General features: G+C 43.4%; 1 pseudogene; it reads left to right on the top strand.

Annotated features, from left to right (window-relative positions):
- Positions 1 to 43,200: 43,200 nt before the first annotated feature.
- Positions 43,201 to 50,396, top strand: LOC133904528 (uncharacterized; annotated as a pseudogene).
- Positions 50,397 to 72,089: the final 21,693 nt, after the last annotated feature.

Here is a 72,089-nt window from a genome sequence, read left to right as displayed (position 1 = left end):
TATCAAATCCCTCGATGTAAGTTCAACACAATATTATTCGTAACTAATTTTAGTAATTAGTTTAATTCTATGATAACATGAAATTGCTTATGCATCAAATTATGCAGGAATTTAACGCTTTATTTTTCAACGATGGTGCACTCCTAGAGATTTGACAATGGATCGCCGAGTTCTTGGTGTCTAAAGTCATCAATCCACGTAGCGAGTTCCACTATAGAACCCCTAGGTTGTTAGATCTTTTGTAATATGAGTTGATCGGAACTCTGTAACATTTGTGATTCTATAATGAATTGATTGGAACTTTGTAACCTTTCTGATTTGTGATGAAGAGAGTTCTTATATAACTGTGTTTGTTGATATGGATTTGGATACGTTGTTGTTGTTTGCAGGGAGAAGACGGCTACCAAATCTTGACTACACTCCAGGATACAGCCTGGAAGCAGTACATTCATGCCGGGCAATATGCAAATCAGTGACGGGTAACCTAGGTTACCCGTCACTTATGTATTCCTCCTAGCACATAGGTGACAGACATAAGTGACAGGTAAATAGGTTACCCGTTACTTATATTAGGACATAAGTGACAGGTAAAGAGATTACTCGTCACTTATGTCTGCCACCAAAGCACATGGGAGACGCTCAAAGATGATGGGTCGAGATTATGACCCATCATCGATGATATCATTGGTGACGTGTTCGGGGTGATGGGTACAGGACCTGTCACTCATGTATGACCCGTCATTCATAGCTATTTTTCATGTAGTTATAGGGAGCTACAAAACTGCATCAATAGCACCGTCACAGTGCCAAATATGCAAAGCGTGGCAATCGAGGTGCAAGCTCACCAAGGCTACCTTAGCGGTAGAGCCAATGGCGATGCATCGATGCATGCATGACAACGACCGCAATTGCAATTCGCAACAGGGCTCTGCCAAGCATTGCCACTGGGCCGAGGGCACGATCGAGATATATATATATATAGACACATATATATAGATGATGGGGGCATACCCATGGTGCTATAGATGCTGGGCTGAACTTGATGTCAAGGTCGAGCCTGATGCCATCGGCTTAATGAATTAATGGAGTTCAATAAAAATTATGAGTACATTCAGATGGTACAAAATCCTACCACGAATGTAAAAAAAATGAACTTGTCCCCTCCCTATACAATAGCATAAAACCAAGGCTCCTTGTTGATGCAAAAAGTTGTCACGCCAAACACACCGAGCATCTCATGTGCAATATCCGACAAGAAGCACCTAGGATGCCCTGGTCATGGCACTGTGTCATCAGACCTTTGTCGTCACCCATGCTTGGAAGGGACCCATCAGAGTTCGGGTGACCGACAGCTTATCCTTGGTTGTCGAGATCAAGAACAGAAAGCAGTATAGATGGGAAAAAAGAATGGGACTACGAAAGCTAGGGAAAAGAAGAAATATATTGTAAATTGTGTTTTATCAATTGGTTGATGTCCTCAATCAAGCATGACCCCCTCATATGTAAAGGGCAACAGGTCTTAGCCATAAGAGATCAGGACTCCTAATTCAAACCGAACAAGACTTACAAATATGATTCAGCTACGCCTACCTGATCTCCAAACTTTCTATAACAAACATATATTTCCTATTTGAACATGTAAAACTCCCATAAATCTACCCGCATATGCTTTAATGTAGTTCGACCTTCTTATATTCGACCAACACTTCCATCTGTCCGGAGACCAATTGCAGGAACAAATCATGATCACTGGTCGCCTAGTCATTGGTCATGACCACTGATCGTGTTCACTAGTCGAAAATCACTGTTTATTTGATCAGAAGTTACTGTTCACTGGTCGGAATTCACTGTTCATCTAGTCGTGGTAGTGTTCATCTGGTCGTGGTACTGTTCATCTAGTCGCTCATTAAGCCAGTCGTTGCTGCAATGACCCCTATTTTTTGGTGAAGCTTGCTCACTGAAAAACATATCATCTCCCTTCTACCTTCCTTAGCACGATGATCAAGACATCGGCCATGAATACCCCTTAGGATGATGGATGGTAACTAATACATCGGCCATATTTCTCCTAAGCATCTTGCCATACACTAGGATAAAATTTCTTCAAGTATCGTCCATTAATAGCTTTAGGTAGTTTCTCTTGTTGTAAACTTTCTAGCGGATAAAAATTTCCAGGGACGATACTTATAATTCTGTATGGACCTTTCCAACTCGGAGACCATTTGCCAAATTTGTTGTCCTTCGATCCTAGAGGCAAAATAGTCTTCCACGCAAGATCACCTTCTTGTTATAGGCTTTGGCTACCCTCAACTTGTCTTTCTCGATCTCTCGCAAAGCCTTCAACCTTTCATCAGTCACTTCCTCAATCCTATCTATCATTAGATCATAATAATCCACAGCTGACATGTTATTCTGCTTGGCCAATCTCAAAGCATTAAGATTCACTTCAACAGGTTAAACGGATTCTTGTCCATAAACAAGTTCATACTGCGTTACTTTAGTGGCACCATGTCTAGATATACGATGTGCCCACGAAACCTCCAATAGAACTTCATGCCATTTCCTGGGATGTTTCTCTATTTTCTTCTTGATAAGCTTAATCAAAATTTTATTGTTAGACTCGGCCTGACCATTGGCCTGAGCATAATAAGGAGATGAATTAAAAACCTTAATTTTCAATGATTCAGCAAATTCATGTACCTGGTGTTACATGAATGAAGTACCTTGTTCTATAGTTAAAGTCTATGGAATGCTGAATCTATGAACAATATGCTCCAAAATGAACTCAATTACCTCCTTATGTGTCATGTTCTTGAGAGGAACAACTTTAGTCCTCTTAGTAAAATAATCAGTAGCCACCAAAATAAATTGATGACCTTTAGATGACGAAGGATGTATTTGGCCGATGAAATCCAAACCCCAACCTCGGAATGGCTATGGTTTGATAATAGAATGCATCATAGCAGCAGGAACTAATTGGATATCACCAAACTTTTGACACACCTCGCATCCTTTATAATACCTAAAGCAGTCATTAAGCATAGTAGGCTAATAAAAACCAACTCTATTCAATAACCACTTCATCTTGCGCGCTGATTGATGCGTGCCACATATGCCTTCATGCACTTATACCATAGCAATTCTAGCTTCATCAGAATCCAAGCATTTGAGAAGCACACCATCCATAGTTTGGTGATATAAATCATCATTCAACAATGTATACTTGAAAGCTTGCCGTCGAATCTTTCTATTGACACTCTTGCTTGGATCTTTTAAGTAATCAATGAGATGCTTTCTCTGATCTTCACCTTCAGCAACTTCAACATTCTCTCCCAATGAAGAAGATACAACCGAACTCAAAAATTTATGTTTGGCTATACAAGGATCAACACTTTCAAGCATCGGTGTTTCAATCACAAGGAATTTACCTCTACCAACTTGATAACCAGATGCTTGTTGTGCTAAATCATTAGCTCTAAATTATTTCCTCTAGACACATGATTGATAGTCAAATCATCCAAAACAGCAATAATGTCTATACACTTATCAAGATAACTATTTAGTGATCCGTCGAAACATTGATAATTACTGGAAACTTGCTGCACAACTAGCAATGAATCACCAAAAGCCTCTATATTCTTCACACCCATGGAGCTCAAAATTTCTAATCCTAATAAGATAGCTTCATATTCGGCTTGATTATTGGTACAAAAATATTCTAGACAACAAGATGTTTCAAAAACAGCACCTCTAGGTGACATAAAAACAATACCAACACCTTGTCCAACTCCGCAAGCCGAACCATCAAAATAAAGCTTCCATGATTTAATAGATATAAAACCGACATCTAAATCATGCTTATCATCAATCCAATGGTCAACAATAAAATTAGCTACAATTTGGCTTTTCATAGATTTCAATGATTCATAAGCCAAATCATACTCTATAAGTGCATAAGCCCATTTACCAATTCTACCACTCAAAATTAGCTTTTGCAACATATACTTAATCACATCGGCTTGACATGTTACTACACAAGTACTGGATAGCAAATAGTGCCTTAACTTTGTGCAAGCATAATATAGCGATAAGCATAACTTTTCAATAAAGACATACCATATCTCTGGTTCCAAAAGACGTCGGCTCAAATAAGCGATTGCATGCTCTTTACCATCAACTTCTTGTACCAAAACAGCACCAGTCACATTATCTCCCGCAGCAGTATATAGCCAAAAAGGTAATCCGACTTTAGGTGCCTGAAGCACCGGAGGAGTTGACAAATATTTCTTAATCCCATCAAATGCATGTTGCTGCTCTGCTCCCCAAGTAAATTTGGTCTCATGTTTCAACTGAAGTATAGGTGAAAAAGCAATGATTTTCCTGGACAAGTTTGATATAAATTTTCTCAAGTAATTCACCTTGCCCAGAAATTTCTGCATATCCCTTTTATAAGTAGGCGCCTAAACCTTTTGTATAGCTTTTATTTTATTAGGATCTATCTCTATGCCTTTCTCATGTATAATAAAGCCTTAAAACTTCTCAGTCCACACACCAAAAGCACATTTGAGTGGATTCATTTTCAGACCATACCGACGTGTCCTTTCAAAGGCTAAATGTAAATCGACCAAATGAGAATTATTACCATCCAATTTAACAACTATATCATCAATATATCCTTTGAAACTGACACCAAGCAAATCATGAAAAACTAAATTCATAGCCCTTTGATAAGTAGCACCAGCATTTTTCAACCCAAATGTCATTTTAGACATATCCTCCTCGGCCATAAAAATTTGATTATAACCAGCATTACCATCAAGAAAATCAATTATTCTATGTCCTGAAGCATCATTGATTAACATGTCGGCTATAGGCATAGGATATTTATCGTTAGGAGTAGCTTTATTCAAATATCTAAAATCAATGCAAACTCATAACTTACCGCTACTCTTCTTCTCCACCTGGACAATGTTGGAAATCCAATCAGCATACCTGCAAGGCCTAATGAATCTCGGTTTCAACAACCAGTCTATTTCATCTTTGATCCGATCATACATATTAGGATTAAACCTTCTAGGTGGCTATTTATAAGGTCTAAATCTCGCTTTGATAAGCAACCAATGTTCTACTAACTCTCGGTCAGGTCCTGGCATCTCTTGATATTCCCAAGCAAAATAATCAATGTATTCTTTAAGCAACTCAATTACTTTAGCCTTGTAATCGGCTTTCAAATTCTTGTTTACAAACATCGGTCTTGGAATACTACCATCACCTATATCAACTTCTTCTAATGGATCGGCCGATGAAAAACCTTGATCTAACTTATCTAACTCATCTAAATCTTCAATGGCCTCACAAATATCGTTCTTATCTGACCGATATTGCTCCATACGTTTGTGCAACCATTCTTAATTTCTATCTCTACTCATTGATAGATCATGCCATTGTGCCGATTATCACAAGTCGGCTTTACAACCAAGGGTACAAATTCATCCTTAGAGACACTAAGAAAATCATAATCTGACAAATCAAGAACCAACAAGCACTCAGCATTACCGTATCTCCAATCGGCTAAAGCATCAGCCAAAGCAACATAGGATGAAGTATCCGCATCAATTATCTCTACCTCATCATCCACCCATTGAATTAAAAATCGATGCAAGGTGGAAGGCACACAACCATTTGCATGAATCCAATCACGCCCAAGAATAACACTATAGTTACCTTGCACCTCGATGACGAAGAAGGCGGTGGATAATGTTTTGCTTCCAATAGTGAGCTCCATAGAGATAACACCTTTGGCCTCATTAGAATCACCCGTAAATCCATTGAGCGCCAAATTAGCTTTCATTAATTCGTTGTCATCTCTACCAAGCTTCTTTAAAATTGAGTATGGCATCAAGTTTACAACAGCCCCACCATCAACAAGCATCCTAGAAATCGGCTTCCCATTAATATGACCCTTCACATACAAGAGCTTCAAATGCCGATTTGTTTCTCTTGGCTTCTCAAAAATAGCTTCTTTTGAGCCCAAATTCAATTGAGCCACATCACCTTCATCCATAGCACGAATTTCGAAAGGTAACATAAAAACCATATTTATATCCATACCTTCGGTCGGTGAAGCATCACTAGGGTGCACCAGCAAATTATCATAATCAATTAAATCCTCATCTTCCTTGACTTCTTGCATAAGCACGGTGTTGTTGCTGAAAAGGGGGTTGCTGTAGGAGCTGTCATTGCATTTATCTTGGGTCTCCACACTTGCTTCGCAGGTTGCATTTGCTTAACCTCATTGAAAGTGTCATCCTGTAATTTTTTAGCCTGCTACTCCATTAATTCCTACCTGTGTAGCTACTGCAATCTTCTCTTTTTTGTGTGAGATAAGATAGAGGGCCACCACCTCGGCTATAGATACATAGAAGGTGGTTGGCTGCTACTTGCCTCATGATTATCATACTTTGGAACAACATACACAGCAGTAGGTATACTTTCAGATTTGACCAATTTATTACTAATAACAATCAGTCCTTTACCAAGCTTTTCGGTGACCACTTTCATTGACCCTATTTCAATAATATTAGCAGCAGTGGTCCTTGTTTTAGCAGTACTAGAATCTGAAGTTCAATAAGAAACAACACTTTCCTGGACCCGATATACCTTATCCGCATTTCCATCATGTCGAACATCACTAGACCGCCATAATCGATCGTGGATAGGATGTGATATTCTATCAAATACCGGTCTACATGGTGTTGTCCATCCCGGATGAAAATAATTTAATTGCGTAGGAGGAGATGTCCACATACCATTATAACCCCATGTTGGGCAAGGAGGAAAAGATATCGGAGGAGGCATCCATAGCCATGGTGCTGGCCCAAGTGGTGGGTGAGTAGCAGCAACACAATCCTCCTCTGGTTGATGATGACCACGCCCTTCTTGCTTCAAAGGTGATCTTGATTGCTTGAGATTATTTGGCGATTCGTATGAGTTTGGACGGCCTTATCCTTTTCATATTTGGACAGAAGTTGCTTGAACGTGGGTTTGAATTTCACAACCTTACCATATCCTTTGGCTTTATTAATCTTCCACCTGCCAACCTCCGGATTTTTGGGTTTGATCATCCTAGCATTGCCATGCCCCCCGGCGGTCGAAGTGTTCAACACAACTTTGATCAATTCCTTGCCTTCGGGAGTCTTCTCAAGTAGCATTTCTCTTAGCAAATTCTTGTTCTCCCCCAAAGGTTTTGGCCTATCTTCACCGACGATCACATTTTTTCCTTTAGCTAATTCAGCTTGAGTTGGCCGAATTAGAACACTCTTGTCCTGGAGATTAATTACATTAATTGGGAACGGCTACTTGTCAACTTGCATCTCCGAGAATTTCAATCGTCCTTCATTAATGGCCGATTGAATCTGTCACCGAAAAACATTACAATCGTTTGTAGCATGAGATTAAGAATTATGCCATTTACAATAAGCTCGCCTCCTCAATTCTTCTAATGGTGGAATTACATGATCATGAGGAAGCTTAATTTGTTTTTCTTGCAGCAAATCTTCGAAAATACTATCACACTTGGTTACATCCAAAGTAAATTTAATTTCTTCTTGCCAATTTTTGGGAGGAATCGGCTTAAGAGCAGAGCAAACGAACGGTTTAGACTTAGAAGACCAAGCCCATTCGGCTACACACACATCATCATCATCATCGTCCGAATTCTTAGACTCATACTCAAGCATATGAACATTAGGACAGTCAACTTTAAATTTATCATTTGATTTCTAAAAATTTCTAGACTCTTTAGCCCGGCTTTCTAATGCTAGAGCTCTTTGCAAAATGTGGCTAACATCCTGAAAATCATAACCTTCAAGCTTTTCTTTAAGATGAGACAACAGACCCGAATAAGCTAATTCGGCTAAGTCTTTTTCAGAAAGTGTCAAGTTAAAGCGTCGGTTTTTTGTATCTCTGAACCTTCTAATAAAATTAGCAATGGGTTCATTGCATTTTTGTTTAACCGATGTCAAATGTGAAAGCCTCAATTCAGTATCAACACTATAAAAATATTCATGAAATTTCTCTTCTAATTGAGACCACACATGAACGGAATTAGAAGCAAGGGATGCAAACCAAGTAAAAGTTGTTCCAGACAATGACAAAAGAAATAATCTAATTTTCAGCACATCATTGGAACTAGCTTCACCTAATTGTGCAAGGAACTGGCCTACATGCTCCCTAGTTGTTCTATTATGCTCCCCGGTAAACTTCACAAAATCAGGAATCTTGAAACCACGCGAGTATGGGATTGTATCATAGTGTTCGGGATATGGCTTTTGGTATGCACGAGCTTTCCTTCTAACCTCCAAGCCGAATTGCTCTCTAAGCACAGTAGCTACTTGTTCTCGCATGATTTCAGTATATTCAGCAACAAGCCGATTAGGGTTAGCTATTGGCTCGAGCGGTGGTGTGGACAAATTTGGCACATGAGAAGTAACAGGAGGTGGCGTAGCAAAATTTTGTTCAGGAATCGGCTCATAAGGGATTCCCGATCCTTACGGCGGTATAGCTGAAACACTATATGCTACGGTTTGGTAATATGGTGTTTGCACGTTGGGATAATTTCCAGCTCTATAAGCTTGAGCCGAAGTTGAAGCATTGTGCATTGCATATGGTGTTTGGTACGAGTTTTGTGTTACATCAGTTTTAATGGTATGAGAAGTGACATAATTAGGTGCAACACCACCCGTAATATTTCGGCCATCATGAGGATTATGCGTATAAGAAACACTGGGTAATGTATTAACAACAGTAGGTAAAATTGGAGCATTAATATTACTAGTGGTAGGTTTTTTTCAGATTTTGCTCCTCATGAATTTTTAGAACTAAAGGCCGAAGCTTATCGACCAATGTATTCTCAACCAATTTCTGAACACTATTAGCCATAGTTGCACCAACAGATTGATCGATCATAACAACAACCTCTTGATGAGAAGGAGAGGGTTGTGCACTCACTTTGGTTGTTACCTTAGGGCTTTGGTCAACGGGTGGTGGAGAGTCTTCTTTCTTGAATACACCTTGCCGAGTCTTCACATAGCGTGAGAGCAACTATTGCTGGCGTTGCTTTAAGTTGGCTTCGATCACCAAACGCGCCTCTTCTAGCAACTCATCATACGACGTCATAATGATGTTGTCTTTGTCAATTTCTGAAGTAGACATGACTAGGGTTTTAGAATTCGGCTAAGAGAAAGCTGAAAAACTACGTTCCCAGCGGAGTCACCAAAAAGTGTGTTAACGCGAAAAGTTGTCATGCCGAACACACCAAGCACCTCGTGTGCAATATCCGACGAGTAGCACCCAGGATGCCCTGATCATGGTGCTACGTCATTGGACCTTCGTCGCCACCCATGCTCGGGAGGGACCCCGTCGGAGTGCGGGTGACCGATGGCTTGTCCTTGATCGTTGAGATCAAGAACAGGAAGCAATATAGATGGGAAAAAAGAACGGGACTACAAGAGCTAGGCAAAATACGAAAGATATTGTAAATTGTGTTTGATCAATTGGTTGATGTCCTCAATCGGCCATGACCCTCTCATATTAAAGGGCAGCATGTCTTAGCCATAAGAGATCAGGACTCCTAATTAAAACCGAACAAGACTTACAGATATGATTCGGCTACGCCTACCTGATCTCCAAACTTTCTATAACAAACATATATTTCCTATTTAAACACGTAAAACTCTCATACATCTACCTGAATACGCTTTAATGTAGTTCAACCTTCTTATATTCGACCAACTCTTCCATCTATCAGGAGACCAATTGCAGGAATAAACCATGATCACTGGTTGTTTGTCATTGGTCATGACCAATGATCGTGTTCACTGTTTACCGATCGGATGTTACTGTTCACTTGGTCATGGTACTGTTTATCTGGTCACCCATTAGGCCAGTCGTTGCTGCAGTAGCCACTATAAATACTAAATCTTTCATCAACACTACCCCTAATACATAGTATCAAATTGCTGTATCCATTACTACCACGTCACAAGGAGAGTATTAAATTGATGTATTGAAACAACTCTCACAATACATAGTATCAAATTTGAAGGACAGAGCAAGGCGATGAGAGGGTAAATAGGAGTCTCACCAAATTTTTAGATAACATTTTCTAATTTTTATCCAACGCACATCTCTTCAATCTATCTAACAAAGACCAACGGAGCTACTGACTAGGAAAATTAGAAAATCCTCAAAGTTATTCATGCGAAAGCAACACAACAAGGGATGGAGCAAAACATCTGAGCTATTGAAGGAATTCTATAAGCTATGGAGACAAAAATTCAGAGAGCTACTGAGTCAAAAGTTAAGATGTACATAATAGGATTTAGTAATTTTATGGATCTCTCAGTAGTTGCTCAAAAGAAGGTTCAGGCTGTCAATAGTTGCAATCACAGAATGCAGAGGTATTGAAAGCACAATTGCAAACTAATCAGTAAAGAGTTCAGACATATTGAATGAGGTTCAATAACAATAAACATGTTCAGGCAGACTACTGAACAAAGTCTATAACCTGAAAATCATCCCAAAAACTTTTCACAAAACTCTCCAAATCAATTCAAGTGAATTCTAAATCTCGCGAAACTTGGTGGAGAGGTAGATCTGACCATAATGAACCTTTTGCAATATAAATCAAGACAGAAATTCAAGAAAGTTTGGAGCTTTTTAGAAAACTTGGAAGAGTGGACATACAACAAGCAAAACCGTGAAAACTGATTTTGACGAACTCTAGGTCTTTTTGGGATATGTTCTCACATGTTATAGCGCACAAAAAACACCAAGAAACCAACATTAAAAACTCAGTTTAAAGGGCAAACGAATTCTCACAAAAAAAATCCAAAAGGAAAAAATCAGGTAAATCCTTGAAATTTCTTCACCAAGACCCAAACTTGCTTGGATGGATGGGCGGATCTGAGGATAGAGAAGCTTTTACACCATGTGGATCATGATGTTTGAACCACACAAAACTCAAGAAATCAACTCATGATCAAGGTAGAAATGAAGCAAAACATGTGAGGCGCATGAATGCACAAATCTGTACTTTGTATTACCTTGAGAGATGTTTGATTATAGCCACTCCATGGCACACCAAGCCTCATATGGCAAAAAGCTCAAGCACAAAGAATCATATCTTCTCTTTTCCTCTTTCTTCTCCTCTCTAAAACCTTAGCTATATTCCGGACAAATGAAAAGCCTCAAAGGGCAGCCAGCCACACACATGCCCCTCATCTTATCACTTGGACAATTTGACATCCCAAAATGCCCCTACATCAATACACACATATTCCCTTCCATAAGGGCATTATTGTTTAACTCTTTTTTCTTCGCTCGAATGCAGTCAGGACCTTCATAACATAACTTTGCCCTGACACAAGCTGCGCGATGGTGCCACATACACCAACATCCATCACATGTGATTTTGGGGCCAAACCGCCAATCCATCCTGCACTCTTCTCAAAGCTTGACTTCCTCTTGTTTTCCACACAAAGCAATGCTTCCTGATCTTGATGCATGTCACCTAGTCCCGTGATCCTCCTCGTCAGCAGGTCTCTCCCGGGCCCACTCATCAGTCATCTTGTCACTTGCATCGACCCTGATCGCGTTTGAATTGATTAAATCCATCCAATGCTTCTTGACCTCCCCATGTATATGGTGTGGATCATCCATGACTTTACCTAGTCTCCCGATCGTCCGTCCCTAAGTCACCCGTTTTGTCCCGATCCTCCTCACCATTGACCGCTATATTGACTCTCTATATATACCTACACATCATGAGACAAGAAAATGCACTTCCATTATTCACCAGCAATATTTCTATCACATCGCCAACTCTAGTTAGTCACAAATCATAAATGTGTTGCAATAACTAAATATGCTCATACAATCCCTAAAGTTCCACATTTCAACTCAAACTCCAAACCATCAATTTAATTACTGGACACAACACAAGTATTGAGCAGGTGATAGCGACTGATCATATGGCAGGTAATGAACATGTCAATTATTCATTTCATCATGTTTGAACCATGGCGGCTACTGAACAAGTCACGAGATACTAAACAATTGCCACATTTTGCCTCAATATTGTTATTTCCTAGGTCTCCAAATAAAATAATTATTGTATGAGACCCCTTGAATGTCTTTTCAAAGGGTTTTCAAAAATTCAAGATGTGTTGTGAACAAATTCTCCATACGAGCACAATGCAAGCTACATGGTTTCTTGGTCTTGGATTGTGCAGTATCTTATATCAGATATAGCCTTCTCTCTCACCTTTACTTCTTTGCCATGTTACCAAAAGATCCTATGTGGCACCTAATTAATGTGCATGATATAATGCATTAAGACCACTCCAGATAGAGCAGAGAAAATGCAAGAAGTACATACTAAGAAATAACTCTCTCAACGCATAATGTTTGTCACTTATATCTAGAGAATTTTTTTACCAATAGATAAATGCAAGAATATGTATCGAGAAAACAATCACTCCTCCCATGCATATTTGGTTGTTTCTTGTCTCTTGTATTTCGAGCCTACTTCATTAATTTCATAAGACACTACCTTCTTCTCTATCCTTATTTATTTGCTTGCCATACCAGCTTTCATGATACATATACGTGCATTTTATATCTAAGACATAAGCCAATATGGAGCATGTGAGTAGATGAATGTTGTCCACTCATCGTTAAACATGATAATGGTTTGGGCTGAAATGGTTCTAATAGTTTGGATTTTGTTTTGGGCTCACTTTGTTTGGGTGTGAATGGACTGACATTGTGAATTGATTGGTTTGGTTTGGATTCTTGGGGGAACTAGTTTGTGGTGGTTTGGGGTGGACTTGATTTTTGTCGGATTAAAATGGTTTCAGCCCATGGGCTGTGTTACGGTTCATAGGGAATGGTTCCTAGTAAAGGGCCTCCCCAATAGCGATAAGTCACCTCCCTAGGACAAACCTTCAATTCCGCCACCCCACTGTTGTCGTCATGCCTTCGCTATGCCCATTGCTATCACGCCGTCTTCTACCTCCACCCTCTCTCGCTTATCCCAAGCTCCTCCCTTGATCCTCCTCCTCTGCTTAGCACTCTCCAACTCTGTCCCCCCACGGATCCACCGCAAAAAAAGGAGGAGCAGGCCAAGAAGCGGGAGGGAGAAGGTTACCATCACCCACTGTACGAGTGGCTCCTAGTGGCACGTCACCTATCTCAGTGTTGCCACCCCAGTCGACAGGGCCGATCTTGGGGCAGGGCAGGCGGGCGACCGCCCCAAGCCCCTGAAAATCAGGGGGCCCCAACCAAATATGCATATGTATTGGCTTATCCTACTACCTACCAATTCAGTCCAAGTTTGTACGATGCACACCTTGCTAGCAAGTAGCAACCAAGCCCAAGTGAGTATCTAAATCTACACATAGCTTAAGGCCTAATGTTACGTTACCTAGTAAGCTAACCCAGCCAAACCATGGATGGTGGGTCGTTTCCAAACTAACGAAGAATCATGCGCAAGCCTAATGGTGTGGTATTGCAGCCATGCCATCTTTGACACTAGTCAAACCGATTCCAATTCCCAGCAGCAACAGTGATCAAGATCTTTGCCCATTACGCTCCCCTCTTCTCAACCTCTCCGTGTCTCCATCCAAAACAACAGGTCTACATCAGCTTACCTGATCCTCCACCTCTCGAAGCTCAAGATTGATTGTCCAAAGTTGACGAAGGCCTAATCCCCAACCTCGATCGCGATAAGCCATTGTTCGCCTGTTCCCCTCTCCTCTTCTCCTCCTGATCGCCATCAGGCATGGTCCCCATGCTCAATCGAATCAAGGGATAATCCCCAACCGGATGATTTTTGTTATTTAATTCAATTCTTTTTACAGCTTTGCACTAGTTTGTCAATTGTTGATGACTTTTTTATTTCAATTTTTAGGACTGTTTGTACCCAATTATCATAGTGTGATAACATGGCATATATAGAGCATGTATCTAGCAGCGAAAAAAGGAACGAAAAAAAGAAATGAGTTGACGGAGTCACAGAAAGGATACCTTGAATTTTTTTTAATGCCCAGAATATTGTATTTGCAATTGATATATAAATATTCTGATGTTTATGTTCCATGGGGCCCCTATTTTAGTTTCTCCCCGGGCCACTAAAATCTCAGGGCTGGCCCTGCCGGTTGACTAGCTCCAGCGCATCGAGTGCAGATCACCGTGATAGCCCCTCCCATGGTAGCAGAGGTGGCCATGGCCATCACGAGCGAAGCTCCCTCCGGAGATGAGGACCTTGATCTCTTCATGGTGAGGGCTGAATATTTCCCCTCAATCTCTCTCTCTCTCTCTCTCTCTCTCTTCATGGTGACAAACAAACCAAACAAACAATTTTTTTGATCCCATACACGCAAATGAACAGAAATGGTGGGAGGATCATGCCTAACAAGCAGAGTTCCCAAATCATCTCACTGCAACTCAGGGCCATAATAGCACCCTCAGCCTATTATTGATAGAGTTTAACTCTTACAATTATAACCTCCATCTGAAATAGTTGTTCAATATAAAAGGAAGGAATGTTATGTATGAGTACGATCATGTTCCTGAGCCCAGACCAATATATAAGTAATGAAAAAGCAAGGAACATTGCGGAAATTCTCACTTGTTGAGCAAACTAATTGAATTATGTCACTTCTCAATGGAGTAAAATTATCGCCAGAATCCTTAATGTTTTTAATACGTTCTGAAATATGTATAGTATAATCCTACATGTTTCAGTTTAATCCTACTAAATACAAATGGCATCTACACAATGTGCAGTATGCTAGTTTTAGCAGAGTTTTTGAGATGGCAAAAGCTTACTAGTGATAGGAGTGACACACTGTTGTGTCATTAAAATGTTAAAATGGAGATAAATTTTCAGGAGAAGCATAATAGTAAAACAAAAATCATTCTTTGTGTATGACAATTCAGTCAGCAAGCATAACTTACTAGTAATTTGAAACTAAATTAGTGGGAAAATACTAAACTTTTAAATTGCTCTTATATGAAATGTTATTTTCTACAATTACAGTAAATTCTTTATGTTGTCATTTCACATTGAAAATTGTAACACCCAAAATTCAAATTTTTGCAATAATTTAAAACTTTCATAGAAATTAACTCAGGTGTTGCAACTTAGCTCAATAGGAAATTAATTTCTAAAATTAACTTGGCCTAGGATAATTGTTTGAATGCATTCATGCCGTTGTAGATGCAATAAGGTTTTATTGGGTGGAAAAAGTTTGCAAAATTTCGCTAGGTTTCGCCGCTTTAAAACCTCATTGGAAAATTTGATGAAATTCAATTGGAAAATTTTTTGGAAAATTAGAAAGCGCTCTCGGGCCGAAATCCTCCTTCTCCCTCGGCCCAACCCCCCCCCCCCTTCTCCGCTCTCCTTCCTCCCGTGTGGGCCGCCCCGCCGAGTCGGCCTGCTGCGCTAGGCCGAGCCGCCCCCTCCCGCCCTCTGTTCCGCTGCCATGCAGGCCCCACCTGAGCCGAGCCGCACCCATCCACCTGAGCCGAGCCACGCCAACCCGCCAGCTCCGCTTCTTCAACCTCCAGCGCGCTCGATCCCCTCCGCCGGCTCGTCGCTGAATCAGCGCCTCCCCGCGCCCCCTCCCCTTCCAAAATCGGCTGGATTCAATGCCATAAATCCCCACCGAGCGATTCCGCTCGTTTCCCCCTTCTCTACCTCTCTCTATTGCCCAATCAAAGCAAGGAAACCGACACCGTTGAACGCCATGGCCGCCGGCCGCCTCTCTTCAAATTCCGGCCGATGCTCTCCCTATTTCGCGTATTTAAGCCCTCCATCATCTCCCTTGCGACGTCGCGCACATCTTGCACCCGTTTCCTCCTCCTTTTCCACTCGAATTCTTCCCCGACGCCGGCTTCTTCTTCACCGCCGGTGAGTGTGCGCCGCCGCCACCATTTTCACGCCGCCGTGTCGTTTCCGGCCTCTCTAACCGCCTTCTCAGCTTTGCAGGAGAACGAGATGGCTTCTCCGCCGCCCCTCGGCGCCTCTCCGCCGCCATAGCCTTCTCCCATCGAGCTACGACCCCGCCGGTCGCCCTCCTTCATCGCCAGCCACCACCGAGCTGTGTCCAACCACCGTGAAGCCTCGGTGAGGACCCCCTGCTCCTCCTCTCCGTTTTAAGCTTTATCCCGTTGCAAACGGAGCCCGGATGCGCACTTTGCACATCTCCGGCGAGCCCCGCCGCCATGCATCGCCGTCGGCTGGTCGCCGCCAAGCTTGCACTGCCGGCCGAAGCCCTTTTGAATCCTGGCCGTCGGATCCGAGATGAACGATCAGGATTAGGTGCAAAATAACTCTTCGCCCAGCCAATCATATAATTCCACGTGTCGTCTCCATAATCCCAATCAGCCGCAGAGCCATGTCATCGTCCATATCAGCCTGCCATGTCATCCAATCTGCCTATGTGTCAATACCACGCCATCGAAGCCTTTATCCAGTCATTTCCGAATCATAATAATTCTGGAAAATGGCAACCTTGCACTTTAGCCCCTAGACTTCTCTGTAACCACATAAAAGCTCTGTACTTTTATAGAAACCCCTGGATTTGTTTATAAATAAGATTTTCAGTATAAAAACAATTCGGTAATTCTCTGAAATTCAAGTAAAATTTGCAGAATAGCCCCTATAACTTCAAATAATCATAACTTTTTGTTCGTAGCTCCGATTTAGGCGATTTTCGCGCTCAAGCGATCGTAGCGTTGTGTAGAATCTGTTTATAGGGTTTTCATCTAGTTTTAGGAATGTTTGGTGTACTGTTCTTATGTTAGATTGTGTGTTCATGTAGATGGTTCAGCCCAGGAGTTCGGCAACTTTCAAGAGGAAGATTTTGAAGGTCCTGTGCAACACTTCGACGAAGGCAAGTGTCTTGACCATATTGCAGAACCTAGTTTTTATATAAAGCGAGTCTTTGACAAATATGCATGCTGTTTTACAAATGGGTAGTATAGCAAATACTAGTGTTAGAAATAGGTGCTTTATCCATACCAGATCATCATGTTTATGCTTAGCCATGCTTTAGATGAACATATAGCGTGTAGGATGATGAATCTTGAGTTATGAACTAAAAATTTATATAGGAAGAATATCATGGAAACTGATGTTGTTAAGGGAGTTAACAACAAAGATAATTGGGGTTTTAGGCAAGAAAGGGCTACTTTTCCCAGCATGATTGGTTGTTTGGTAGTATACCCTTATGGGGTTATTGGAGGTCTTGCCCAGACCATTTTAAGGACCGGTTCGTGGAGCGAACACCCATGGCAAACAAGGCAACCACGAGACCAATATGGTACGGCTTGGCCTAGTAACTAGATGTTCTCCCAGGGTTGTATGAGCCAAACGGATGTGTAGATAAGGAAGGGTTACTTCCCAATTCTTCCCAGCATAAGAGGGGGCTTCTGGGGTGGAGGGTTACTCCACTTATGTATGGCAGTGAAACCTCAGTGGGCAAGTGCGTAACTGGGAGACTCTCTGGAAAAGCCTCGTAGTGATCTCTTGGTGCACACCTCGGAAGTGTGTAAGGTACCATCAGGTACCGACAACAGAGAAGATCACGACTCGTGGGTAAAGTGCACAAACTCTGCAGAGTGTCAAACTGAATATTCAGCCGTGCTCACGGTTATGAGCAGCCTGGACCCTCGCATGATTAGTCGGGTGGGTATTTTCTTGGTTTGGGAATTGGGTTGAATTCCCGAAGGTTAAAGAAGATCTTTGGGAATTGGGTTGAATTCCCGGAGGTTAAAGAAGATCTTTGGGAATTGGGTTGAATTCCTGGAGGTTAAAGAAGATCTTTGGGAATTGGGTTGCATTCCCGAAGGTTAAAGAAAATCTTTGGTACATCTTTTCTCGGTTAAAATAAAAATTCGTTTTCCATAGTTCAGGGCTAAAAATCGACTTTTATGCAAATGAAACCCTAGATTAGGAAACCTTGTTTCAAGCCACCATATTAAATTCATTTTTCCTCCACTTGTTGAGTATTGGAAATACTCACGCTTGCTGTTTCAGAAGGTGAAACCTTTGAAGAATTTCCTGAGGATGACTTCCCCGAGGATGATGCCGAGTTCTAGGCTTGTGGAACTCTCGGTCGGCTGCCTGTTGGCTTGGAGCTGCGCCATTCCTTTTTCCGCTGTGGTGTTCTTTTCTTTAGACCCGTGTGTGGTCCTTTTGTAATAATTTAGCGATGTAATAAGAAACACTATGTCTGTTACACTAATGAAGTTGCTATATGTATGAATAACTGATCCTGGCATACATACATTTGGTTTTGGTCTTAAAACCGGGTGTGACAAAAATGCATGGTTGTTGTTATTTTTTATGCACAATTGCATTCATTATTTGCATCTTGATGAGGTTTCCTTAGTGCTTCATACCTGAGTAGGTATAACTATCCTGAGTTTTGAGACCAATCTTGGTTGTCAAGTCAATTGTGCTAAACTTTGTTTAAGCTGCCCATGCGTCAACATGTCTGTAAACACATCAAACACATCAGAGAGCTCATGGACTCATGATGAGCCTCTTTCATCTCAAACATAACATGGTAGGAGGTTAAAGGTGTGGGAATATTTCGAATAGAATTTGGTTTTAGTCAATGGTTGTTTGAAGATAGTGTGCAAGTATTCAACATGTGTGCCTAACATCTGACATGTGGACATCGGTATAGAACTTAGGTTACATGGCTGTAATGGCACACTATATCAATGTTGAATTCAACATTAAGAAGATAATAATTTGTTTTAAGGAAGTGAATTGTTCTTACGTAGGGTTTGCCATGGAAGAAGCTATTGTAAGCAACCTGACTGATTAGGGTATAAGAGAAAATTGTTTACTTCAACCTTAGATAACGCAGGTAATAACACTTCAGCATGTGAGGAGTTGATAGATAATCACATACATTAATTGTTGTTTGAGGGTGCACATTTGCATTCTAGATGTTGTGCATAACACTTCAGCATGTGAGGAGTTGATAGATAATCACATACATTAATTGTTGTTTGAGGGTGCACATTTGCATTCTAGATGTTGTGCACGTATCTTCAATACCTTGGTTCAAGACAGAATGAAAAAAATTCCATTTGGAAATATAGAAGATATGTGAGTTATTGAAACAGATTGATTCTTCACCATCACAAATTCAAGCTTTCAATTCAATTGCAACTAATCTAGGTCTTCCTTCGCAACATGTTATTTATCTTGATATACCAAATCAATGGAATTCTACCTTGAAAATGATTTTAGTAGCACTATAATACATATATGTCTTTAATAGTTATGATAATAAATATGCTGAAGGCTTTTGAAGAGGTTACGCATGTTGTGTCAGCTCACCGGAAACCAACTTGACATATATTCTGCTTTATATTTGCCATGCCTTGAATGACTCGGCTTGGTAGACTAGTGAGGTGATAAAGGAATTGGTTGCCATCATGAAGATAAAATTAGATAGGTATGAGTCTTATCCTCACAAAAAGAAAAAGGAGTATGATTTTAACCTTGCAATTGTCATTGTCACAATATTAGATCCAAGAAGAAAAGGCAACTATTTGGATTTCTTTTATCGGAAGGTTTGTAGCAGTGTGGATTAGGTTGATATATTTGTTAAAATTGCTATACACCGGATGAAGAAATACTTCAGAGAATATGAGCAACTTGCAAGGAGAAACAGTAAATACTAGGTGCCATCTTCTATTGAAAGCAATAGTATTGTGGGTTCATCAATTTTTTTGGAAAAGGCAACTGGAAGAAGAGTTTACACATTTCAAATCATGACATAGGGTTGCTCGTACCCCAAAGTCTGAAATTGATACATACTTGAAAGAAGATACTGAGGAGAATAGTGCAAGTTTTGTTGTGTTTGGGGTGGTGGAAGACAGGTGCTGAATTTTTTTCATGCTGTCAACTATGGACCGGGTCTTTCTTGAAATTCCCCTCAGTACCGTGTTGTCAAAATCCTCTTTCAATTGTGGAGGTAGGATACTTGGGGACTTAAGAAGCTCGTTAACTCCCGAGATGCTCGAAGCTCTTGTTTGCGGGAAAGATTGACTATTCAAATTTAAAAGCTACACTAAGGAAGGTAACAATAGTTGATATTGGCATAATTGAAGTTTGAACATAATAACAATAGTTGATATTGGCATAATTGAAGTTTGAACAGAATTTTGTAGATGTGAATAGAATTATGTGAGCAGAATATATGCTTTCATTTCTTAGGAACTAATCATATTATCGCTTGTAGGTAGTTAATATTTGTTACATCTCTCACACTCGGTTCATGTACTCTATATTTTGTGTCCAACAAGTTTTGCATCTATTGAAGTAGCAATGCATACATGGAATTCTCTAGAATAGTTTGGAAATGACACGAGACTAGAGTTATCATAATCCATGGCAAAGTTAAGAAATGTCTAGAACATAGATATTTTTCCATGGTAGGAAATATCTAGATAAGTATGAAGAAATGTTTAGAGTTTGGATATTTGTAAGAAGTGTGTGAAATGTGCAACATGGCAATATTCTAAAGGTCTTGCACAAGTCTTGGGATCACAATTGTAACACAGTAAACTAATATTTAGTGTTATATTAACTGTTCATGCCATCACATCAATAGGGTGGGCGTATTTATAGCCATACCCCCAACCACTCTAATTCACATTACATTAGTACCCCTGTTCCCTAAAATATTCGTAGAATATTCTAGGGGTATTACGGCCACTACATTATTACATGTTATGTCATCCCAGGACATGACACATGTCTTCCAGTACAAGCGTCAGCTAGCCCTTCGGCGGCGTGGATGGCCACCTTTGGCTTTCCTTCGGCCTCGTTCCCTTTGGGCTCTTCGTCTTGCGTCAAGTGATCCTTCGCTCCTTGTCTATGCCTTCGGTGGCCTTTGTCCTTCCGGCCAAGACATGGGGCTTTCAGGACCTTCACTCGTTGCCGAGTGGCTCTTCGGGCCTCATTGATGCCTCCGGCAACTGCTTCCCTTCTGGACCGAAGACTAGGACATTGGGCCTCTCGCTTAGTGTCGTGTCCCTTCAGCTCAGCCTCTGCAGGACAACTTCTTAGAACTATTGTTATGTTAGCACTGCCAATTCCTATCTGGGGTTGGCCGAGGTTAGCAGAAGTCAAATGGGGGGACCAACGTGGTACCATTTAGTGCACACAACCTAGTTCATTATTACAATCTATATGCATTACTCATGTATGCTTGAGTAAGAAAAGAAACAATCAACAACACAATAATTGGGAAATCATCCTACACATAATGTGGATTAAATCGTTACCCATTCTTGGTAAAGATTTATAATACAACAACCTCTAATTTTGGCACACCTTGTGCATATGTTCCCTCCCTTCATCTTTCTGTAGCAAACTCTACTGTTGAAGCCAATATGTTTCTCTGATGAGTACCTGCAAGAAAGATGTGGTTGTTGATTTTTTTTATCATAAGTGATATCATTACGGAATAGTCAAATCAACCAACATAAAGCGTCTACACCAACAAAGATCTGCTTCTTTATTTTTGCCCAACATCCCTTAGTCAATCGCCCATCATGTAGACAATATTTCTAGGTGTGTTTATATTAAGATCTATTTTGATAACATGCCACACTGATTTAGAGAGATGACAATCAAAGAATAGATATTGTGTTCTTTCTGTAGCAAACTCTATTGAATATGTAACTATGGGGTATATACGCATAAGGAGTTTACCATTTATAGACAGGGTATACCATGTGCAAATTCAACAACTCGGGATATTACGGAACCGAATCAGCAGTACCTGATACGCCCGGAATCAAGGAAGTGCATACTAGGAATGTCTCGATTGTTTACCAAACTCAAGATGGCTAGTATCCAAAATAAATCTATCTACTTGGATGTCAAGGAAGAGAACTCCCTATCGACTTTGGCTGAATAGGAGTCGGTACATCACCCCTGTATAAGGCAGGGACCCAGACCCCTCAAGGAGAAAAGAAAAAAAGGGGAAGAAAGGAGAGAGAGAGGGGGGGAGATTCTTTTTCTAGAGCAACTTGAGGTAGGCACTAGAACCCTAGCGCAAGAGGAACTTGGTGACTTTAGTCTTAGGTTAGATAGATCTACTCCTTGTAATAGGATAACCACCTTACTTGTACTTGAAATTGTCAATATACAACAGCTACACCCACATAGGACGTAGGGTATTACTCCAACCGGGGACCCGAACTTGTATACATCGCGTGTCTCATCTCATGATTAATCCTTACTCTCGAAGGTACCCAGTCAATTTACGGACACATTATCTGGAACTAATCTTCGATAGTCGACACGCCAGGTAGGGGCCTTCTTTTGTTTTGCAGGATCAATCATGTCTTGAGTTCACTTTCGTGTCAAATTCTTTGGCACTGGCTTTTACGACCACTTCGAGTCAGTGGTGGACATCTTTGAGTCCCCTTCTGCTAGTTCGGAGATCGTCTTTGGAACTATGGTTTTCCTGTGGGACAATCAAGGTGCACTGATCCACACCGGTACTCTCAAGTCTAGGCCATTGGACACGTACCATGAGGTAGGACATCTCGAGTGGGATCCCAAGGATCCTAACGTTCTCTAGTGCATGGACACCGACAACGATAAAGGTGGCGACGATGACTCAAATATAGCCAAAGCAGCCAAATAGATCAATTCGTGTTCATGGCTAGAGGAGCTGATTCCCCACCTCCTGACCCAATGGTGGTAGATCCCAACGCTATGGTAGGCAATGGCACGGGAGTTCCCCAGGATCCAGCAGTAGCAGTCGCCACCAACGGTACCATCGCCGAGATAGCACCGGAAACATCCGCTGCTGGAGCCTTGCATGCACCCGACACGACTCTCCACCGGCGAGGCCCAGGAGGTCAGATGCCCCTAGGTCTTCGACGATGACTTTCAATGGGCACACCTCCGCAAGCGGCAGCCCACGGCCCAAGGGACGAATTCCCTCCAAACGGTCACCACGAGGCTTCATCGGCTCAATCGCAACCGGGCCTTGGCAGTGACATTTTCAGTACTCCGGATGCCAATGTGCAAGGAGCTCAGCTGATCCTAAGATCCCTTCCGGAGTTGGATCCAGCAAATTCCTTAACCCCTATGTCAACCAACTCAAGAACCTACTCAATGCAGCCTAGATTCAGACTGCTCGAGCAAATAATCCTGGAAACTCGGGTTGCCCTAGCCAGCAAGGCACCTGTTCGAGGAGCCACAAACACAGATATCCTAGAGTCACAACATCGCAAATGGGAAGTTCAGGAGGTCGAGCTCGAGCGCAGACCTGCGGGCCAAATTGCAACTACCCTATTCATAGACGTAGAAACCAGGAGGACCTGAGGAACTGCATCCCACATGATTGGCGCAATCTACATACGGTAATAGATAACCATTGGGAAGAACACCGTGAGGACGATCGACGCTACTGCATCAGGAGATCTCCAGAATGATATGGTCGATGTGACTCCCTTGTTCAAAACAACAGGCATGATAGTCCACCCCTACTTCCTCCTGAAGAGTTCAACGGAGGTTGTGAAGCCTTCGTACATGAACTTCGATCAATATGATAGCCCGAGAAGTTCAAAGCAAGCCCCATCCAAAAGTATGATAGGAAGATATATCCTAACGAGTGGTTGCAAATCTATACCATTGTCATTCGAGCAGCCAGTGGTGACAACCGAGTAATGGCTAATTACCTATTAACTGCCCTTGATGGACCCGCAAGGTCCTGGTTGCTAAACTTGCTGCCCAATTCGATTCGTTCGTGGGCAGAGCTTAAGGCTCAGTTCATAGCCAACTTCCAGGGCACATTCGAGCGCCCAGGAACGGAAAATGACATTCACCAGCTCCACCAAGGCGATGAAGAGTCCCTTCAAGATTTTATTCGCTAATTCAGTGACAGGCGTAACACGATCCCGAATATTTCTCACGAATCAGTCATCATCGTCTTCAAGTGAGGCATCCAAGACACGGATCTACTCGGGAAGCTAGCTACTCAAAGGATCCACTCGGTAAAAGAGCTTTTCGAGTTGGCCGACAAGAGTGCTAAGAGGGTGGAAGTCCATGTGCATCTTAAGAACCTTCAATCTGGCAAGGACAAACCCAAGTTCTTGAAGAGCAGAGGAAAGAAGAACAAACCTAGTGATAAGTGTAAGGGTCCAGATACGACCATAGCCGCAGTCGACATGAGCAAGTTGTGCAACACTGGAGATAACAAAGGCCTTAGACTAGGTGGCAGAAAGTGGTGCCCTATCCATCGGACCAACCAGCATAACTTCGACGAGTGCTACGTCTTCAAGAAGAAACTAGATGAAATGATCAAGGCCAATGCTGAGTGCAAAAACAAGCAGGCTAAGCTAAATGTCGATGGTGACAAGCCCGAATTCCATGAGGCCCACTAAAGCTTGGCACACATTTTCGGAGGATCCGCTGTGTACGAATCAAAGAGGCAGTACAAGGTGGTCGAACGAGAAGTTAACCTATCCCTAACTAGGCCTACTCGATATCTCAAGTGGTCAGAGGAGCCGGTTATTTATAGTCAAATTGACCATCCAGCCGTGGTACCACACCCTGGTTGATACCCGGTTGTGGTCCAGCCAACTATCCTCAACATCAAGGTTTCCCGAACCTTAGTCAACAGGGGTAGTTCACTCAACCTAATATTCGCCAAAACCTTAGATGGGGATCCAAAGGTCAGAGCTTAAGTTGGGAGTCGAGAGTTTTCATGGCATAACTCCCAACTCATCGACCATGCCCCTTGGCCAGATCGAGCTGTTAGTTACGTTTGGCACGCTCGATAACTTCCGCACAGAAAAGCTAACCTTCGATGTCGCGAACTTTGAGACGACGTACAATGTGATCCTCGGCCACCCAATGTAGGGAAATTCATGGCAGTAGTGCATTACACATACTAGACGCTCAAGATCCCAGGTCCTAATGGGGTCATAACGGTCAAGGGAGATCAACATACAGCAGTCAAATGCGACAAGTAGAGCTTGAAAATGGTCGAACACTTCAATCGAGCAGCTACCACATCTAAGGATGTGAACTCCAAGCGTCAAAAGCATCAAGCCATCGTCGAAGTCAAGAATTCCAGGCTTGTAAGTCTCACTGCGTTTCTAAATCCAACGACACTGATAAGGGTGAAACTAACAACGGCGCAAGCAACAAAAAGACTGATGGTTGCATCAAGGCATTGCCCCTCGACCCGTCTGAACCAGACAAGATGGTCAAGGTTAGGGCTAACCTCAACCCTAAATAGGAACTCGAGTTCATCACTTTCCTCCTAGAAAACTGAGACGTGTTCACGTAGCAACCGTCCAATATGTGTGGAGTGCCTAGGGAGGTGATTGAGCATAAACTTGTTGTTAAACCCGATGCCAAACCTATGGTGCAAAAGCAGTGAAGATTTGTGGAGGATAGGAAGCAAGCTATCCAGGAGGAGGTCGACAAACTCCTAAAGACGGGCTTTATTCGAGAAGTTTGTTATCCAACATGGCTCGCAAATCTCGTCCTCATAAAGAAAGCCAATGGTAGATAGAGAATGTGCATCGATTTCACCGACCTCAACAAGGCCTGTCCTAAGGATCCTTTTGCTCTTCCACATATCGACCAGATTGTCGACTCTATGGCAGGCTGTGCGCTGCTGTGTTTTTTAGATGCCTATTTGGGGTATCACCAAATTAGCGTGAGAATAGAGGATGAGGAGAAAACTGCTTTTACTACCTCTTTTGGTGTATTTTGCTATGTAAAGATGTCTTTCGGTTTAAAGAATGCTGGTGCTACTTATCAACGGTGTATTCAAAATTGTCTACAGTCCCAAATCAGGTATAATGTAGAAGCATATGTCAATGATATTGTTGTTAAGTCAAGAACCGGAGAAGCATTGGTGGATGATCTCAACGAGACGTTTGACAACTTTAGGAAGTAGCGCATGATGCTTAACCCGGAGAAGTGCATGTTCGGTGTTTCGTCCGGCAAGCTTCTCGGCTTCCTAGTGTCAAGTTGAGGCATTGAGGCCAATCGACACAAAATCGAGGTCTCTCGACCAAATGAGGTCACCTGGAACACTAAAAGAAGTTCAGAAACTAACGGAATATGCTGCAACTCTTAGTCGATTCATTTCTAGGATGGGCGAGCGGGGGATGCCTTTCTTCAAGTTACTGAGGAAACACGACCAGTTCGAGTGGAAAGAAGAAGCAGAGCAGTACTTCCAGGACTTAAAAAGGTATTTATCATCTCCGTTAATTCTTACACCGTCTAACGAAAAAAGAGGAGCTCTTTTTGTATATTGCAGCCACCCCACTGGTTGTAAGCACGGTACTGGCGATTGAACGAGGATGCCTCGAGAAAAAGGCCAAGGTCCAGAAGCTTGTTTACTACATGAGCGAGGTTCTACACGATGCTAAGCTACAATACTCGCAAGTGTAGAAGTTGCTATATGTCATTTTGATGTCTTCTCGGAAGCTACGACATTATTTTCAAGCACACAGGATTACCGTCGTGACGACATATCCACTGAAGGACGTAATATGCAATCGGGAAGCTACTGGACGAATTGCACATGGTCAAACTCAATGAGTTCGAGCAAACTACGCACCACGCACAAGTGTGAAGTCGGGAATACTAGTGGATTTCATTGCCAAATGGACAAGCATTGAAGAAACCAGGCCAAATATGGTCGAAGACCACTAGATGCTCTTTTTTGATGGATCGCTAATGCTTCAAGGCTCGAGGGCTGGCATTATGCTCATATCTCCAACAGGCAACGAACTTAGGTATGTTATTCAATTAGATTTAAAGCTTCTAACAATGTTGTAGAATACAAAGGACTGGTGAACAGGCTCCGCATAACTATATAGCTAGGAATCAGGTGACTTCTTGTGAAAGGGGACTCACATCTAGTCGTAAACCAAGTACAAAAGGAGTACCAGTGCTCGGACAACTACATGGCGGCTTACCTACTTGAGGTGCGAAAGCTCGAACAAAAGTTTGAAGGGCTAGGAGTAATGCACATTAGAAGGAGTGAAAACACTGATGCGGATGAACTTGCTAGACTCATTTCTTCTCGAGCTCTAGTACCCATAGGAGTCTTCGTTGAGAAACTCCTTAAACCATCTGTCATGATAGTTTGGCGAACAAATGCTACCCAACTCAACCAGTGGCCTGGCTAGGTCAGCGAGGCAGAAACCACAGACACGGACGCTGCACTACTTGAATGCGACCCGACTTGGATGACTCTGTACCAAGCCTATCTTGAAGGTCAAGACATCCCTAATGATGATGCTTTAATAGAGAAAATTGCTCGTAATTCCAAGCTTTATGCTTTGGTAAATGCCAAGCCCTATCGAAAAGGGAGTAATGGAATCTTGATGAAGTGCATCACTCAGGAAGAGGGCAATAAAATATTGCTCAATATCCATGCCTCAGGTGGTAATCATGCATCTTAGCGCACCTTGGTCAGAAAAGTTTTTGCCAAGGATTTTATTGGCCGACTGCCCTCCAGGATGCTTCCAAGATGGTCAAAAAGTACGAGAGCTGTTAATTTTTTGAAAGACAGATCACTCGACCAGCCCAAGCTCCTCAAATAATTTCTCTTTCTTTGCCTTTCTCCGTTTGGGGCTTGGATATCCTGGGACCATTTCCAAGGGCCCAAGGTGGTTATAAGTTCCTATTTGTGGCTATCAACACGTTCACTAAGTGGATAGAGGCCAAACCCATAGAAAAAAATAACCGCAGAAGCAGCCAAGAAATTCATGAGGAGCATAATTACCTGATTAGGCATTCCACATCGGATAATTATGGATAACGGCAGCCAGTTTAGAAGCGGGACCTTTATTGCATTCTATGAAGAATTTGGCATCAAAACATGTTTCGCCTCAATAGCTCACCCGCAAAGTAATAGTCAAGTTTAGTGTGCTGATGGTATAGTCTTGTAGGGCATCAAAACTCGGGTCTTCGACAGGCTAAAAGCTTACTCAAAACGCTGGGTGAAAGAACTTCCCTCGGTACTATGGGTCATTCGTACTTTGACCAACAGGGCCACCGGTGAAACTATGTTCTTCCTAGTCTATGAAGCAGAAGAAGTGCTCCCGACTGAATTGCATTCCGGATCACCTCGAGTGGAAAGTTAATCGAAAGAAGGGCAAGAGCAATTACGAGTAGATGATATAAATTTACTTGAGGAATATCGAGATCGAGCGTCTATTCGAGCGGCCAAGTATCAGCAAGTGTTACGTAGATACAATAGCCAGAAAATCCAGCCTAGAAAACTCACTGTTGGGGATCTTGTCCTATGAAAGGTACAAAACATGCTAGGCGCCATAAGTTATCACCTAACTAGGAAGGACCCTACATAGTAGTCGAAGTCACTCGACCTGGATCAGTACAATTATCTACTCAAAACGGTGAGATACTCGAGCACTCATGGAACATTAACCAACTACAACAACTTCATTCATAGAAAAGGTAAAATACAGGTAGGTCAATTACATTTTATTCGACTACATATTTTTCTTTTCCTTCTAACCTGTGTTGCTAGTGCAAAGTTGATGGAAAGGATCCTTCTAGCTCTTGTAGATTATGCAGGTTTTACTTCCCCTTGAATGAGTCGAGGGATCTTCTATACTCATCCCTTGGACGACAGCTGATTGCGCCAAGGACCGGACGTTGGCTAGCGTAAGGGCTAGGGAGAATGGCCAAGGTGAAGACCCTACTGGAGCTGCTGACCGATGCAAATGATGCCAAGTGGTCCTTCACAGGATGTGAAGGCAATCCGACGGTTATCGACGGAGAAGGCGTCTGCATGGTCTCTACCATCAGAGGTTTGGTGGCTTCATCACCCAAGACCTCATTGGTGACCTTGTTGATGATCTCATCAAGATCACCACCTTCTTCATCTCCCTCTTGCACAACTCACGTTGATGGCTCTTGTGCTGATTGTTCCACGGCGTTGGCATCAAGAAGATGTTGGAGGTGGCGGGTGAAGGGTTGGCAACCTCCGACGGACATTCTGCTCTTTCTCCTTTTAGGCTTCTTGATCGATTCCTCCTCGTCGGAAGAAACAATGATGACTCCCGGAGGAACCATGGCGAGGGGCCTCGGGGGTCAAAGGTCCTATCTCTTTATTTTTTGAACTAGGCTCGGGAGACAACGGTGGAGTGGAGGCCATGGCTTCAAGCTCTACGAGTTCTACTAGGCTGTAAGGGAAAAGTAGGAAGATGGGGTGAAAAACAAATGGCCTCAAGTCCCCTCTAGTTATAGTGGCGGGAATGGGTAGCAATGTGTGAACGGAGCTATCAAGATCCGGTAATGCTGGGTGTGATAACAAGGCCACCTCGATCGAAAAAAGCCAAGGCGATGGCAAGTGGTTATGACCCATCCAATCTCAGCAAAGAGGGATGCACGGTCATTATTATGCGTCAAATCAAGGGTTGCAGTGAGAACGAGCTCAAACAGGAGTGAGTTTTTAATGCTCACCTACCTGCTCGTTCAAGTCCACTTGATGACCGTGGTATATTTTCTGCCATGTACTTGGGGACTAATATTTTCGAGCGTGTGGCCGATAGTAATGTTATTGATGCTTAAGCTCTGTTCTTTGCTTTGATTATTTCATCGACCAGAGAACCTGGGGCTACGTCATACGTTTTGATGCTTATGCTCTATTTTCTGCTCAATTCAGTCATCGAATAGAAAAGTCAGGGGCTACATCATGTGTTTTTTACTCTTACTCTTCACTCTTGGTCTAACTATCATGTTAACCAGAGAGCCAAAAGATATGTTATTAGTGCTATGCTTTATACTCGAATTCAGTCATTAAGTGAAGAGACAGGGGCCACACCAAGTATATTTTGGCACATATGTTGTACTCTTGATTATTATCAAATAGAGAGTCTGGGGCTACATCACATACTTATGATGCTACGGCTTTATTCTTCACTTGCTATCAGTTATCGAATAGTTAGTCGAGAGCTATAACACCATGCATCACCAATGGTACAGGTACGTCCTCTTCTACTCTACGATCGAGTAAATTTTTCCTCAACCAAAGAATCAGAGGCTACATAATAATACCATATTTTTTATAATTACATTTTTTTGCAAAACTTTATCTGGTTCTGTGTTGATCACGTTGAATAGAACCAACGAATGCATATGTCGGGACAATGACAGACAACTACACCTCAGGAGGCATAACGGCACCGAGATTGTCAAACATCTCACGCCTAACGGCCAAAAGGGTTCTAAAGTCCTAATTTATCTCGTGTGTGCTTTTTATCGAGTTCATGTTCATACGCTGATTGAATGCACAAGTCGGTGAAAGTTTACAGAAAAGTCAATATGCTTTTTTCTTTTTCTAGTTTTGTACTAGTATTTTTTCCTACTCTTGCGGTTTTCTTGAGTGTTGCTCGAGGGCCGTGCATTTAATGCTTACCTAGCTAAGATTTCAGGTACTGACGGATGGATAATCATTTAAACTCGAGAGTGATGACAACACGTACTTATCAGATATTGCATCTACTTATGCTAACTCTATTTCATCAGTAAGGGAATAGCAGACAAAAGCATAATAGACTGGCAAAATATAGTACTATTACAGGCATTCCTCAACCATAGAATAAGTTTCAGGTATTTGAGTCAAATGGACCGTCAGATAGAGGGACTCTCCTTACTGTCATCATCAGAAGGCTGAGCCCTAATGATTCGATGAAGGCTGGAATCACAGGCTAGATGCTTCAAACAAGTGCTGCTTCCTCAGATGTACAGTTAAACCCGACTGTCACTAATGAGGTGCTGAGCACAGGGTTGTAGCTTTTGAGGTTACCAAGCAATGTAGAGGGACTTACATAGGCCGATTGAGTTATGTGGTCAAGCATCTGCTCCTTCAACTCTTGAAGTGCAAGAATCACAGCGTCCCGTTGAGCGACAGCAGCATCCCATTCGGTTTCCATGACCTTCCTTTTAGCTTTCGCGATTTTCAATTGGTTCCTGAGTTTTCCCCAATATTTGATGTCATTGTCAATTCTCTTCATCGCATCAGAGAGAAGTTTTTCCATGTTATTATCGGAGGACTCAAGACCTAGAGAAAGCACACAGAAAAGTAATTTTTGTTAGTTGCCCAATGATCAAATCACACACTTGTGATCTGGGATAGACTCACGTTCGATTTTCTCCCGCTTGGCTTTAAGTTTCTCCTGGTGGTCCACTTTAGCAACTTCTGTTTGAGCGCTTGTGGTTTGAAGGAGAATCTCTATTGCTACACATGGATCATTGGTTGATATCGATATTAGGGTCTTGGCTCCCTTAGGCTGCAGGTCTTCTTTAGGCATGCTCGAGGCAAGATCTTTAATTTGAGGAGTTGGAGCTGAAGCTAGACTGATCGGAGAAGTCAAATCCAGATGACTGGTCAATTTGCTTGCAGTCTGGTCTTTCGCCTCCTTTGATGGTCTATAATTGACAAAATAAGGGAGGAAGAAAAAAGAAACTGCTAGTTGAAATTGGGATCTCACTCAGACCACTTCGCAATCGGGAAGTACGAAATTATGCTCGACTTTGACCTTTTGATATTTACTTTCTTCATTCTCGAACCGGCAGGAGGAGTTGGCGGAGAAGTGACCCGTGGGCCAGATGAAGCCGGGTATTTTTGTAGCCTGTAAAGGGCAGACGATACTATTTGTTATCTTAAGCCTATCAAGTAAATCTGTGAAAGAATGACCAAGTAAAGAACAATGATTCGGTAGAAATTACCTCTTTGATCGAGTCATCGGACATGGTGATCTCTCAAGGTGGTGATTGTGAGGATGCGCCAGACGTCCCCTAAAAAAGGCACCCACATAGGTTCGCCGTTAGAAGAATGACTAAGAGAAAAATGATAACTCAATAGGAGTTACCTTTTGGATAGAGTCATTGGGCATGGCGGTTGCTCGAGGGGGTGACAGAGGAGATATGTTCGTTGTTCCCTGAAAAGAAAGCCACCCATTCAAACCGAATGCCAACAAGTTTTTACTCGATAATCTGACAAGTAAAATAATAGGTATACTGAAGAATTTAATTTTAGTACCAAAGAACTTCTCCGCTTGCACTTCAAGGGGTTTGGATCATACAGGGGAGTAAACGACAAGGATGATCTCTTTGATCAAAGAGACCCCTCGGCCTCTTGATTCGCCAATTTCTTCCCCTTACCGCTAGCATCGGAGGAGGGAGTCCCATCAAGATCAAGGACTTTGCCTGAAAGGATATGTTCTTGATGAAAGGTTGGAGGCTATAATTAAAAATATGAGTCAGCGCGAACAAGTGGTAATCAGCATTGCTTTCCCATTAAAGTAATCCCCACCTCTGGTCAAGGATTCGCTAAGGAGTAGGGAAGTATGTCGCATTTTGGTGCTTCAGCTGAAAAGAGCTTTGTTCAGCTGGGTAGTGACATCTTGCAAGTTTAGAGCTAAAAAAAGAAAAAGTCATTTAGAACAGCTCGAATATAATGGCAAAAGCAGCAAAGTGTTAACTAGGTCTTACATCCGGCCACATCCCTGGATCTATCCTCATTCCCTCTGTATTCCCAAACTAAGCGCGTCCGCGCTTTCAAAGGGCTCAATCTCTTACTGATGAAATCTTTGACCACATGCCAGCCTGTTACGCCATATTGCTTCAGCCTGGCAATCCTATTGGCATAATAGGCAGTGTGGTCGGACTCACAGTGTTCTTTCATCCAAGATGGAATTTGGAAAGGAAAGAGACCTCTGTAGACTAAAGGAGAGACAATAGGGTCAGGTTTGGAGACATAAAACCAAAGTTTTTTTTTCCAATCTTTCGACCAGGAGGAGATCAGGGGAACCCGCATATATGAATTCTTCATTCTGTTCCTCAATTGGAAGCCACATCCCCCAACGCATTTATTCTCTGTAATCCATTTCATTTTATAGAACTATTGCAAAAGATTTAAACTTGGCTCAATGCCAAGGAAGGTTTCGCAAAGGTGGACAAAAACGCTAAGCATGGTGACGGAGTTGGGGTTTAAGTGGTGAAGTTCAATTTGATACCAATCAAGCGCGTTGAGTAGAAATCCGGAAGGAGGAACATTGAACCCACAATGGAATGATTCAAAAACCACAAACTCATGCTCGATTTTGCAGGAAGGAAATTTCTCACCAGATGCCGGCCTCCACTCGACTAGACCACGTTGGGAACTATTCCTTCCGCTTCAAGATCCGCCAACCGTGACTCTTACATCGACAAGGTCGTCCACGCCTTGATCATGAACCTCACTTCGTCAAGCTGATTGGGCAAGGTAATAACGCCTTCCATATCAGACTGCTTCTCCGGTGAGGAGGGAATAGAGGTCTTCAGAGGAGATCTGGAATCCATGGATCTGAATTCCTCTGGCAGTGGCTTGAGTTTGGGCGGAGAAAAACGAAGGCTTGCGCAAGAAAATTTGAAGTGATGGCGAGGAATGACTGCTACAGTTCCGGTTAGTACTGGTAAATAGCCCATAAACTTACTATTCCTTCGGCAGCCACCCCTGCCTCTATGGTGCTTCGATCAGTGTGAAAAGAGGTATGATGACGACGTGCGAGTTTCTGCCCGCCCGTCTGCTGCATTAAATGCTCCTATACCCGTCGCTTCAAATTTCGAATGGTTTTTTAACTCTACTCGGAGTTGGTCAGCTGAGTTTTTTAGTCTTTCTCTGAGTCTCGAGTGTGGTTAGTAGCAAGGCGCTCGACCCAACTGTGTTTCCACTCGATAATTGATGAAGGATCCATTTTTGCTCAACTCTTTGAACTATAGGCATGACCTACTGTACCCGACCAAGCTTAAACTTGGTAGTATTCAAGTGGGCACTTATGGAAACCTCTACTCCTGAGCAGAGTTAGGGGCCTACTATTGAATATCTAACTATGGGGTATATACATATAAGGAGTTTACCATATACAGACAAGGTATACCATATGCACATTCAACAACTCCGGATATTACGAAACCGAATCAGCGGTACCTGAAAAGCCTGAAATCAAGGAAGTGCATGCTAGGAAGGTCTCGATTGGTTACCCAACTCGAGACGGCTTGTATCCAGAACAGATCTATCTACTAGGATGTCAAGGAAGAGAACTCCATATCAACTACGGCTGAATAGGAGTAGGTACATCGCCCCTATATAAGGCGGGGACCCAGACCCCCTGAGGAGAAAAGGAAAAAGGGAAAAGAAAGGAGAGAGAGATGGAGAGATTTCTTTTTCTGGAGCAACTCGAGGGAGGAACTAGAACCCTAGCGCAGGAGGAACCCGGCAACTTTAGCCTTATGTTAAATTAGATCCATCTGCTCCTTGTAATAGGATAGCCACCTTTCTTGTACTCAAGATTCTCAACATACAGCAGCTACACCCACATAGGATGTAGTGTATTACTCTAACCGGGGCCCGAACCTGTATACATCACGTGTCTCATCTCGTGATTTAGAGAGATGACAATATGCTACACTGATTTAGAGAGGTGACAATCAAAGAAAAGTTGTTGTGTTCTTACTATAGCAAACTCTACTGTTGAAGACAATATGTTCCTCTAAAAAGTACGTGCAAGAAAGATGTGGTTGCTGATTTTTTTTATCATAAGTGATATCATTACAGCATAGTCAAATCAACCAATAAAAAAGATGCTACACCAACAAAGATCTGCTTCTTTATTTTTTGCCCAACATCCCTTAGTCAATCACCCATCATGTAGACAATATTTCTAGGTGTCTTTATATTAAGAGCTATTTTTACAACATGCTACACTGATTTAGAGAGATGACAATCAAGAAAAGATGTTGTGTTCTTTCTATAGCAAACTCTATTGTTGAAGCCAATATGTTCCTCTAAAAAGTACCTGCAGGAAAGATGTGGTTGTTGATTTTTTTTTATCATAAGTGATATCATTACGGCATATTCAAATCAACCAACATAAAGCTGCTACACCAACAAAGATCTGCTTCTTTATTTTTGCCCAACATCCCTTAGTCAATCACTGTAACACCCTAGACGCCGCGAAAGCCTGAAATGTTACTACAAACTACTCCACTTGACTTACCAAAATTATAAATTTTGGTAGCACCTCCTCTAAAATAAGATAAAGCGGAAACAATAACATAGATATAGGGTGCATAAATAAAACTGCACACCAACACATAAGTATCCTAGCAAAACCAATGCATTAAGGCATTAAATTTTTGACCTCCAACAAAGCAAACTAAAACAAGTTTACCGACGCTAAGCAACACTAAGAGATAAACAACTCCAACACTTGCATTATTATTACAACACCACTATTGCATTAATATGTGTGATTATAACGTGTAGAAGTGCTACTACTCCCATCCTGTCCAAGCAAGCAAGCATCAAGCACCTGGAAATGTTATTAAGAGGTATGAGATATAAAATCTCAGCAAGCAAACTGCTTTAACAAGCTATTTAAACTACAAGTTCATTAGATATCGATTTAAAAGATAGTAACAATAGCATAAAAATAAACCAAGTTAGACCCAACATTCGCTTCTCAACATCCACTTCAATAACAGGAAATAATTCAATTAAATACTGCAAAATGCAAATGCAATGCAAATGCATGTCCACTGCCTTTACACCCAACAAGGTGTAAAGCTGCACTGTACCCCTCCTCGGGTAACGTACGGCGTGTACCGGTATAAGTCGCAGCCAGCAAACGGCGACATATTACTTCATATGAGGTGCAATGCAAATGAATGCATATGAAACTGTAAATACCACATCACCTTATAGCCTTCATCAACCACATATACCACAATAATAACAATATTCATGGATATGAGAGCATAAGGCAACATAACCACATATAAACAAGTAATCATGCCTCACCTCATCAAAAACATCAATTAATCAGTTCATATTAAATGGATCATGGTTCTGAACATATAATTTAGGTGGAGGTAGAATGAATAGCAAGTTAAAGCTAGTAGCAAAGCAACCACTACGTTTACTTGCCTTTTTTGATACAACCGACAACCTTCAAACACGATCAGAAGCACCACCACCTGATTATGAATCACACATCAGCAGAACATTCATACAAGAATGCACATACAAAGCCTCATATGGAGCCATCTCAATGCTAGCATGATAACTGTTATTATAGGCAAACTCCACTAAGGCAAGGTGATCCTCCCAACTGCCCTTCCAAGAAAGGACACAAACGCGCAGCATATCCTCCAAAGTCTGAATAGTCTGCTCCGACTGCCCATCTGTCTGAGGATGGAAAGCAGTACTCAAAGAAAGCTTAGTGCCCATAGCACTCTGAAGACTCTGCCAAAACTTCGATACAAACTTGGCATCTCGATCTGACACAATCGACTTAGGCACACCATGCAATCTCACCACTTCCTTAATATACAAGGGAACCAAATCCTGAGTTGAACTCGTCATCTTCAGAGGAATGAAATGCACGGACTTAGTGAGCCTGTCCACCACAACCCATATGGCATCCCGCCCACGAGGCGATCGAGGTAAACTAACCACAAAGTCCATAGTGATATGCTCCCATTTCCACTCGGGAACCTCCAAAGACTGAAGCAACCCCGCAGGCCTCTTATGCTCGGCCTTTACCTGTTGACATACACCACAAGCTACCACATACTTGGCAATATCCACTCTCATCCTCTTCCACCAAAAACTTTGCTTAAGATCTCTATACATTTTAGTCTCACCAGGATGAACTATATATGGAGTCCGATGAGCCTCTCTCAAGATATCTGTCTTCACCTCTGACTTCTGGGGCACACAGAGACATCCCCTAAAACGGACAACACCCTGCTCATCAATACTGAACTCTCTAGGCCTGCCCTCTGCAATCCTCTTACGAACCTCCTATAGCAAACGATCATGCTGCTGAGCCTCCCGCACACGGTCAAGAATAGAGGACTGAATGAGCATCTGAGTCTCCTCACAAGCAATCCCTGTCAAACAAAAGGATACACCCATACGATCCAAGTCTGTAACCAAAGGCATAGCGGCCTTAGGAACACCTATCCTGCTAAGAGCATTAGCCACCATATTTGCTTTTCCCAGATGATACTGAATCGTTAGATCATAGTCCTTAATTAACTCTAGCCATCTCCACTGCCTCAAATTTAGCTCCTTCTGAGTAAAGATGTACTTGAGACTCTTATGATCAGTAAAGATATCACATGACTCACCATAGAGATAATGTCTCCATATCTTCAATGCAAAAACCACCGCAGCCAACTCTAGGTCATGTGTGGGATAATTCCGTTCATGTTTCTTCAACTGCCTGGAGGCACAAGCAATTACCTTGCCATCCTGCATAAGCACACAACCAAGTCCAACACGGGAAGCATCTGTATACACTGTGAAGTGCTTGCCACTCTCGGGCAAAACAAGAATAGGGGCATTAACTAGCTTATCCTTCAGAGTATGAAAACTGGCCTCACAATCATCGTCCCATATAAAAGGAACACCCTTCTCAGTAAGTTTGGTCATCGGCTTAGCAATGATAGAGAAACCCTGCACAAAACGCCAATAATAACCAGCAAGCCCAAGAAAACTCCGAATCTCAGTCACATTAGTTGGTCTTTGCCATTCCACCACTAAAGCAACATTCTTCGGATTCACAGTAAAACCATGTTGATTAATCACATGGCCAAGAAAACTCACTTCAGAAAGCCAGAAAGCACATTTCTTCAACTTAGCATAAAACTTATTCTTCCGAAGAGCATCCAAAACAAGGGCGAGATGAACCTCATGCTCCTCCTCAGACTTAGAATAGACCAAGATATCATCAACGAACACCACAAAAAAGATATCCAAGTACTCATGTAACATCCTGTTCATGGCTTCCATAAAAATAGCAAGGGCATTTGTTAGTCCAAAAGACATAACAACATACTCATAATGCCCATACCTCATGCTAAAAGCAGTCTTCTCGATATCCTCCTCCTTAATCCTTATCGGGTGATACCCAGAGTTCAAATCAATCTTAGAAAACATCTTAGCACCTCTTAACTGATCAAAGAGAACATCAATACGAGGCAAAGGATATTTATTCTTGATAGTCACCTGATTAAGGTCTCGATAATCCACACAAAGCCTTTTGGTGCCATCCTTCTTCTCCACAAACAAAACAGGAGCAGCCCAAGGTGATGTGCTCGGCCTGATAAATCCCTTAGCAAGGAGGTCATCCAACTGACTCCACCTGCTCCACTGGAGCCATCTTGTACAGAGTCCTATAGATAGGTTGCGTACCAGGAACCAACTTAATCTGAAAAACCGACTCTCTTCCAGGAGGCAAACCTGGAAGCTCATCAGGAAACACATCAGGATAGCGGTAAACCACACGAATATCCTCCACTCACAAAGCAGCATCCTGACCATCCACCATAGCTAAGAGAATACCAGACTTTCGCGTCCAGCGGTTAGGGAACAACTGGCACAACAGCGAGAGAGAGTACTTCATAGCACTCCCTTGAAAAACCACCTCTCGACCAGACGGTGCCTGCAAAGAGACTGTCTTCCAGAAGCAAGAGATAACAGCTCGATACTAAGAAAGCCAATCCATGCCAAGAATAACATCAACAGGCTCCAAAGGAATCACCATGATATTAGCAACAAAATCCTCATCCGCAAGGGAGATAACGCAACAAGGGCAGATAGAAAAACTGGATATAGAACCTCTAACAGAACTGACCACAACCGCCCGACTAATCCTCTGTACAGAAAGACCAGCACGACCAACAAAGACGTCCGAAACGAACGAGAAGCTAGTGCCAGAGTCGAAAAGAGCATGTGAATCAAAAGAATCAACTAAAATGGTACCTGTCACCACATCTCCACGCTCTCTACCATCCGAAGAGGGCATAACATATGCCCCGGGAGCACCAGAAGAAGAAGCTCCGGCAGCATAGCCAAATGGAGTAGAACCCCATGGTATAGGTAGTGCTGAAGAAGCAGCAGTCTGAGGCGGTCGAAATGCCCCAAACTGAGGTGTCGAAGAAGCCATCGGTGTAGCAGGTGGCATCATCAGGTACTACTGAGGGAACATCGCAGGCAAGTACTGCTGCGGTGTAGGTGCGGACAGAGGCACCAAAGAAGAAGTAACGGCCATCATCTGAACAGTGCCACCAGAATTCAACGAAGTCACTGGCTCCCATCAAATCTTGCCATTGGCATTCCTCCTGCAAACCATGTCCTTGTGGTCCTGACCATAGATAGAGCACTTGCCGGACCACCGGCACTCACTCCTACGGTGAGCATCTCCACAACGGAAACAAACCATCCCCATGCCGGGCTTAGGGATGGCACGGTACTGTGTAGTACTCCCCTGTGAAGTGCGAGAACGTCCCGAACTGCCACGGTAAGGCTGGTGACGCTGGAACTTGCCCTTCTTATGAATAGGACCACCAGAACAGCCCTTCCTGTCAATCTGACCCTGTGTCTGATCTCCACCAGACTTGCGCGCTTCCTCAGTGTACGCCTCCTGCATCTCCACACCCAAGGCCTGCTCGACCATGGTGCGGAAGTCCACCACCGGAAAAGCACCCAAAGTGTGGCGGATTGAAGGCTTGAGGCCCTGGCGGAACTACCTCGCCTTCTCTGCCTCATCATGAGCCACATGCGGAACAAAACGAACAATATGGTTGAAGCCCACCTCATACTCAGACACTGTCCTCCTACCCTGCACATAGCTATGCAGGTCTATCGTCATCTTGTCCAGAAAGGTCACTGGGTAGAACCTCCTCTCGAACTGCCTAACAAAATCAGGCCAAGTCAATGGTCCATGTGCAGCCGTGTGAGCTGACTGCACTCCATTCCACTAGATGTGGACCTCACCCTTCAACAACTGAATGCCATAGCGAATACGGTCCTGAGCCAACACATCAAAGACCTCCATCTTGTCCTCCACGTAGGACAACCAATCAGCAGCCTGAACTGGAGTGCCACTGCCATCAAAATGATCCAGCTTCATCCCAATCCACTGGATTACAGAAACACCACTAGCAGGGCCTTCAACAGCAATAGCACCCTGCTCCAGAATAGGAGCATCCTAATTCCTAGCCTCTCTCAAGGTCCTCAGCTCATTCTGCTTCGCCGCTAGCAATTGTGCATTACAATCATTCGCTGTGGCCTGAGCCTGACTCCACCTCTTAGGTGGCATAGCTGCAGCCACACAACATACAAACCATATGCATACATCAACTTCAAGTAGAACATAAACACAAGATAGAACAAGCATAGCAGAGTAAGCATAAAATAAACAACCCTTCTACCCATCTTACATGTGCAAGTGTGTCAAATTAAACCTTATTTCGCCTAGAATCTAAACCGAGGGCTCTGGTACCAACTTTTAAGAGGCCATAACTGGAGTTCTACTCATCCTATGATAACGTTCTCTACGCCATTGGAAAGATTATGAAAAACTCTACAACTTTTCTTCAGATCGAATCCTAAAAATATTCCAATATGAGGGCAAAAAAACTGGTTTGATCTACTACTGTCCAGATTCTTGACAGAGAAAATCAGGCAAGTTGAAATGATGATATATCTCAAACTACAGATGATATGAGGGTAATCTTGGTGCCAAAAGAAAGCTATTGAAGTCTCCTACAACTTTGTCCATGGTGGGAAAATATATTTCAGAAGCTAACATGCCCAAAAACGACATTGAACAGGGACTGCACAAAACTGACTGATAAGGTTTTCAGAACGAGGACGAAACAGATTTCAACGAAACCTCAACCTAAGCCCCCTCTAAACTCGAGATCTAAACCACAAAAATCAATCCAAAAGGAGGGGATTAGGGTGGAGAATCCTCACCTAGGGCAACCATGAGCAACTTGACAATAGCTCAGGATTTTCCTCTTTCTTCTCCTCCTTCTCCTTCCCTTCTTCTTCCCTTCTCCCTTTCTCCTTCTTCCTTGCTGCTGCACAGACCAACAGCTCCACAATCCACAAGATGCAGATGAGAGGGGATGGGGAGGAGCTCAGCACAAGGAAAATAGGAGAGGAATTCCTACCTAAGTGAGAGGGGCACCGACCCCCTTCTTCCTCCTCCTGATCTCCTCCCCCTTCTTTCTTCTTTCCCCCTCTTTCTTCCTTCTACGTGAAGTACAGAAGAAGGCAAGGTGGCTGCTGCTGTGGGGAAGGAGAGAGTAGGGCTCTAGGGTTAAGAAGAAAAGGATGGTCTCTTTTTTTTCTCTTTGAATCTCAAGCGTCCAATTCGCAGCATGTTTCGAAGTCCGAACATAACATGTGAGTGGTCAAATGGAATCGTTTTGACAAGCCCTATGCATCTGTTGTCTTCGATCGTCCATCCGAGTGACGGGTCAAAAGGTCAACCTTTTGCATCTTCTTTAAAATGTTCGATCAACACTTATTTATATGATTTTTGGGGCATTACATTCTCCCCTCCTTCAAAAGAATTCGACCCCGAATTCTACTATTCCATAACAACAAAACTTACACCATAAAGTAGAACTCACCAGCTTCGAAGAGCTCTGGGTACTTCTTGCGCATTTGCTCCTCAAGTTCCCAAGTCGCTCCGCGTTCCGACTGATTAGTCCATAGGACCTTCACATATTTGATCATCCTCCTCCTCATGACTCGTTCTGACGAGTCCAAAATATGCACTGGGCGACACTCTACAATCAGATCCTGCTCCACTGTGATAGGCTCGAGATCAATCTTATGCTCTGGATCCCACAGATACTTCCTCAACATAGATACATGAAAGACATTATGCACACCACTCATAGAATCCGGTAACTGTAGGCGATAAGTCAAACTGCCAACTCGAGCTGTGATAGCAAAAGGCCCAATGTACCTCGGGCTAAGCTTCCCTGTAGTGCCAAACCGAACAACACCCTTTGTGGGTGATACTTTGAGGAGAACCTGGTCACTCACTGCAAACTCCAGCTCACGTCTCCTCACATCTGCATAACTCTTCTGTCGGCTCTGAGCGGCTAACATGTTCTGCCGTATCTCCCGCACTTTCTCGGCGGTTTGCTGAACAACCTCGGGACCAAGCAAAGCCCTCTCACCAGACGAATCCCAACACAGGGGAGAAACACACTTCCTATGTGTGTTTATATTAAGAGCTATTTTGACAACATGCTAAACTGATTTAGAGAGATGACAATCAAAGAAAAGATGTTGTGTATTTTAATCATGATTGCAAAAACAGCATTTGGTATTCCCGATCCAACCATGTTTCGTTAAATTATCTTTAGCTAAAATAACCACTCTTCCCATATACCAAAGAAACTTTTAATCATCAAGGGAATTTACTAAGGAGAGGTTTAAATGTCTCATTGGGCCATGCTAATCCCTGACTGTTTAGACTCTATTTGGCAATGCTCTACCTTCTAACTCTACGTTAGATTTCGAGATTATAGGTTTAAATAAAGTATCAATTTTTAATCACAAATAAAAATAAGATGGTTCATCTAAATATCCTCAATGCACGTACATCTTCAGCTCCATAAATTTCTAGAGCTAAGAATACCCAGCTTAAAAAATTTTGAAGCTAGAAATCTACCAAACAATATTCATCGGGCCAACGATCAGTGCCAGGTGGTTCCGGTGACAAATGGTTTCAAACTTTCCTAAGGAAACGGTATAGAAATGGTTCCAAACAGTGTTTGGGACTTTGAGTTGGGGTAGTTTGGGCTCAATTTCCCGGCGGGTTGGTTTGGTTTGGGTTTTAGAGGTGAAGTGGCAGGGTGTGTTGGTTTAGGCTGAATGTGTAACGGTAGATTGGTTTGGTGCAGGTTTGGTCTGGTTGCAGCCCATTAGCAGGTTTATATAGTAGTCACGGTTGGCAAGCAGAGGCAATCATACAGGAGTTTGGAAGACGAAGAGCGTGTACTCAACCGGCGCGACGCTTCCCCAGACGCGCGGCCTCTCGTCTTCCCGCCGGCCGGCAGCATTAAGAATCAATAAACATCTCGCCATTCGTGCAACATTAATCACAAGAGACACCACGCGTACGTACCCGGCCGTTCATCGACCAGGCCAGAGCCAGAGCTCAAGAGCCGCCTCGATACTTGGATAAATATGTTCGCATAGCTCGATAGCCAGGCAGAGAACGATGGGATCGTCGTCCTCTTCGGCGGCGATGGCGGCGGCGAGGACGCACGTGGAGCGGATCCGGCGGGAGCGGTTCTACATCGGGCGGGAGGAGAGGAACCCGCTGGCGGAGGACATCCACCAGGCGGTGACCTACCTCTCGGAGGAAATCTACTCCAAGGACGTCCACTTCCTCATGGAGCTCATCCAGGTAACTACCTTCACGTACGTCCGCTTCCTCATGGAGCCTAGCTATCTACAGATCCATGCAAGTTCAACGTAGGCGGCATAGATGACTATGACGCGACGAAGCATATCTCCCGCGATAGCTAGTCATAGCTTCTATAGCTTTTCTTGGACCGTGCCGTAGTGCCACAAAAATCGCGATTTGAAAGCTTTGTTTTGCGTTACACCGATCCAACGGGCGCCAAATGTGCGGCCATTTCGCGCTGCACAGTAGCTGTTTGAACTGAAAGGATATAATATATCTATTTGATTCAGTGTTGGGATTAAAATCTGTTGTAGCTTGTTATCTAAAACGTTTAGGATTGCGGGACTTGTTTGTTGAGAATAATCCTTGCGTGCCTCAATTAGTGTTTTACTTTCCTTAGTTGTTTAGCTAAGATTGGGCGCATAGCTGTTGTATGGTTGTGGACAGCTCAGCCTGATTGTTAGGCCTTAATTAGTTTCCTTGTAATAGTCTATATAAGCTGAGGAATAGACCTGGAAATACAGCCAATTCAGCAGCACCAACAAGATCGTGTTCACTGTGGTTTTCGCGTGAGTTTGTGTGTGTGTTGGCCGAGATCTCTCCGGCGACGTGCGCGTCGTTTCTCCGGCGAGATTCCAACATTGTTACCATTTTGCTCGGTTAGTGCTTACTGCTGAGCTATACTAGTCACAGACTCACAGGGAATGTCCCTTTTTATACTGAAAATTATTGGCAACCAAGTGACCAGCTATGTTAAGTCGCGTGACATGACATAATTATAACAAAGATATTAATATTAGCTTGTTGCATTCTTAGCATTCATTCCTTAATTATAGCTTATACATGCAACTACCATCTGCAACACGTTGTAATTTTCATTGTTTTACTCATATCCATATATGCTGCCACTTCATTCGAACAATTCCTTTGCCTAATGTGCTGAAATTCTGTAGAATGCAGAGGACAATGAGTATCCATTGGATGTGGCACCAGCACTAGAGTTTGTCATAACAAAAAGGGACATTACCGCTACCGGAGCTGACTCAACACTTCTCATCTTCAACAATGAAAGGGGCTTTTCTGCTGCAAACATTGAATCCATTTGTAGGATTGGCAAGTCAACTAAGAAAGGAAACAGACATCGAGGCTACATTGGTGAAAAAGGTACTCCTTTGTCATAACAGCTAACTTTTGAGTTGCAGTACAAATGCTGGTTGCCTAGTTGACTTTTGACTTACTCAGGCAAATATGCAAGCATCTTTAAAGGCAGGATAAATCATCATGTCTGCTTCATTTTTTATGTTACTGCTGTTTGAGTTACGATTATTTTGTCTGAATGGTACTGACCTTTTTAGTTACTTCACTATTGCTTCTGTCTGTTTCTTGTTACAAAAATATATATACTAGAATCTACCAGGTGTTGGATACATGCTTGAATTCACTATGTGTACCTTATAGATGGTAAATCTGTCCCCACATTTTTTGTAAAATGATTCTGGCAGCAGAAGTAGCATGTTCATCAATACATTTCCTTTATAACATTTAACTTCTGAAAGATTAAGGTCACTCATACTTGTCTTGTTGGTTTATGTTGCATATGTAATCGTTCTTCAACACTGGTGTTATATATAATCTACTCTTCATTCAGGTATTGGATTCAAAAGTGTATTTCTGGTATCAAGTCAGCCCCACATCTTCAGCAATGGATATCAGATAAAATTCAATGAAAAGCCCTCAGCAGATTGTGATATAGGATACATTGTTCCTGAATGGGTTGATGGGAAGCCAAGTCTTGATGACATACAAGCAGTATATGGCTGTTCTGAGAGCCTTCCTACAACAACTATTATCTTACCTCTGAAGACTGATAAGATACTTGCTGTGACGAAAGAACTATCTAGCACACATCCTGAAACTCTTTTGTTTCTTTCAAAGATCAGGCAGCTCGCTGTCAGGGAAATGAATGATGATCCAAAGGCCAGTAAGATCAACCAGATTTCCATCTCCAGTGAAGTGGACTACAGGACGAGGAAGGACATAGATGCAGAATCTTACACGCTCCATCTAGCTATGCAGGAAAATGGCAAGGGAGACGAAGAGGAGTGCTCCTATTATATGTGGAAGCAGAAATTTGCAATCAAACCTGAATGTAAAGTTCAGAAAAGAATGGAAGTAGAACAATGGGTGGTTACCTTGGCATTTCCTCACGGGCAGAGACTAAGCAGGGGAGCACGGTCACCCGGCGTGTATGCATTCCTTCCTACGGAGATGGTGACTAATTTGCCCTTCATTATCCAAGCAGATTTTCTTCTGGCTTCATCCCGATAGTCTATTTTGTTTGACAGCCAATGGAATCGCGGCATACTTGACTGTGTACCTTATGCTTTTGTCAGTGCTTTAGGAGCTCTCTTGAAATCGTCAAGCAATGCCCCATTATTTGCACTCCCACCAATTTTCAGGTTTCTTCCAATTCAGGCCTCTCCCATCTCTCTTTTTGATACAGTCAGGCTGTCCATAAAAACCAAAGTTGCAGCTGAAGACATAATGCCTTGCGAGTCCTGCAGTACACGGAAAGTCTTCTGCAAGCCCACCGAGGTCTCTCGGCTGGATAGTGCATTCTGGAGAATTCTGAACATGGCCCGGAAGCAAGGAATTAATCTTCAAAACCTGTCATCCCATGGCACTTTTGTCCTGAGCTCCTATCTTGATAGCCCTGAATACAGTGATGTGTTAGGATTTCTAGGTATTGGATACGTCAATGATGAATGGTACAGTAAATGTATTGATAGATTAAATCTTGTGAGAGAGGCTTCGGAAGAGGTTTACCTGGAAATCTTATTTTTTGTTGCTCAAAGTTGGACAAAATTTTTTAACACGAATATGATGCATATACCTCTCATCAAGTATGTGGGTGGTAATGGTAGTCTGTCATATTGTACTGTGCAAAGAGCAAGAATGCATTCAAAGATATGTAGCGCATCTAATTTGAAAGACTTATCTTGGCTTATTTCCTGGAACAAGGAACTGTCCGCAACATGTAACCTGTTCTTTTTGCCCCTCAAAACACAAAAGTCTCTGTATGCCTTTTCAGGTGGAGTGCAGATTACGAACTGGCTTAAAAAAAATATCAACATGGAAATTATGACTCCACATGGGTATGCCATCACTGCTGCGAAGGCACTTAATGAGAGTAGGTCAGCTCTTGTTTACTGCCATTTCCTTTATCATTCACATGCACAAAGGTTCATAACAGAGCGGATCATTTACAACTTGTGCCATGCAATGCCTGTGGTAGATAACTATGGACAGATGGTAAAACAGAGAAATTCCTTGCTTGTTCCTGCTGAAGTTAGCAAGTGGGTTACACTGATTGGTGAAAATCCCTGGAGACTTCAAAATTATGTTGAGCTGTCAGCAGATTACAGCTCTTACGGAACATATGCCGGAAATTATACATCTGAAGGTACGCTCATAACATTCCTGAAGACCTATGCACAAGCAGCTGATGTACCATTTATGCGTCCTCCTAATGCCAGCTTCCCCACTGTCTCCTCTCCTCTGGCCATGGAAAATGCACTTTTGCTGTTGCAATGGATTAGAAATCTAAGAATCAGAAATTTCTTTCTACTGCCAAACTTCTTAAGCTGTATCAGTAATGGGAAGTGGCTAAAGACATCTCTTGGTTATGAGTCACCATCAAGAACTTTTCTGTCTAGTGCAGGATGGGGAAGTAAGGTTCAGATCCAATTTGTCTTTGCTGATGTACCTATAATTGATGAAGAGTACTATGGAAATAGTATAAGTGCATACAAGGAAGAGCTGAGAGTAGTCGGAGTGCAATTTGATTTTGCAAATGCATCTGTACAGATTGGCAACCGGCCTTTGAGCATGGAGAATGCTATTTTACTTCTACAATGGATTAGGGATCTAACATTGAGGGGCATCCAGCTGCCCAAGAACTTGTTAACCTGTATCAGGAATGGAAAATGGCTAAAGACAGCAATTGGTTACAATGCTCCATCTGGATCTTTCTTGTTGAGTGCAGAATGGGGAAATTTGCAACAGATTATATCTGAGTTAGCAGATGTACCCTTGGTTGATCAAGAATTTTATGAAAACAAAATAAGTTCTTACAAGGAAGAGCTGAGATCCATTGGAGTGCAATTTGAATTTTCATATGCATCCGTATGCATGGCCATCCAACCTTTGACAATGGAGAATGCTATTTTACTTCTGCAATTCATTGGAAATCTAAGATCGAGATGCATCCAGCTACCTCAGAATTTCTTGAGCTTTATCAGCAATGGAAAATGGCTAAAGACATCCATGGGTTACAGTTCACCATCAGGTTCTTTTTTGTTGAGTGCAGAATGGGAAAATTTCCCACATACCAAATCTGTCTTGGTTGATGTACCCATGATTGATCAAGAATTTTATGGAAATAAAATAGGAGCTTATAAGGAGGAGTTGAGAGCTATTGGAGTGCAATTTGAGTTTATAGATGCAGCTGTACATATAGGCGACCATCTTATGTCGATATCATCAAAAGAAACTTTCTCTCGAACCAATGTGTTTGCTCTGCTTCAATTAATCAGATTTCTAAATGAGAATAACAAGTCCCCACAACATTTGATTGAGCGAATGAAAAACGGGTGCTGGCTTAAGACTTGTCTTGGCAGAAGATCGCCAGTAAATTCTATCCTATTTAGTTCAGAATGGAAAAATGCCTCTGTCATCAGTATCTTGCCTTTTATTGACACAATCTTCTATGGGGTGGACATAGCTGACTTCAGGCAAGAGCTTGAGCTACTTGGCGTTCTTGTTGACTTCAAACAGAACTATGAGCTGGTAGTTGACAACTTTAGATTCCCTAAAGATACAATTACCCCTGGTGCCACCATATTAATGCTCGAGTGCATTCGATGCGCTGGGGCATCTCAGAATTTTGTACTAAAATCTCAGTATTTTGTAGAAATACTGAAAGATCTCAGATGGTTGAAGACTGATCTTGGCTTCAGAGCTCCTCATGAAACTTTCCTTATTGATGACGATTGGATATGTCTTTTGAAGGTTGCTGACAAGGTACCACAGCTTGATCTGCAATTCTATGGAGATGAAATCATGCTGTACAAGGAAGAGTTAAGGAAGACTGGTCTAATTGCTGACTTGGAAGAGGCAAGTAAGACAATAATGCGTGGAGTCATGAAACTTGTACACACATCGTCGCTTACAAAAGAGTGGGGACTTGCACTGCTAGAATGCTACAAAGACCTAATCTCCAAGCATGGGAGGTTACCAGTTGATTTTGCCAACTTCATGCACCATGAGAGATGGCTACATACATCGTTTGGTTTCAAATCTCCTAAGGAAGCAATTCTTTTCAGTTCAGAATGGGGGTCTATTGCTTTAGTTTCCAGTCTACCTTTCATTGACGATAGCAATACACAGTATGGCCTGGGGCAGGAGATCTACTGCTACAGAAATGAATTGATGGCTTTGGGTGCTAAAGTTGGATTGGAAGAAGGTGCAGCGTTTGTCATCTCGGGACTCAATATTCCTAATGATGCTACAGCTGTGACTCCAGAAGCTGTTATGTCATTGCTCAAGTGCATCAGTTGCTGGAGGAGAAATGGATCTGCTCTGCCTGACAATTTTATGAGCACAATCAACATGAAGTGGGTTAAGACAACTGTAGGGTACATGCATCCAAATGGTTGTATCCTGTTTGATTCAGTGTGCTCTTCTCATGTTCACAGGGATGATGGCCCATTCATAGATGAAGTGTTTTATGACCAGGAGCTAGTTTCATATGAGAGTGAGCTGGAAACAATAGGAGTTATTGTGAACACTAGAGTTGGTTGTGCAGTGATGTCTCAACATCTGAAAGGTCTCTCTAATGCTGATGCAATTTCTAGGATATACTCATATTTAGAAGCATTCTGTTGGAAGCCTCGTTACACTAATGATGACTGGATTTGGATACCCTATGAAGTTGATGAAGGACAATGGGTCGACCCAGCCAGTTGTGTTCTTTATGATAAAATGGTACAGCTGTAAATTACTTCGGTATTTTAGCACGGTATTTGGTGTGAAGCATCATCCAACAGTAAGCGATTATTGCAAGCTCTGGAGCACATGGCAGGGCGCCAACTCTACACTGACACAAAAAGATTGTACTGCCTTCTGGGAATTCTTCGGCAAGAGCTGGAGCACTGATATGTGGAAGGTTCTCTATGAGTGTATCACGAAGGTTCCTGTTTGTTCTGGAGATCAGATCTTGCTGCTTGAGAAACAAGATGTCTTCATTCCTGATGATCTTCTACTGGGAGGATTTGTTCAAGAAGCAAGCGCAGCAGCCTTTGTTCGTTTGGTATCCTTCAGCTGTCTTGTCATGCCTGTCTCCAGCAAAATTAAATGATATCTATAGTAGCATCGGTGTTCAGAAAATATCAAAAGCTATTTCAAGAGATGAATCTGAGGACTTGAAGCTTGAGTCTGTAACCATTGTTCATAAAGGTACCGTGATTAAACCAGGCTTGCTCAGAATTGTCCTAGCTTTCCTTGCCGATCCCATCCTCGACATTTCTGCTGAGAAAAGGCATGAAATGGTCTCATGTCTCACCAATGTAGTTGTCTATGAAACGAGCGTGCCTCTTACTGTGAGTTATCGGGTTGGACTTTCTTCAGGAAGAAGCATGGTTGTTACATCTGCAAGGTTTTTCCGTTGGGAGAGGGAGAACTCGAGGCTATTTGTGACAAAGACTGATGAACAAGGATCCCTGAACATTGCAGAGAATATGGAGTATGCAGCATATTTTGCTGAGGAGATTTCTAAAGGATTGTTGTTTGAGAAAACAGATCAAGTTCCAGCTCTTGCTGACCTTGTGACGACTGGGTTTTTGCTGGACTTTGATGTTCCCGCTGTTCAGATATTGTTGAAGTTGAAGAACCTACGGCTGTTTGAGGAGGATGAGCAGTTCCTTCTACCTTTTGTCATTTCGTCCTGACAGATTATGTAATTCTTGCTATGTATGATCTCTCTCTCTCTCTCTCTCTCTCTCTCTCTCTCCGTGTGTGTGGAGAGCGCTAACATCTATCGTATTCTGCAGGTTAATGGTATACTATGTTTTTGCCTAGTCATGAATTTTCTACTCTCCTGGTTTAGTCGCATCGAAGCGTGTGAGATGTCATACGCCAGGTACTGCTCTGAACTTTATGTGCTAAGACAAATAAGGTATCCATTGTGCTGCTACATTATATAATTCCTGACTGCATATGTTCCTGATAAATTGCAGGAGTCATGGATGCCTTCTCAAATGGATAGCATGCTCTCCCACAAATGTAGCTTTTGATACATAGATAGCAAAACATGTTTCGTGCAAGATGAGTTGCTGTCTGGGATAAACCAATTTCTTGCACATCATGGCTTATGTTCATGAACTGGCTCTGTTTAGTAATATATTGTATTGTAGTGTTATGTGGTTGGACTATGTTATTTGAATGGTTTGTCCTCGCTATGTTAATTATGAACTGAGTGGTTTGAATTTTCGAGTTGAATTGTTCATAGATTGATCGAACATGACGAAGAGGAAGAGAGCCCACGTGTGAATTAGGGGCGGCCCAAGCTTCAGATTGTCTGACCTTAGCCCTACTGAAGCTCAACCGACCTTTGTTCACTTGGAGAATTATTCACGAGCAGCTAGCAATGAAAGGTTCCTTCCAGTAGCTAGCAACCGAAGCCATGTAAAACTAAGTATTCGTATGGTCCAAGAAAGAAACACAAATTTGCAGGCAATATATCTTCAAACCGACGTGCTACAAGCATGTAAAAAAACTAGAAGTTATGGAGAAGCTCACCTGAGAAAGTAAAATTTCTTTGCTGCCAATTCCAACCAGTTGTTTCAGTAGCAACAGCTACATCCCCGTCGTCATAGACCAAATAAGTGCCGGATCATGAGCTATATTTAAGAAAAAACGTGAGGCCAAAATAAATGGAGCCAAGCGTATACTAAAAAAAGTGAAAAAGTGTGTATGACAACTTACTTCACTCGCAAAAGGATAGTCCTACACTGATGATCCTCAAATATGATGGAGTAGAGATTATTGTTGTGAATAATTCATCAACTACCAAGAATTGTGTCTATTAGAAAGGGATGTTTTCCCAATAAACACGTTCTTTCATCACATCATTTTATCATGTATAAATATGTAATCACACCATGAATAACGAACAGCAATCATTCTTTCTACTATGAGTTTTGTCTCTCTACTTTACATTGTAATCTAGTTGTAATACGTTATCACACATTTTGCTCTCCAAATCGCTAATTGGACACAACAGAGAACCAAGGCGATGTACGCGGGATCACCACGACAGCCTCCACGGCGACACCATGGGAGACTCGTCGACACGTGCCTTCGTCTTCACAGCCATGGAGCAAACGATGCACGTTGTTCTCCATCACCGAAACTACATCAATCCAGAGGCCCGAAGGCCTCTGCACAGACAGACGCGTGCAAGGACGACCACTGCTCGGCCAAAAGCAACCAAGAACAGGGTCTTCACACACGAACTCGACGATCACAGAGGATGACGATGGCTGAACACTGAAGGAGGCTAATCGGCCAGTACATCTTCATGCCTACAAGTAGAACAGAAGGACTAAGTACCAACATGTCTCCTTCAATTTGACAGATCGGAACTGGAGAAGTTTGTCGCTATTCTCACCTAGTGCATGGCGGCCAAGCGGACATGCAAATACGGCCCTCTGCCGGAGTATATCGATGTTTGTCCAACGGTTGTCAGCCCTACAACAGCGTTTCTCCCCATTTCAGCACCCTTATAGCACACAACCATAATCGACGATGGGCAGCGGCAGCCAGCATGGCGCTGCAGATCGTCCTCCGACGGTGCCAGTCTGCTGGTGGCCCCTTCCCGGTACAGCGCTCCTTGGGGGCGCAAGGCTGGAACCATCCCGCCCCTCCGCACGTATGGCGCGGATCTCCAACAGCTCCTTCCCCGTGGTTTCCTCGCCAATCATCGTCTCGACGAAACAGCCCCCTTGGCGACACTCCTTTCGCCCTCCGGCAGCACACGCCCAAGACAAATCTGAAAGCAGCTGGCGGTGGTGGCTGGCCATGCCAGCTCCGCCACCACTTCGGCTGGCTGCACCAGGCGACCCAAATGGCCCCTCAGTGGCGCCAGCCCTCCTCCCGGTCAGTGATGCTCGACGCAACCTGGAGGCGGCGGTCGGCCGCTCGCACCGCACAGTGGATCCATCAGATCCATGCAGTAGCAACGGTGCCTGCTCCTCCGCTCAATGACGGCACCTGCCTATTCCACAGCACCCCTTCAGCCCAGATCCGACCGACACCCAAACCATTATCGGTGGCTCACAAGCCCAGGGCGGAGGTGCACATGGCTAGCACACCCGCCGCCTCTTGCGATCCGCCGGTCCATAGCAGCAACGGCGGTGACGGCACAGTGGGGTGTAACCCTAACCCCCGGCTGCCTCCTTGTTTTATACGACTTGGGGAAAGGGGGCGCCCGACCGGCTTTGGGCCAAGAGGCCAATTGGGCTCAGGCCTAGGTTGCCTTGCCCTCTCTCTTGCAGCAACGCCCTCAACGAGCCTAAGGCTATTTTGTATAACCCCCCTGGGTTTCTGGAATATTGCAAGATAGTCTAACTACCAGTACTGTGTATCTAGTACTTTTCATGTTTAGGCCATTAGTGTTTTCAGTAATTGCACATTGTGTTATTAACTGATGAAATGTATTTTAGACCCTGTATTATCTGGAATCATGTAATGTTCAATGCGTTTGCTTCAAACAATCCCTATAACATGCAATTATGTTAAAAATCATGTTATTCTTGCAATTATGCTTAATTCAAGTAGAATTAAAATGCAAAATTTTAAGTGAATACCTCAACTAATATTGGTATAACACAAGGTTGTGGATGTTATGGAATCTACTGCAATATTTGCAGATTATGCTCATAACAACGAATTACTTGCGCTGCAGCTGTGCGGTCTGCACCAATTTTTTGGTGACTACCGTCAAAGTGTTAAACCATTACTATACGATCTATACCATTTTTTGTGACTACCATCAAAGGGTTAAATCACTACATTTGAGGTCTACACTATTTTTGTGATTACCTTCTATGTAATTACCTCCATTTAGTATTTGTGAAATACAAAATAATAGAACAATAGTATCTACTGCATATTTGCATATTATCCACCATTACTGTGAGGTCTACATTTTATCATCTTGACTTAATGATATCTTCAACGTGTTCTCTCAAATATTATACTTAGCTTAACATAAGGTAATAGGACCATAGGTATATACTGATAAATGTCAAATTATGCCTCCTACTACTGTGAGATCTATACCATATTTGATGATTATCTTCAACATGTTAGCTACATAATTTGAGGTCTACACTATGTAATTCAAGTCTCAACTTGACTTTACGTATTTTGCATTATTATTACAATATTACCATGATGATTTTTAATTTTAACTACAGTAAATTAATCAAATATATGGTCAAATCTATTTAGGATACAATGATCGGCCAAGAGTTTGATAAACTCACGCTTGATGGTCACAATTATCCAACATGGGCAATGGACGTCAATGTCAGTTTTGTGTCCCGCGGAATTGTAGCGGAACTCCAACCTCCCCAAAAGGGAGATCCACCGCTACCAGATCAAGTTACATATGGAGCATTATATATAATAAGACACTATATCCATCTGTATCTCAAATCTGAGTATTTGATAGAAGAGAATCTGAGCACTTTATGGCTACCTCTCAAAAATCAGATATGAACAGCAAAAGACAGTCATTCTACCCGATACAAGCCATATATCGACACATCTCCAACTCCAAGACTTTATGTCCATCAGAGATTATAATCATGTTGTTCATAAAATCTGCTCGAAATTGCATTTTTTGTAAGAAAAAAAAGAACCTACAGATGCGGAAAAGATAGATAAAACTTTATCTGCTATGCTTCCCACTAATAGGATCTTACAGCAATAATATCGTGCAAGAGAATACCAAATTTATTCTAACTTAATACATGTATTACTTCAGGCCGAAAAGCATGATGAACTTCTTCTAAGAAATCATCATTAGCGCTCAATGGCACTGCTCCTTTACCTAAAGTATATACTAATGTCCAGAATAACAACAAGTTTGATGGCTCTTTTAGACGTCATCCAAAGAACTTCAATGGTAAACGCAAATGCAATAATAAATAGAAGCCCTATGTACCAGATTAGGATCAAGGTATTTTCAAACTTGACAAATCTAATATTTGTCGCAAGTGTGGACGCTACAAGCAATCTACTAAGAAATATCACAACCCGAGATATTTAGGTGATCTGTATTTACAATCCATGAGACGTAACCGACCTACTCAAGGGTAAAGATTAGAAGCACACTTCAAGCTTTAAACTGACTCCACCAAGGAAAGTAGTTGTTTACAACAAGCTATATAAGAACCAAGTAACAATCAGACTCTTCTGCAACCAGAAGATCCCATGAGCACGGAAAACATGTTTGTCGAATTTGCTTCCCACGACATGTTTGGAGACCTTATCTAGTCTCCCAATTCCTTAGATACCATGTTATCTGTGTCCCATTAAATGTTGTAATATAATATCATATCAGTACTATGATACTACATAAAATTTGTATGTATTATATATATCTGATAAAAATTTTCATATCAAATTCTTCAATTCTATATATAGATTTTTACGGGAGTCAATCTGATGGAGAAAATATGCCTTGTGGATAGTTGCACCACAAACTCTATACTACAGAGAACTAAAATATTTCTAAACTTTTACTAAGAGATAAGGAAATATTTTGACAATCATTGGATGCGATACAATAATTGTTGGCTCTGGTCGTGCCATAATTATTCTCTCTATGGGTACTCAAGTCATAATCGATGATGCACTATTGTATCTCGATTCAATCCGTACCTTACTAAGTTATAGAGATATCCATCAGAATGGTTTCCATATTGAAACCCATGATGATAAGAAAAAAGGAATTTCTTTTCTTAATTAACGGATATGGCAAGCTTCCCTCTATACCATCTGGATTGTACTATACATATATCAACTTCGTATCACACATTGTGTACAAAATAATTTTTCTATATTGATCACATAAAGACTTGGCATGATTGGCTTGATCACTTTACCTTAGAAATGATGAGAAAAATTATTAATAATTTTATTGGTCACAATATACCCAAAATCTTCAGATTTGTGTGCACCACATATGACACATGGAATTTAATTTTAAAACCCTCTTATCTTAAAATTCATAATGCGCCACCCAATTTCTTGAATGCATTCAAGAACATACATGTGGCTCTATTCAACAATTGTATGGACCATCTAAGTACTCAGCAATGCTAATTGATGCATCTACAAAATAGTCTCGTATGTATCCCTTATACATAAGGCACTACACTTACGCCAAACTCAGTGCCCTAATTATCAAAATTAGAGAAAATTATCCTGGACGCAGGATCAAATCTATTTTCATGGAATAGTTTGGATGTTGGCACTACAACATTAAGTATCTTATGCCCATACTCATAATGGTATATCTGAATCTCTCATCAATAGAATCACATCATTTACATGACCAATAATAGAATTGCAATTTACCAACATCTTGTTGGCGATATGCAGTTTTACACACCGCATCATTAAACCAAATTCATCCAACTGCAATCATATGGCTCCCTCCGTTGCAGTTAATGCATGGAAATTTTGCCACTGCCAAGTATTTTTCATCTGCGAATTGGTTACATTTTGTACGTACTGATATCACCACCGTATAGCATACATCAAAGGGCATTAGGGATCCATATGAGGTATAATTATCTATCAATCATATAATACCTCGAGTCCCTCACAAGAGACATATTAATTGCCAGTATGCTCAAAATATTTTGAGGATAATTCCGACATTAGGGGGAGATTAATACCACAAAGAATGCCAGTAATCAGAAGAAAATGTCACACACATTCATATTCAGTCCTCATATCCATGTACCTGAGATTTGAATCCTTATTCGGAACATCTTGTATTTGCAACATATTGCAAATAATCTGCCAGATGCGTTTTACTCGTTAAAGGTGTCATCAAATCCGATCCCCGATATTAATGTGTCAGAAAGAGTGAAGGTACCTAAAAAACCACTCAACTCCCAAATTAAAATAAGAGAGGGAGAAGTATGGTCACAAGGGACAACTTCTTGCAAGCATTCTTGGAAATAGGAGGAGAACATCCTCCAAGACAGTAAATATAAATCAACATCAAGTTGATAGACGCCTTATGGATATTTACTATCCAAACGCCTATGGATGTTCAGCATCCAAATACCCAGCATAAATATATACACAAATTCAGGCGTTGTGTCATTGGAACACCCTAACTCCAATGTTTTGGGAAATACACAGAGTTTAACAGGATAATATTTCCACAAACTATATTATTCCATAGAATCAATTGATATATGAGACTACAACTATCGACACCTTCTCCACTACGATTGCAAACAACCTTCAAAATGATCCAGATCCCAAGACCATGGCAGAGTGTGAAAAACGCTTGGACTGGACCGAATGGAAGGATGCAATCCAAGCAGAGATAGCCTCGCTCCCAAAAAGAGAGGTATTCACAAAAGTAATACATACACCTTCAAATGTCTCCCCTATGGGATACAAAATGGTTTTTATTCCATAAGGTGAAAAAATAGCTAGGCTGGTAGCAGGTTTACGCAGAGACCCAGCATCAATTACGATGCTGCATACCCCATGGTATGTGTGAAAATTACATTCCCATATTCAATATCATTGGTAGATCAAATGAATTGGATACATTCGGACATATAAGTCCCTAATGGACTTCGTATTCTGAATCTAAATACAGCTCACAATATATATTGTGTATAACTTAAGTCACTCCATGATTTTAAACAATTAAGTTGTTTATGGTACAACTGACTATATGAGTTCCTTCCATAGAAGGGTTATTCCAAATACGACAATTGTATATGTGTGTTCATAATGAAATCTTAATTGAATTTTCTATCATCTCCAAACCACACACGACCAAGTATATAATCATCTTAAGACGAAATTTGTGATGAATGATTTTGGTAAAACCAAAATTTGCTTATGTCTATAACTTGAGCATATTCCTTTAGAAATATTTATCCATCAGTCTACCAATATCTAAATGATATTAGACAATCATATCCATCAAACACTTATGGGCATTCAATCCCTAAATATGAATCAAGATCTATTCATACCTTGGGTTGACAATGAAAAGATATTGAACCTAAAGTTCTATATCTTAGTGCCATCAAAGCGCTCATGTATCTCGCAAACCGCAGCAGGCCTGATATTGCATTTCTAGACAACTTGCTAGCTCAAACAACGCAACTCTAATAACACCATTAGGCGAAAGTCAAAGAGGATATCTACAGATGTCTTTATGGCACCAAAGATCTATGTTTTCTTTTAGAAAAAATCAAGATATGACCATAGTGGGATATCCAGATTCTGGCTATATAATTGATCCCCATAACATCAAATCACAGACTAATTTTATAGTGATATAGCCTTCTTATAGGAGTCATCAAAATAGATTCCAATGGCTAATTCCATCTATCATTCTGAAACATCACATACATGTGTATGGCTTCGCAGAATGACCAACCATATAAAAAGTTATGTGTTGCTCAGATGCAAACATGTTACATAAAGAGCAATATAACTTAGCATATTGCTCATAAATTGTTTTATCCTCATGAGTTATAACAAAGTGAGGAGATAAACATCTTGCAAATTAAATCTTGTGATAACCTCGTATATTTATTCATAAAGTCCTTACCAACTTCGGCATTCCAATATGTTCATAGTATTGGTATGCAACGACTTCGAGATTTGCAAGGAACTTGAGGAGTCTCCTCCTAAATTTTAACATGTTCATACATCATATTGTACTCATTTTTCTGTATGAGTTTTACTCATGAGGTTTCTCATAAAAGGTTTTAATGAGGCAATATCTACACAAGAATATATATCATATCTCTTATTTCCCTACCAGAGTTTTTAAAGGGGTATCAAAAACATTTTGATCCACATATCATATCAATTGTTCTCTAAACTCGCTTATGGGTTTTTCATTTCAAGGTTTTCTCATATGAGTTTACAATGAGATAATAATTAATATATGATATATCATTTTCTCCTTATTTTTTATTGGGTTTTAAAGGAGTTTTAACAGCATATCACCATATTATATTTCTCCTCAAGTTTTTCCCACAGGGTTTTTGGAAAAGTTTTCACGTGATGTATACGGATGACCAAATTGATCAAGGGGTAGTGTTGTGAATAACTACCTCTAGTGATCAATTCATCAACTATCAAGAATTGTGTCTATTGGGAAGGTCCCAATAGACACGTCCTTTCATCACATCCTTTCATTATGTATAAATATGTAATCACACTATGAATAAAGAACAAGCGATCATTCTTTATACTTGGAGTTCTATCTCTCTACTTTACATTGCAATCTAGTTGTAATAATTATCACATAGTTTCCTTTTTTTGTAACGAATCCACGCTTCTAAAGCATTCAGTCAAGGAATAAACAATATCAACTCTCAGTTATAGATAAATTGGAGCTAATGGTTAGTACCTTCAATCTGATTCCCAATGGGTTGTGCCGCTTGTGATGCCAAGCCCCCTGAACCCTGCATCTCAACACAACAGTCCCAAAAATCAGAAGGAAGATGCTAAAATCCCCCGCAAAACACCCAAAACCATCAGCAACATAGAGCAGATATAGATCGGATGTAGCACCCCGGAGGCGCATCGAAATTGACCAAAACGAAAGGGATCTTGTGACAGTGCAAAGGGTTTATGGTTTCGAAGCTATACTCGAGGAGAGGTTGAGAGGGGGGCAGTGGTGGTAGGCGACCCCGTCCCTCCTCGATGTCTCTCTCATAGAAAGGGAAGGAGTTAACGTAACAGTATCCTGACATAATCACTGACACATGTCAGCAACCACATGCAGTTACGTCAAACGAACTGTGTCCCATGTGTTAAAACTTGGATGTGAAACAGTAGACCAAGATCAAGTTCTATCCATTTTATTGATTCAATGGTGTACATTTATACAGGATGAATAGGCATATGTTGGGGAGATGTCCCTCCCCAACAGGCGGAAAGCCAAATTGCTGGTGGCGGTTTGGAGGCGACGAGAGCAACCACAAGACTCCCCCTTGATCGAGTCGTCATTTGTATATTGATCAATGAATAACTCCTCCAAAAAACCCTATGGGAAAAATATGAGAATTGTAATTGTAATATGCCATGGAAAAATTCCTGAAAACCCAGTGGGAAAAAATTTAGGAGAATATGATATGGCATATATGCTTGTATTGATATTGCCTCATTAAAAACCTTATATGAGAAAACTAGTGAGTAAAACTCATAAAGGGAAAAAGAGTGTAATATGTGTCACGGACCAGAGTTTCAAAACAAGTAATTAAGCGCTAATGAGTATCATTAGCATCATTTGTTTTTGTTTTGAGCAGTATAGACATGCAATGTGGATTAAACCGAATTTGGTTAAACCAGGTTTAACTGATGCGTTGTAAAACATCTCCCAAAACTTCTATGGAACATAGGGCTGGTGACAATTTTAGAAATTAGTAGATACCAGGAGAAGAATATAAATGAATTTTCCCAAATTTTTGAGAAATATTTAGAAGGCATAAAAATTATCACAAGTTGGAAAAGATAGCATCTTTGAACAATTTTTTTTCAAAATTGGCTCAAGCATTCTGGGTCAAACAAGTTCAAATGGGTTCCTTATGAATTTTAGTTTCAAACAAAATTTGTTTTACCAATTTTGAACCTTGGGAAGGCATTCAAATGGATGGCTAAAGTAGTAGGGATATTTTGCCGGCCGGTTACTGTTCCTCGGGCCCGCTTGTCATCCCCCCCCCCCCCCCGGCTTCTCTGCTCTCTCTGTCGTCCCCTCTCACAGAGCAAGCAGCGCCGCCCTTGTTGACTACGGTGGCTAGGCCACGTCGCCGGAAAACCGGGACACGGCACCGTGCCTTTATCTTCCCCTCCCTACCCTCTGCTTTCCTCTCTCTCTCTGCTCCTCCTCTCGCACAGCCGGCGCAGGCAGAGCGCAGAGCACACACGCACAAGCACCGGCCGCCAGCCAAATCACCGCGCCACCGACGGCCTCCACCGAGCCCGGGCCAGGAGAAGCGCAGAGGAGGGTCGCCGAAGCTCTTCTCCGCCGTTTCCCCTCCTTTCCCAATGTTTCTCGTGCGGTTTGAGCTCGGCCGAGCCTTCTCCCTCAATGCCGGCAGCCTCCTCTCTGCCCCTCTCTGTCGCCCCGCTATTCTACAGCCTCACCGGCACAACCCGCTGCACGGTGAGCTTCCCCGTGCTCCTGTACAACTTATGCACGCGCCGTTTTCCCTCCGTCCCGTCGCCGGCATGTGCGTCCGCGACGACCGGCTGCCGCCGCGCCACAACTCTCGCCGCCGGCCGTGCCACCATCGAGCTCCTCGGCATTTGGCCACGCCATTGGGTCCACGCCCTCGTAGAAGCTATAGCCGCCCTCATCCGAGTCTATTGCGCCACGGTTTCGCCGCCGGCGACGCCAACCGTGCCGCCGCCGTGCTCGTTTCGCCCCTCGCCGCCGCTCGCCGTGATCCGGCCATCGCCGGCATCGACGTGTGCCCCCACTGTAACCACGTGCTCGTGCTAGTGCTGTTGCCGCCCTCGGCCGGGCCATTCAGGCCGCCGCTCGCCGCCGGCAGCCACCGCAAGGGCCGCCAACCATCAACTGTTGCGCGCGCGCCGGCCGTGTGCTGGTTTTGACTTCGGTCAAGGGAGCCGGGCCCGCGGTCAGTGGCTTGGGCTAGATCGGTACTGGTAGAAAAAGGGTTGGGGCTATTTAATATCCGGTTTAAATGGAAAATGCAAATAGATTTAAATATGTATTGATAAATCGGCTGATAGATTGTATAATGCGTAGAAAAATGTATATAGCTCCAAAAATATTGAAACCAATTTTGTTGGCTTGGTATTACCCTGCTCTACATGCTAAAAATACCAGAAGCCATGAAATGTGTTCTGGGAATTATTGAATTAATGAAATTTGTTTAGGCTTTGTTAATTCATAGTTAAATATGGGTAACTCCAAAATTGATGATTCAAATTCTGTAAATCTTGTTGATTTATTCCCTATTTAGTAAAATATGCACTTTTCATGTTTAGCACAGTTAGCATTCTAAATTGGTTTAAGCCTTGGTTATGCTTTGATTAATCCAAAGATGATTGAATGGTTAACCCAAATTGCAATTAGGAAATATTTGATGTTTTAAGTGCAGGGCATAATGCATGTCACCTTCGCTGTTGCATGGCTTTCATACTCATCATTGCACGCGATTATTCTTATAGAGAACGTCGATCCGACGACAGAGGCGAGCGAGGCTATTCCCGGAGGTTCTAACGGTGGTGATCGTGGTTCAGGTAGCTGTGAGCAGCAACTAGGGCAGCAAGGCAAGCATCGTTCATATTGCACCGCGTCAACTTGAAATCTAATATGTTATCTACGCTTATGTATACGTTGCATGTGTCGGGTACCGAGTTGGGTAGAACCTATGCCGATGCATTCTCCCATTTCGGTCACGTGTCATGTGTTATTCCTTGGAGCCTAGTGGTGTCGTCAAGGTCTAATTATAGTTCGCTATGCTTAATGGTACTTAGGCTTTCCGGTAGAAGTCGACGACGGCGTCCACCGTTGTCGCGAGCCTAGGGCTTATTACTTGTTCACACTTGTGGTTGTGTTGATGATGAGTCAGTTTGGTGAGTGGTGAGTTGAGACGAGGTGTGGGCGGTGTTAGGGGTGTCATCTGCTCATGAGGAGTCCTCAGGCAGTTCGGGGAGGGAACCCGGACACCGTAGACCGCTTGTACCGGTTAAGCACCGACCGTCGGTGTAGTCAGCTTTAGCACTTACCTTACTCACCACATGCTGATATAATGGTAGGCGAGCTGATTACCTTCGCAGACGTCGTCATGTGGGCCTCGTCATAGATGGTGTGAGTCCGGTTTGAGTCCGGGCTTTTAGCGGTATTGGTTTGCTCGCGGAGTAGTTCTAATACCGCCACGCCGAGCTATGGTTGATCCACATGGTTGGGCCTGGTTGGGAAAGGTTGTCACGTGTACCCCCTTGTGTGCATCTTAGCGGGTGGCACAAGCCGTATGGTCCTTGTGTCGTGTGGGTCCAGGAGTATCCCCCTGCAGGGTGTATAATCAGTTCGAACTGCCGCGCTCTCGGTCTTGAGCATTGCTATCGCTTATCTCCACCGAGCGACCATGTTTTGGTCGTAGAGTTTCGATGTGGGTTGTGGAATGGTTGGTTGGGTGGTTTGGTCGGTATGTGGTCGGTGGTTTGGTGGTAATGGTTTACTCTTATACACTTGTTGTTTATATATCTGTTCTGATCAGTTGGTTGGCAGGGTTTGAGTTGGTGGTTAGTTAAGTCAGTTTCTTACACCTGATGAGGACATCACTCTTTCGGATACACACACACACCGAGTATTCCTCCAACAATAGGTCCATTGACACGAGCTCGTGCACATCAACTAAATCATGAGGTGAGCTCGTTCCTTAGTGTTCCTTTATATTTTGATAAGGATGGGATGCTATTGAATAATTGTGATGTATTATTACTTAGGAACACGGGAGAAGAACAGCAAGGGCGCCCAAGCCAAGGTGGAGGTCCAATCAAGTTCGAGTCCGTTTCGGAGTCCAGGACCAGCCTGCACTAAAATCATCGATCAGGACGCATACGGACTCCGTTTTCGACTTTCTACATATGGATGGAAAGCTAAGGAGATAAGCTTTCCAACGGGACTGGTCCCATGTCTAAATTCTTTCTGAGTCAACAGGAATCATCGAAATAAGTGGACATCTAGAATCAGTCAGGGTGCTGCGCCACCATCTTTTGGGCCGTTGGGCCGTGTAACGTGATGGAGTCCATTAGGGACGCGTCCAGGGGTCCTTGGCCGACCCTAGTCTTTTATATACAGTAGCCGCCACCGTAATTAGGGTTGGGTTTTTCTTAGATTTTCGCTCTTGTTCCGGACCGACTAGGCCGCCGCAAGTGTTTGTGGAACCCCGACTTCGAGTGCTTGAATTCGATTCACAATATTTTAGATTGCATCTTCTATATTCTTGCTTGTGTTCTCGGTACGCTTGCAGGGATTGAGCCTTCTTGGCGAGGTCAACCGCGCGACACGGTTAATAACCAAAGGAGCTGTGGTTTAGTGATTGCAAGGGAGACGATCTATTCGGGTCGAAGCCTTTGGATCATCAACGTCGAGTTCTCCACCCACCGACTTATAGCTACCTATCGGAAGATTAGGCCAACATTACTCATCAGAGTCTAGGTTGCTTACCGCTTATTTAACTTAAACCTATCTTAATCCTTGCTACAGCTTTAAATGCATGATCCTTGGAGTCGAGAATATATATACTCATACTATGTAAGACTTGCTAGTACCTTCGTACTAAGGGTACTGCCCTTAAGTTTCAGGTTCACAGGTTGGCGAGGAAGAGGCAGTGTTCGGCTACTTTGTGCCTGCCGATCAGGGTGGCGGGCAGGAGTAGCACCTTCTACTCCGAACTCCGGCGCTTTTGGTATGGAGCCTAAGGGCATACGGCTCCATACTCTTTTGTTGTATAGGTTTATCTTCCGCTGCGTAGTTGTTGTTGTTCCTCTTTTGTTGTAAATTGTGGAAGCAGTTGCATGTTTCAGTGTTGTAATACAGCTTAATTATTTGCTCTCTATTAAACTGTGTTGTGATATTTGAGTTGGAAGGCATGTGTTCCGATCCTGGGCACAAAACACGTGCCGGGACTACCGGAATGGTATTTTGGTTAATCGTCAAGGTTGTTATTATGAATAATAATCCTCCTGATGATTAATTAGAATACTATTTGGACGGTTCCTCACAGCTTGGTATCAGAGCTTGGTTTAATTTAGTAGCCTAAACATAATTAGTGCGTTGTTTAGTAAGTCGACAACTCCACCTAAACAACCCACAATTTATGTTTATGCCTCTTCATGTTTAATATGTATTAAACTGTTATCGTTTATGCACCTAAATTAAAATGCGTATTATGAGTGGCGTTTATATGTCTTATACCACATTGTTTCGCTTTCGACCCTGCATTGATTCATGTTAGCATTGCATCTTCGGCTTTGCATCGTCGGAAGGTAAGGTACGATGCTCGGTGGCAGTTAATCACCGAGGGCTCAGCCGGATGCGAGGCAGGGGCCCGGCATGTCCCATACGGCGATCCGTACGGGAAGTGAATACGCTAGCGATAGCGTATGAGCATCCACCATGCGATGGGAGACATGGTCATCTACTCGTGTGGCGATTACACGAGATGTCCCGTAGGGTCTACGGGAAGTGAATACGTCGTTGTTGACGCATGTGGTACAAGGGCTGTTCGCGCTCTTACCCTTTCTAGCGCGAAGGGTACGTTCTGGATGTTATAAACTGCCTGTGATTTTGATGCTTGCAGGTGCGGTTCTTATTTTGAGAAAGAAGCGGTAGCTAGGTTCGAGCATGCATTATTTCATGGCATTCATGCATGCATTCATACTTATACATGTATTACGGGGTTCTAACAATATATCCGGCGAATGCATTGTGCTATGTCGGAATTTGACGTTTCCCCTTTTGTATTACATTTCAGAATGGTTGTCACTCGACGTGGTGGGGAAGTTCCGGAGGGTTCCGGTCAGAACAACCCTCCTCCACCGCCGACCATGGCGGATGTGCTCATGCAAATCGAGCAGAACCGCCAAGCGAATCACGCTCTCCTCCAGACGAACCAAGAGCTCCTGGAGGCTCTCGTGCGCAACGTGGCTCCTCATGGAGGAGGTGGAGCCGTGCGCCGAGACGACTTCTCGGACTTTTTGCGGACTCAGCCGCCAGTCTTCTCGCGAGCTGAGGATCCTCTGGATGCCGATCACTGGCTCCAGACGATCGAGCAGAAGCTCGCCCTTCTTCGCTGTGAGGATCACGAGAAGGCGCTCTTCGCGGCCCATCAGCTTCAGGGCCTGGCGGGTGCGTGGTGGTCCGGCTTTCTGGCCATGCACCCCGCCGATCACCGCGTGTCATGGGTGGAGTTCCGTGAAGCCTTCCGCTCGTTTCACATACAGAGTGGCCTCATGGAGGCTAAGAGGCGGGAGTTTGAGGACCTCAAGCAAGGAGGACGGGCGGTGATGGAGTACGTGCAGGTGTTCAACCACCTTGCACAATACGCTACCGAGGAGGTCAGCACGGATGCACGCAAGCAGCGCCGCTTCGTGAATGGCCTGAACTCGAAGATGCAGGACCGGTTGTCCGCGCATAAGTTCGCCGACTTCAACGAGTTGGTGAGCATGTCGATCATGGTGGACCTCAAGTATAAGAGCCGCCAGGAGGAGAAGAGGCGGAAGAGGGGTTCCTCGCCTTCCGTGGGCGGGAGCTCGCAGCGCGCCCGCACTGAGAATCAGCCTCCACAGTCTCAGCTGCCGTCGGCTGGCTACCCACAACTGATGTGGTTTGTACCACGTCCGGCGTTCTCCGCTCCACAGGGGCAGGCTGCACGACCAGCTGGCTCCTAAGTGAGCGTGACCGGTGGCTCAGGCGGTCCGTGCTTCAACTGTGGCCGCGTCGGCCATTTCTTAAGGGAGTGCCCGTATCTGAGGCCAGGAGCCGCGGTGAGTGCCCCGCGACCACCGCCGGCTCAGTCAGCACCGCAGTCTTCGCAGGTGACTCACGTTCCCAAGCGTGGTCGAGCTCACCACACTACCGCCGACGAGGTTCAGGAGGGTGACACCGTCCTGATGGGTACGTTGGATATGAGTTTCAACTCTGACATCTTTTCTGCAGTGGTTCTGTTTGATTCAGGGTCCTCTCACTCCTTTATATCTTCGGATTATGTTTGGAAAAGTGGGTTGAGAGTCAGTGCTACCCACACGCCGTATCTTATAGACGCCCTGGGGGCTAAAGTTCTAATCAACCAGTGTGTGAATAAAGCGGCGATAGTTGTCAACGAAGTGCCCTTCTTTGTCAATCTGTTAGTGATGAACTCGAAGGGAATTGATGTTATTCTGAGAATGAATTGGCTCTCCAAGAACAAGGCTGTGCTGGACTGTGCTCGGCGAACCGTCACCCTCAATGGTCTGTCAGGTACTCGAGTCCAGTTGAAGCTAAAGGGTGTCAAATTTTGCCTGTTCGCCATAAAGGCTGTCCCCACTAGGATTATGAAGACCATTCCTGTGGTATGGGAATTTCCAGATGTCTTTCCGGATGAGTTGCCTGGAATGCCGCTTGGCAGGGCAGTGGAGTTCTCTATTAATCTCGTGCCCGGTGCGGCCCCGGTTTCGAAGAAGATGTACAAGATGTCGCCAGTTGAGCTAGTTGAGCTGAAGAAGCAGATTCAGGAGCTGCTGGCGAAGGGTTTCATTCGTCCGAGTTCCTCGCCTTGGGGATGCTCGGCTCTATTCATGAAGAAGAAAGATGACACTCTCTGGATGTGTGTTGATTACCGTCCGCTGAATGCAGTCACGGTGAAGAATGTGTATCCGCTTCCTAGGATTGACATCTTGTTTGATCAGTTGACTGGAGCCCGAGTCTTCTCAAAGATAGACTTAAGACTGGGCTATCATCAGATCAAGGTTCGACCGGAGGATATTCCAAAGATGGCGTTCTCGACTCGCTATGGCTTATATGAGTTCACCGTCATGTCTTTCGGGTTGACGAATGCGCCGGCTTTCTTTATGTATTTGATGAACTCGGTATTCATGGAGGAGTTGGAACGGTTTGTCGTGGTCTTCATCGATGACATCCTTATATACTCCAAGTCGGAGGGAGAGCATATGGAGCACCTCCGTATTATTCTTGGCAGACTCCGTGAGCATCAGCTGTACGCTAAGTTCAGCAAGTGTGAGTTCTGGCTCAAGGAGGTGGCTTTTCTGGGACATGTTCTATCAGAGAACGGGGTAGCAGTGGATCCGAGCAAGGTGCAGGATGTTCTCGACTGGGTTCAACCCCAGAATGTTAGTGAGATTCGGAGCTTTCTCGAACTTGCAGGCTATTACCGCCGATTCATCGAGAACTTCTCCAAGGTTGCTAAACCAATGACAGAGTTGTTGAAGCAGGGCAGCGTGTTCAAGTGGTCAGATGCATGTGAGTCCGCATTCCAGACTTTGAAGAAGCTGCTCGCGACCGCTCCAGTGCTTGCTCAGCCTGATGTGACCAGAGGGTTCGATGTGTTTTGTGACATGTCCGGCATCGGTCTTGGTTGTGTTTTGATGCAGGAGGGCCGAGTCATTGCGTATGCATCCCGTCAATTGAAGCGTCACGAGGAGAACTATCCGACACATGATCTTGAACTTGCAGCTGTCGTGCACGCTCTGAAGATGTGGCGCCACTACTTGATGGGCAACTTGTGCCGTATCTACACGGATCACAAGAGCTTGAAGTACATCTTCACGCAGGCGGATTTGAACATGAGGCAGCGCAGATGGCTTGAGTTGATCAAAGACTATGAGCTGGAGGTTCACTACCATCCTGGCAAGGCGAATGTGGTCGCCGATGCTTTGAATCGAAAGGCTCATTATCATTGTCTTATAGCCTCGCCGATGGATTCCACGTTGTGTGATGATTTCCGGCGTCTTGGGCTTGATATGGTGCCGGAAGGTTTTATTGCAAATCTCGAAATCAAGTCCACGTTCATTGATGAGATTAAGGCTGCTCAGAGGGATGATAAGGGTATGGCCCGAATTCGAGAGAAGAGGAAGATCGGGCAGGCCTTGTGGTTTACTGAGGATGATCAGGGCGTTATCTGGTTTGGGAACCGTCTAGTGGTTCCGAGGGTCGAGGCGCTGAGGAAGAAGATCCTTGATAAGGCTCATGGTTCGTTGCTGTCCATTCACCCAGGTAGTACGAAGATGTATCAGGATTTGAAACCCCGTTTCTGGTGGAGTCGCATGAAGCGGGAGATTGCTAGGTATGTGTCTGAATGCGACGTCTGCCGAAGGGTGAAGGCTGAACACATCAAGCCTGCCGGCACACTCCAGCCTTTGCCCATTCCATCTTGGAAGTGGGAGGAAGTTGGGATGGATTTCATTACCGGCTTACCGAAGACTTCGAGTGGGTATGACTCTATTTGGGTCATCGTGGACTGGTTAACAAAGTCCGCGCACTTCCTTCGTGTCAGGACCACTTACTCTGCTAAGTAGTATGCGGAGTTGTATCTCACTAGAATTGTTTTTCTCCATGGAGTGCCGAAGAAGATCGTTTCTGATTGGGGTACACAGTTTACTTCTCATTTCTGGAGAAATTTCCAGGAGGCTATGGAGACCGAGTTGTTCCACAGCACGGCGTATCACCCGCAGACGGATGGTCAGACGGAGAGGGTAAATCAGATTCTCGAAGATATGCTTCGTGCTTGTGTGCTCACTTATGGGAAGAAGTGGGACATATGCCTGCCGTTCGCGGAATTTTCGTATAACAACAGTTTCCAGGCTAGTATTGAGATGGCGCCATTCGAGGCCCTTTATGGTCGGAGGTGCCGTACGCCGCTGAATTGGTCCGAATCCGGTGAGCGGGCCTTTTTGGGTCCGGATTTGGTCAAGGAGGCAGAAGATCATGTCCAGAATATCCACAAGAGTATTCTCACGGCCCAGTCGAGGCAGAAGAGCTATGCAGATCGACGTCGCCGAGAGCTCACATTTGAGGTGGGGGATCGCGTGTACCTGAAGGTCTCACCTCTCAAAGGCGTTCACCGATTCCAAGTCTGAGGCAAGCTGGCGCCTCGGTATGTTGGACCATTTCAGATTCTAGCTCGGCGTGGAGAGGTTGCATATCAATTGGAGTTGCCGCCATCCCTCTCCGTGGTACATAATGTGTTTCATGTCTCACAACTCAAGAAGTGTCTCCGAGTCCCGACCGATGTCGTTGATGTTGCGCCCGAAGAATTGCAACTGGACTTGACATATTGTGAGAAGCCGATGCGAGTCTTGGATGAAGCCGAGTGCAATACACGGCGGAGTTCAATCAAATTCTTGAAGATTCAGTGCAGTAACCACTCCAAGTCCGAAGCGACTTGGGAGCGGGAAGATCAGCTTCGTTCCGAGTATCCTGAGTTCTTTGAGAATTTGTAATACCAATGTAATATAGCATACTTGGAATCTCTCGCATGTATGTGTTCATCTCTATGATTGAATAAAAATCTGCGTTGGATTCCATCTCTTGCGTCATGATGTCGGCTCACAGCTTGCTAAGTCGTCACAGCGTGCTCATTGTCCCCTCTCCGGCTCGTACCGAATCTTGGGACGAGATTCTTTTTAGGGGGGGAGGTTTGTCACGGTCCAGAGTTTCTAAACACATAACTAAGTGCTAATGAGTATCATTAGCATCATTTGTTTTTATTTTGAGCAGTATAGACATGCAATGTGGATTAAACCGAATTTGGTTAAACCAGGTTTAACTGATGTGTTGTAAAGCATCTCCCAAAACTTCTATGGAACATAGGCCTGGTGACAATTTTAGAAATTAGTAGATGCCAGGAGAAGAATATAAATGAATTTTCCCAAATTTTTGGGAAATATTTAGAAGGCATAAAAATTATCACAAGTTGGAAAAGATAGCATCTTTGAACCATTTTTATTCAAAATTGGCTCAAGTATTCTGGGTCAAACAAGTTCAAATGCGTTCCTTATGAATTTTAGTTTCAAACAAAATTTGTTTTACCAATTTTGGACCTTGGGAAGGCATTCAAATGGATGGCTAAAGTAGTGGGGATATTTTGCCGGCCGGTTACTGTTCCTCGGGCCCGCTTGTCATCCCCCCCTCCGGCTTCTCTGCTCTCTCTGCCGTCCCCTCTCACAGAGCAAGCGGCGCCGCCCTTGTTGACTACGGTGGCCAGGCCACGTCGCCGGAAAACCAGGACACGACACTGTGCCTTTATCTTCCCCTCCCTACCCTCTGCTTTCCTCTCTCTCTCTGCTCCTCCTCTCGCACAGCCGGCGTAGGCAGAGCACAGAGCACACACGCACAAGCACCGGCCGCCGGCCAAATCACCGCTCCACTAACGGCCTCCACCGAGCCCGGGCCAAGAGAAGCGCAGAGGAGGGTCGCCGAAGCTCTTTTCCGCCGTTTCCCCTCCTTTCCCGACGTCTCCCTCAATGCCGGCAGCCTCCTCTCCGCCCCTCTCTGTCGCCCCGCGGTTCTACAACCTCACCGGTCCAACCCGCTGCACGGTGAGCTTCCCCGTGCTCCTGTACAACTTATGCACGCGCCGTTTTCCCTCCGTCCTGTCGCCGGCGCGTGCGTCCGCGACGACCGGCTGCCGCCGCGCCACAGCTCTCGCCGCCGGCCATGCCACGATCGAGCTCCTCAGCGTTTGGCCGCGTCATTGGGTCCACGCGCCCTCGTAGAAGCTATAGCCGCCCTCGTCCGAGTCTATTGCGCCACGGTTTCGCCACCGGCGACGCCAACCGTGCCGCCGCCGTGCTCGTTTCGCCCCTCGCCGCCGCTCGCCGTGCTCCGGCCATCGCCGGCGTCGACATGTGCCCCCACCGTAACTGCGTGCTCATGCTAGTGCTGTTGCCGCCATCGGCCGGGCCATTCAGGCCGCCGCTCGCTGCCGGCAGCCACCGCAAGGGCCGCCAACCATCCCTTGTTGGGCGCGCGCCGGCCATGGGCTGGTTTTGACTTCGGTCATGGGAGCCGGGCCCGCGGTCAGTGGCTTGGGCTAGATCGTTATCGGTAGAAAAAGGGTTGGGGCTATTTAATATCCGGTTTAAATGGAAAATGCAAATAGATTTAAATATGTATTGATAAATCGGCTGATATCTTGTATAATGCGTAGAAAAATGTATATAGCTCCAAAAATATTGAAACCAATTTTGTTGGCTTCGTATTACCCTGCTCTACATGCTAAAAATACCAGCAGCCATGAAATGTGTTCTGGGAATTATTGAATTAATGAAATGTGTTTAGGCTGTGTTAATTCATAGTTAAATATGGGTAACTCCAAAATTGATGATTCAAATTCTGTAAATCTTGTTGATTTATTCCCTGTTTAGTAAAAATATGCACTTTCATGTTTAGCACAGTTAGCATTCTAAATTGGTTTAAGCCTTGGTTATTCTTTGATTAATCCAAAGATGATTGAATGGTTAACCCTAATTGCAATTAGGAAATATTTGATGTTTTAAGTGCAGGGCATAATGCATGTCACCTTCGCTGTTGCATGGCTTTCATACTCATCATTGCACGCGATTATTCTTATAGAGAACGTCGATCCGATGACAGAGGCGAGCGAGGCTATTCCTGGAGGTTCTAACGGTGGTGATCGTGGTTCGGGTAGCTGTGAGCAGCAGCTAGGGCAGCAAGGCAAGCATCGTTCATATTGCACCGCGTCTACTTGAAAATCTAATATGTTATCTACGCTTATGTATACGTTGCATGTGTCGGGTACCGATTTGGGTAGAACCTATGCCGATGCATTCTCCCATTTCGGTCACGTGTCATG

The sequence above is a fragment of the Phragmites australis genome, chromosome 22 (assembly GCF_958298935.1).
Source record: "Phragmites australis chromosome 22, lpPhrAust1.1, whole genome shotgun sequence".
Lineage (NCBI taxonomy): Eukaryota > Viridiplantae > Streptophyta > Magnoliopsida > Poales > Poaceae > Phragmites > Phragmites australis.
Note: the sequence above shows the minus strand (reverse complement) of the source record. Positions and strands in the feature narration are given on the sequence as shown.